The following is a 72089-nucleotide window of genomic DNA, read 5'->3' as shown; positions in this document are numbered from 1 at the left end:
CCTTGCAGAATTGTCTCATTATCTTAGTCAAGGAATCCTTTGGATATAATAATGTATAATGAATAACAAACGTTTAAATAGGCTGCATGAAGTGGGATGTATATTAAGTGTTGTTTATATATAGAGTATTGATGGGAGTTTTTGTTTTCTTGGTCGTAAATGTTATCAATGTATTGGAGTTTTTTGTGGTAGAATGTGATGATCTATGTTTTTGCGCGGGAAATTTATGACATATAGGGTTGTAACTTTCATATTCGGGAAGGAGTATATGTTGTAGTGTGGTGGACACACAATAGTTTTTATACCTGAAAGAATATGCAAAGTACTTTTGTGCATAAACAGGGGTAAAGCAAGAACGGAAATGATGACTTTTGTAAAATTCTGGAAAGAAATGATGATCGTTGATCATATATGTGAGTCAGTAGTTAGTTATTGTAGGTATGTTTTTATACACTGTGGATTTGATTCCTCTTGCATCGATTGTACATCAGATTTTGGGGCTTAAAATATTGGTATTACTCCCAAAGATTTCATGAGTTATCTCTGCTAATTCAACATATTTAACATTCTTATATACTGATGAGTCAAGCTAGTTTTCATTGTTGAATGGTTGCATTTTAATACGTAACTTCATTTACGTACATCCTGATTATATCTTGGAAAGTCAAATCATTCGAGCTATAGTTAAAATAGTTTCTTTACAAATAGATGACTGTAATTATGTAAAATTATGTTTATGATAAAGTCGATGGTTTAAAGGCATGAGTTGTCGTAGGGAAGTCCTGGAAAAGGCATGCTGTTATCTTTTGACACCTTTCTAAAGTCATTCAAATTCTTAATGAATATATATCAATGAGTTCACGGGTTAGTCTCAAAAGGTACTAACAGACTGAGAAAATCGAACCTCATATTTGTATCTTAATGCTGGCCATTGCGACTGATAGAGAATTGATATTACTGGATATCGGTGTTTGAGCATCATGATAATTTTTTTTTATTGCTCAGTCAAAGCTGATCTATTGCAATAAAGGATACAAATACAACTTGATTATGCAATATGGTTGATTTTCTAATAGTGAAAACTTTTCTGGTTCTAATGTTTTTTGTTATCATATTTGATGATATGGATTGAAGTGAGAAGCAGGGGTAAAATAGCTGGTTCTAATGTTTTTTGTTAATATCATTTTCATTTCATTTTCAGATTAACCATGATGGAAAGACATTTCAAACAAAACAAGTTAGAGTTTCACCTGAAGTTTCAGATACGAGTACTTGTCAAGCTGTGTCATTAGGATGCACTGATAATCTTGGCCCTTTATCAGGTGCTAAAGAAAAGGCATCAGGAGAATCATTAAATCTGGAAGAAGAAAAGACAGAGATGAATTTGTCCCAAGATATGACTCCAAAGAAACCTGATAAGATACTCCCATGCCCCCGGTGCAATAGTATGGACACAAAGTTCTGTTACTACAATAATTACAATGTCAACCAGCCTCGTCACTTCTGTAAAAACTGTCAAAGATATTGGACAGCTGGTGGTACAATGAGGAATGTGCCTGTTGGTGCTGGGCGTCGCAGAAACAAGAACTCAGTCTCTCATCATCGTCAAGTCAACATTCCAGAAGCATTCCATAATACTCAGCCTGATATTCCTAATGTGTTCCACCCTGTACTACCAAATAATGGCACCGTCCTTAGCTTCAGCTCAGATGTACCTCTTTGTGAGTCTATGGCATCAATCTTAAACCTTACAGAAAAGACAGAAAAGAATTGTTCGCGTAATGGATTTCAAAAGCCAGAGGAGTTGAAAATACCCAATCGTTTCGGAGGCTTGGAACATGGAGGTAATGACTTTGATGGATCAAATTCTAATGATTATGCTAGCAAATTGGCTTTAAATGAGTCAGTAGCTCCTAATAGCCTTCCCTTCCCTCAAATTCCATGCTACCCGGGATCACCTTGGCCTTATCTTTGGAACTCAACTCAATGGAATCCTATAGCAGCTCCACCTTTCTGCCCAAACGGCTTTGCTATTCCGTTTTATCACGTAGCTCCTTATTGGGGATACAATGTGCCAGGAACGTGGAATATTCCTTTGACGGCTCAACCATCTCAGGTAAGTCATTCAAACTCGAGCTCTGGCCCAAACTCTCCTTTAGGAAAGCATTCAAGAGACGGGACTATGCTAAGTCCAACCAAGTCCGAGGAGAAAGAGATTGAAGAGACAGGTTCTGAGAGATCTATTTGGATCCCAAAAACTTTGAGGATTGATGATCCAGGAGAAGTAGCAAAAAGCTCAATATGGAAAACCCTTGGGAAGAAAAATAGTGAGAAACCAGTAACTATAGGTCGAGGTTCTGGTCTTTTCAAGGCATTCCAATCAAAGAGCGATGAAGGGAATGACCCTCGTATGGAAACCTCTCCAGTACTGCAAGCAAATCCAGCAGCCTTATCTAGGACACACAATTTTCAAGAAAACACAAAATGACCCAATATACATTTGGTCATTTCTCTCCATTTCAATTGAAATTGAGGGCTTTCTGTAACAACATTCAACTTTCGGCCTAAATATAATGGTCGATAATTTACTTGACAGCCTTACAACAAGTGCAGTTTCAGAACTCACTTAAAAAACAAGTAAGAGCCTTCTAATTCTTTTTCCGAACTGGCTCTATGTATTCAAACTAAACACTGAACCATTCTGCTAGCTGAGACTGAAGAGGATCTGATTCATTGTTCTCCTTACTTTGATATGTTCTCCTCACAGCTGTCAGTAATAGTATATGTTGGTGCTGCTATAGATTTGCTTTCGATTTTTCTCGAGAGTTCATTAAATGTACATATATACAGTTGCATAAGTGAGAGTGAAGTAGGTTTTTTGGCATGATACCAGGAGCTACGTAAATAAGTAGCTAGAATGAATGTTAGAATAGAGTTTATAGTATAACAAATTAAAATCTTGTACTGATAAGTTTTACATAGCATGTCTTCTAAAATTATGTTTTACTTATATTGTTGGTTATGATCCAAATCTTTTAAGTGGAAGATTTAGAGGTATTATGAGTTAAGTGGAAGATTAGAGGTAAATCATGATCATCAAAGAAAATTAATGGCACATGCATAATATCCTAATTTCTATATGTTTCTAGAAGGTTGGAGAAATTGTCACAATCCAGTGGAAGAAATATGCTAGAACAAGAACTTTCATGAAGTGCTTACTAACTCAAATCCATCAGCATTAAGGAACTATATAAATTATTTGTATGGAGTTGCCTTGCCTTTGATCATCCACTCAAGAAGTCATCAATACTCTCAATCATTCACAAAATGAGCCTTCCTCCACATTACTCTTCTCTTAGGGTTTCGCATTCTTATCCGTATTACCTTTTTACTGTTTATTTTTACTTTATTATTATAATTTTCCAATTTATTAACAAAATTTATATTACTTAGTTTCAATGAATTTGTGTTTCTTACCCTTATTTGAAAACTAATGAAATGGTATTTTTCTTAATGGTGAGATTTTAATTTTTGAGTTTATTTTCAATCTAAAAAAATAAAACATACGAAATTTGTGCAGTTAAATTGCGTAAGCGTTGAGCAACCTACATGGTTGTACATAAAAAAAATATAGCATAAAAATCTTAAAATTATTTTTATTGATTTAAAATTATTTTATCGTTCTCTTATAAAGAAATGATACGCGAGATTTTATTACTTATTTGTACAGTTAAATTGCGTAAGCGTTGAGCAACCTACATGGTTGTACATAAAAAAAATATAGCATAAAAATCTTAAAATTATTTTTATTGATTTAAAATTATTTTATCGTTCTCTTATAAAGAAATGATACGCGAGATTTTATTACTTATTCAATGTAAGATTCCATTAGAACCTCACAGAATTTCATCTTATATGTAAGTTATTTTGTGAAACTTTCTAAATTTTTGAAAGATAACACTGGTTTTATAACGAAAAGTAATCTGTATTGAAATTAAAAATAAATATTGAGAATAATAATAAAAATTGAAAATAATTAGATAATATTATCGCGAAAGATAAAGTTATAATATTTTGATAAGTATATTATATGTATATTTTTATTCCCAACCGCAAGGTTATATTTGTGCTTATTTGGAATCTGCGGAGCAATTTTTATTAAATTTACGTTGTTTAGTGTTATTTTAGAGTTAGTATTATTTTGTAGGAATTTGCATAATTATAATAATTTCTAAGCTTAATGAGCTATTACGAAATATTGGAGTTTAAAGTGTATTTTATGACTGTATATTTGAATCCCAAAGTCGAAGAATTAAATTTGGTTCGGTGATTAAGGGTTCATTTCGTTTAGATTTCTAATTAATTTTATTACAAGTCCATCAGAATATACTAAGAAGAAGGAGATTATGGACAAGTAATAAGGCCACATATCAAAACACAATTTCAACTATATGTCCAAGTAGAAATAACCAATCTCACAAAGAGAATCTGCTAGGTGTAATTTTTGGCCGAGCCCGATCAGGCGGCCCAATGCCCGGTCGGGCGAGTGTGCTGTAAAGTACACTAAGTCGATTTGGCCTACATCTTTATATACCCAAAACTATTAGATACGGAGAACGTGGTTCCTAGAATCTTAATAGCAAAGGCTCTAAATAAACATGGTTTAATGTGGATCAAGTATAAACCAATGATTTTGCTTTCAAGGTACAACTAATGTACCCAAATTCCCAACCATCCCATGCTCTCTCTCATTTTTTGTTTTGCTGAATTTTTTTTGGTTCGATTTTTCTCTCTTCTTTCTCTTCTAATATTCTTTTTATAATTTAATTTTTTATATTATGTTTCATGAATCAACTTTGTTTATGTGTCTAGTTAATGAATAATTAATTCTCCACTACTATTTTTTGGATGAAATTTTTTTTGGTCTGATTTTTTCTCACTCCTGTCCCTTCTAATGATTTTCATGTTCTTCATATTTTTGAATTAAATTTTTTTCTTCAACTTTTTTCTATAATTTTTTAATATAATATTTCATGGATCAAACATTATTTATCTATCTAATTAGCAAAAAAATCTCCATACTCTGTCATATGCCTTGTTCAAGTCCACCTTGAGTGCAGCAGCAAAATTTGGCCCTTTCTTTTTGTTCTTGATCGTGTGCAAAATCTCATGCGCCATCAAGCAATCATCAACCAACAGTCTTCCTAGTATGAACACATTTTTTATATTTCTAGGTCTCTAAGGATTTGCTTCATCCTATTGACCAGGCATTTGAAAATGATCTTGTAGAATGTGTTGCATATCCCTATCGGACGGAATTGAGACACCTTAACAGCATTCGTGACCTAGGGCAACAAACATAAATAAGTCATGTTTAGCTCCCTAAGAAAATGACCACTCTAGAAGAAGCTTTTAATAGCCGCACAAACATCTTTTCCAATCGTGTCCCAGCAATTCTGAATGATGATCGAAGGGCAACCATCTAGACCTAGTGCTTTCAATGGGGCCATCCCAAAAACGGCTTCCTTGATTTCCCTGTCTGAAAACTCTTCATTAAGTACCTGCAATTGAGAAAGAGTTAGCTCGGGCATATGTTGAAGCCACTCATCGAAGAGGGAAGATCTTCTAACAATTGTGTCCTCGTCTTCTACCACGTCTTGACATTTGTATATGTTGCCAAAATATTGCATAAATTCCTCTGAAATCTTGCTCTCGTCCATCATCCATTAATCACTATTCTGTTGTAAGGCAATGATCTTATTTCTAGATTTCCTTTTTGTTACACTCCGGAAGAAGAAGGATGTTACCGCATCTTGTAGCTTGTCCCACTTGGATTTTGCTCTTTGCTTCCAGAACATCCATTGCACTATGCTTCATCCCGTAATGACATCCGCAACTATTTTTCTTCTAAGATCAACCTTTGCTACTTAACCCCAATCGAGATGGCTAATTGAGCTTCTTGTAACACTTCTTGGAATTTATCCCATTGCATACCTCTCGTCTGTTTCCACTCAAACACCAAATCACGAGCTTCTTTCGAACTTGTTGCACCTTCCTGTATAATTGATACATCATTGATCCAAAATGCTGTGAAGAGCACTCTTCCTTGTTATATGCATTGCCTCGTCAAAGTACACCACCCATGATTCCAGCTTATATAGCCTCTTCCTCTTCTAGCTTGCCGAGATCAGGATTTGCGTCAAGGTAAATGGGACTATGGTCTGATAAGAACCATGGAAAATTTAAGATTATAGCATTTGGATACTATTCAGCCCACTTGGAATCACAATATGCTCGGTCTAACTTCTTCATAATTGTATCCCCCTCCCTATTATTTGTCCAAGTGAACTGCTGTTCTTTAAATTCGCTAATGTCTAAATCATTTTGCTTCTCTAATATGGTTCGTGCGACTAAGTTTTTGTGATTGTAGTTCAACATGGTTGAATCACCAATTAATACATGGTTTCCAGGAAACACTCTCAAATGAGAAGTGAGCATATCCTATACTTGTTTCCAGTCATCTAGAAAAGGCGAGCCATAAACGAAAGTGATAATAGATTCATAGTTCATCTGGTCATAGGCCTTACAAGAAATAAAGAAATAACTACTGGCAAGCCATTCAACAAAGAATCGCTTAGTCTAGCCTACAAACAACTGCCTACCGACTCCTCTGAAGCAAATACTAAATCCCATTCTAGAGAAAATTGGGATAGCAACATATATAGGACACTATCGTTTCAGAAATGAAAATACAATCCACAGGCATACATCTAGTACTACTACTAATAAATCGGTTTTGTAGGGGATCTTGCAGGCCCTAATCCCCTACAATTCCAACTCCAGATTCTCATTCGGCTTCTCGTGGCTTTCCAAGGGTAGCCACGGAACCCTTAGAGCATGAGCAGCAACACTTGAAAAAAAATTGGCACCTCCTTTTCAACTCCATCCTTTGCAGCCAAGCCCGTCGTCACAGTCCCCTTTTCTTGCCTAGGAACCACCAATCTTGGCAAATCATCGTCAAAAAGTCCCTGCTTCTTCACAGTAACTCCCTTGTACACCTTGTTCTTATTTCTCTTTTTGCCTTTTGCCTTGTCTGGGTTGAAAGCTCTTTTGGATCCAAATTTAGATCCAACTTTAGATTGAAAGCTCGCTTAACTCCACTAGACTCGCCCCCACTTAAAGTTCTCCACTAGGAACCTACTAGGTTTCCAGAAACTGCTCTTCTTGGGACCATTATGGCCTAACAGGGCAGCCCATTTTTTGCAACGACCTTTCCTTTCACCCCCACACTACTGACGGGCTTTAGTAGGAGGCCGTTCCTTTCCTAATCAGATGATTTAGGTGAGATGTTCAAATCACTAGTTCTGGCCATATTCTTGGATAGATCTAGTTTAGGAGACTGATTTGTAGTTGAGGTATGTAGTAGAGTAAAAGGAATCTGGTGAGTTTGGGGAGCAGGGTGGGTTTTTACGTATCAATTTTGTTGGGGTTTTATGGAATTAATGCATCAAAGTGGGCTACTTTTTAGGCCTGTTTGTTTTTGGGCCTTACGAACGGTTCAATCATCCTACCAAGCTCATCTCAAGACTCAAAAAAGGAGTCCAAATCATCAGATAACATGAAGTCAGGGGCCGATAAACTCTTACCTCCTTTTACTAGACCACTTTACTTGAGGATATGGGTAGCTCCCACTAGTCCATTAACGTCCCAAATGACACAAGTAGCATCATCACAATCAAAGAAATCAATGTCATCCATTTTTGGTAGTAGAAGCATATCAAGGCTTCCCAGATCCGAAGGGGTTGAAAAGAAAGTTTGTATTTTTTTATTTATTTTTTTTTTTTGTAAAGAACCGAATGAGTGGAAGTGATAAGTGGGGTTGGTGTGTATAAATAAAGAAATCCATGAGAGAAGGGAATGTCAACTTGGGTGGGTGGGCTGACATTGATTACATTTATGGGAAGCTTAAAGAACATATCATTATACTTCAAGATTTTCTGTTTTTTGCTTGAAAAAAGAAAAAACCTGTCAGACAAGGATCTCTTTTGTTGTACCATTTTAAAAGGCGGCTTGATAAGCATGAGTGGATTTACATAAAAGCCCTTATCAACCCGGGTTTCAAGATTTTTAGAATGGTTATTTTTGGTAGTACGTCGTTGATTAGAAAGAAGGCTTCTTTTAGTGATCTTGTGAAGGATTTTCTTTCTCCCGTGTTTAACTGCCATTAATGCTGCATTAATTCTTGGTCTTTTCCTACCACCTAGCTATCTCCCATCCTCTTTATATAATAAGTCTGGGCTTGGATTCCATTTTTCCTTTTTTCCTGGCACACCACCGAAGCTACAGGGAGAGGATGATTCTGGGTCCCAGCCGTTCTCCGACTCACTCAACCTGTCACAGTATCTTCCTAGATAATCGTCCGTGAGATCAATCCATCTGGTTCTGTGCCTTTTCACAATATTTGGGCCTATAAGTTTCCTTGTAAACATGGGTTTGTAAGATAGGCTAACCTTTAGACATCCATCACCATTATTGCAAACGAGTATCATTTCCACCTCCATCTCTCTGCTTGTGTTAGACATCCATCACCATGAATGTTGTAGAAAACAAAAACCCCTTCATAACGAAAGCTAACCCATTCAAAGCTTCCCATAGCATACTCAAAGTAAAAGCCAGGGATGAGTGGTTTACTTATATCCACCCATACCCTAACTCTAATGTCACACCTAACAAGATTTTTTAACGAATCCTCGTCATAGAATAAGACTTTCCCTAATCTTGCGAATGCCCTGTTTGCCACCTTGATGTTGTTATAATACACTGGTAGTCCCTCAATTCTGATCCAGATTTATGTAGAATCAAAAGGCATCCAGCGTAATGCGTGCCCAATGAGTTGTACTAGAATTTCCGTGTTTTTTAGACGCATTTTAAGTTTATTTTCGTCGATTAGAAGCGTCGAAAGATTCCTTCTCGATACTTTTTAACGTGAGCCGAGAAAAATACGCGTCATTTAAAAGCGTCGATAGTTTTGACACTTTTTTGTCTCCAAATCTTTATACGAAGCGTCGAAATTTGCAACATTTGGCGCACTTTCTAATATTAGTGACGCTTTTCTTGTCCCAAATTATAAAATTAGCGGCGCTTTTTAATGTCCATAGTTACATTTATTTTATCGACGCTATTTTTCCATATATTCAAATTATTAAGATTCTTTATTTCAAGTCCAAAATAAGATCTAGTGTAGAGAATATTTTTACCACATAAATAAAATTCAATTTATTGTACTAGTATTATAAAAAAAGAATGTGTACATATATATGCTATAAAATTATGCAAGAAAATAACTTTAATATTGCATATAAATTATTTTTGTACAGTATTTCATAGTATTGAGTTTTCTATGTGCTCATTCATCACTAATTGAGAATCTTGTTTTAGCTTAGAAAACCACATGAGCAATAGCAAGCATAGGAAGCAACAACGGCTAAGCTGAGAAAACAACAGCAGCGTCAAGCATAGGCGGTGGCAACAGCATGTAGCAATGTTAAGCATAGGCAGCAACAGCGTCCAGCTGTGTCAATAGCAGCAACATTTAACAATATCAATAGTAGCAATGGTTTGCTTTGCGCCTTTGCCATAAGGGATTGGTGAACAAAGTTATCAGAATTGTTTGGAAATTCATGGTGTGTAACCTGTGGAAAAAAAGTACTTTAGCAAACCAAACAAAGATATTGAAAATCCATTGGGGAATCTATAAAGACATCATAGTCATTACATGTTATCATTAAATTACACAGTTCAGAGAAGATACAGTATCTCTAGTTAATTCTAGAAACTTATGACAAATCCTAATGGTTTTAAACATATAGTTCAGATAAATGGACCCTCCACATGATCATTGGGTTCGCAATTAAGGCGTTTAGTATTTTGGTCATAACTTATTCGTTACTACTCGGATTTATGCTAATAATATATCGTTGGGAAGCTCTTTTCAAACCCCATCAAACTACACAATCATTGGATCCAAATTATGGACCTAACTATACTGGATTGGACGTTTTTTTAAAAAGGACGAAATGAATGATAGTAGGGACTTGTAATGAATGTTTTTGGTTTAAAACATTTAAAGAAGGGTTAGAAAGGGGGAAATTCATGAGAGTCTTCAACATCTCACCTTACTCGATAATCAAAGACGTGAAAGGTACTCATCACTGGGTTTGGTTTTTTTGGGGAGACACAATCAGATGTTTACAGTACCACTTAACAGATTTCATTAGGGATCTGTTAGTAGTGGTTAACTAATTATTTTCTTTTTCTTGATTGCATGTAAAAAAATGTCTGATAAGGTTTTGGGGGTCGTTTTATGTTTTAAGGATCAAAGTTGAGCTCGAAATCGGCAAAAAAAAAAAAAAAACATAAATACTTCATTTTGCGTGTCACAAAATATATTGATTTGCGTGTCATTAATTTTTTAACCGCCTAAATTATTCGGGTAAGGTTTTGGGGGTTGGTTTAGTCTTTTAGGGTCGGAATCGCTATCGGAATTTGAAAAAAAAACGTAAGTATCTCGTTTTGTGTGTCCAATAATATTGATATTGAACTTTTTCTTTGCCTTTTAATATAGGAAGAATGGAAATATATAATCTCACCTTTGTGTGGTTTGATAATAACAACCCCACCTTTTGATTATTACGAGTATAAGGCAATTCCACCTTTGAGTGTCATCTTCTTTTTACAATCTTTTTTACCTACAACCTGTTAAACAGGTTAAAATGTTTTTTTTTAAATCCACGTGTTGGTCAATAATTGGTAATTTTTTTTTTTAAAAAAAAAGGCAGGTAAAAAATATTTTTTAAATAAATCCACCACCGTACCACAACCACTCCCAATCCACCGTGAAACCCTAACCCCACCATATAACGGCCACCCGCCGCCCTAAACCCCTAAAAACGACCAATCGATACCCCCTGTAGGCGTCGTTTGAAATGCGCCTATGTTAATGCATGTGTGAATATGCTTGGCACTCATAGGAAGTGGGAATTGACATAATACGATTAGGGACAAGGAAAACAGAGAACCGCCAACAAGTTATTAAGGAACTTGTAAACCGTTCACAGATCATTTAAGGCAACCACGAATAAAGGGACAACGATAGGCAACAACGATTGACCCGTGAAGGTTACACCCCATTCATAATCCATGAGATTACTAACTCCATATGGTTCGGAACCACAAAAGGAGGATCGGGGATGATGGTACAAAGTTAGTCATGGAGTCACATTCGCCCGTATTGGCCTCTACTCGATTCTTATAGTGAAAAGTATTCTTGTGATCTCAAAGGCATATAAAAAAAATATTCAATTTGCTCCAAACTATTATTAAGCTAAATTGGTTGAATATTAATGCAACATATAATTCTATAAAATTTGTGATCACTTGATTAAACAACAAGATTAAAAAGGAACCTAAACCGGTTGTCCAAATTATCTTATTAACGTGATTTTCAATTACATATTCCCTTTAAACATGCAAAATGGTGATCAATAAATATAATAAAATAAACATTAATATTGGAAGCAATTTAACAATAATAGTGTTAGTCAAATTAAATATAAAATAACCCTAATCATGATACTAGCAATATTAAAATAAAATAAGAGTAATTAAATTAAGTAATTACTCTCATTCCGCGCGTTCCTTTAAATTGCTACATCATGAATAAACTGTTAGTAACTTCAATTAAAATATAAATCAAATGGAAATTAAATTAAATTAAATAAAAAGTAGAGTTTATTTAGTCCAAACCCTCAGTCAATTATACCTTTCACACCTTGGTTTAAGTATAGAACTTTGGGTATTATATGGACTCCTTGGAGTGCTTAAAGAAAGGAATAGTGAAAGAATGAGGAGGCTAGTGTTTAGGCTAAAGAGGGAGAAGAGAATTATTTGATGATCAAGCTTGTTGATCCTTGAAAAAGGGGAGATATGACTTCTATTTATAGAGAAAAAAGAAGGGTCGAAAAAACAAGATAAGATTCGAATTAAATCGGAATAAAACTCGATAGAGTGTAGTTTTTGCAATTTTTGTTTTTATCATATCTTTTGACCCAGATATCGGAATAAGATAAATAAGATATCGTTGGAAAGCTCTTGAAGTCTACTTTCTAACCCAATTAGAATCAGATTAAAATATTTTGTATAATTAAAGATATGGCCGAAATAGTGAGATGGTGTTAGTTTTGGATAGAGTTTGATATTTTATTCATATCTTTTCCGTTATAGCTCGGAATTGATATTATAATATATCATTGGAAAGATAATTTCAAGGGATATCCAACCATATAAAATTTTGATAAAAATATGAGGCACAAAAATCATATCTGACTATCTTTGAACGTCTTTTAATTCGGATAGAAATAGGATTTTCAAAAAATCAAACTCTTAATCTTATCTTTTCAAAAAGGATAATTAAGATCTTTTAGAAACTTATAGAAGTTTCTAATTAATCCTAATTGGTTTAGGAATGGGATTAAATAATTTGGACCCTCCACATGATCATTGGGTCGTAGGTAAGGTGGGCTTAGGTTCGGTTTGGGCTCATTTTAGTATTTTGACCATAACTTATTCGTTATAACTCGGATTTGGGCTTATAATATATCGTTGGAAAGCTCTTTTCAAACCCCATCCAACTATTAAATCATTGGACCCAGATTATGGACCAAAATGAACTGGACTAAACGTTTTTTTATAAAAAGGACACGAAATGAATGATTTTAAGGGACACAAAATGAATTATTTTGGTTTTAAAGGCACGAAAAGAGGAAAATAAGTTATGGTTTGGGAAAATGGGCTAGGAATTAGTTTGTTTATGAAATGTATTGGGATTGAATATTGATTTAAGCACTCCAAATATTAAATACTCAACCCAACCAATAATGGCGATGAAAGGTTGTTCATCATCGGGTTTGGTTTTGGGGAGACATTTTTAGGTGTCTACACCCCCCCAATACCAAAAACCACGCCGCTGACCAAAACCTAACCCCGAAATCACCCCCTGACCCAAATCAACCCCGAAAACCACCATAACCACCATGGGCCAAAGCCATCATCCTAAAAATCCTCAATAAACCCGCCGAGACCCCTACCCAACCGCCAAAAACTCCATTCCAGCTTCCCTAACCACCACGAAAATCCCCATCCTGGCCCCGAAAACCCCCCTTAAATACCCTATAAATGCATCCCTGTTGTAGGCCGCCATTTTCAGAGGTTAAGAAGGGCGGCCGGCCAGTTTTGGTGGTGGCTAGGTAGGGGCTAGGGTTTCAAAGTGGGGGTTAGTGGCTAGGTTTTTTTCTTATCTTTTTTTGTACTTTGTTTTATGTATTTTTGTATTAAAAAATGAATTAAACCTATTAAATTTTGACGCGTGACACATAACCTACATAACCCGATCACTAAGAAGTCATGGTCTGTTAAAAAAAGATGACATGCAAAGGTAGGATTGTCTCATAATAATTAAAAGGTGGGATTTTTATTGTCAGACCACACAAAGGTGGGATTATTTATTTCCATTAATATAAGTTTCTGAAAGTTTGTTTAATTTTTATATGTTTTCTAGATATGTTTTATCAAATTTTATTTGTTAGATACAATTATTATTTTAAAAAAATAATAGACTTATTGTCGTGCATAGCACGAGTCTTAAACTAGTTAATCATAGTAGGGTTGTGCAGTAAACTTTTTCATATCTATATACCTTCCAAAACTTTGTTGATTAAAGAAATCAAAAGAGGTAATAGCACACAAACAACAAGTCAAAATCAACCTCACAAACCCAAACAGTCCATATGAAACCACAAACCCCAAATTTACCTAAGCCCGAATGCCAAAACACTAAAAGAAGAGGCTAACACACCCCCTTAGCTCCCCTAAATCCCTGTAAAACAACAAGAGTACAGACGACCAAACCCAAATGGAACAACAAAGGTTGCATCGAAGCGTATCACACTATACTTTCGGCAAAACATGATAGCAAGAAAGCCACAAAACATACTAAACCACAAACTTAACTCCCACAAACTGAAAATAAGACTAAAACACACCAAGAAGCTAAACATGGTAACAGGCAGACTAAGATTAAAAAGGCTAAAAACCAAAGAAGAAACCATAACCTAATCTTTACCTTTACCGTCTAATTCCGTTTAATTCGAAATTACACACGACGGCGATGAAGTTAGCTCCAATTTTAATTTAAACCAAAACCCTGGTCTAACCGAATTCGACAACCCTTAAGCAACATATCCTAATTCAAACAAGAAACCCTAACCCTAACCTTTACCTTTACCTTTACCGGTGAAATTACCAACAACGACGATTGGGAAAGCTTTGAAAAGGACCTTAGCTAGGTTGTCGAATCCCATGACCTTCTGGTGTTGTTGATAACTAGCGATGACGAATGCGAACTGAAATTTGCTTACTTCTTCTACAAGACCTGGTATGGTACTTCAAAGTAGACTAAAGAAACTTTCCCCAAAAGAAGAAACCCTAACTCTAACTTTTACTCCGGGAAAACGAAGTGTATGGTTAGCTTTGGGATGAAGCGTCGTTGAACTAGACCAAATATTTTTTAAGAATGCTCGCCGAAGACCGTAGATGAGCAGCGTTGCTCTGGCCACCGGCGGCAAGTGAAACAGGGGAAAGGGGTTTTCTTTGTTTTAAAGAGAAGGGAGAGCGTTTGGTTTTTTTTTTTTTAGAGAGAAGTACAAGTTGATTTCTAGTTTGGAATTACCGAACCAAGATGATGATGACTTTTTGTACTGGGATTACCACAAGTCTGGCTGTTATACAGTCAAAACGGGGTATGGGTTCCTTAAACAGTCTACTGCACCATAGACACACGACAATATTCTGGATATATATAAAACACTGTGGTCACTTGATATTCTGCCAAAATGTAAAATGTTTATGTGGAAACCCTCCTTTGGAATAGAATGGCAACATGGTGTAATCTGGGTAGAGGAGGATTGGAGATTAATATTCAGTGTGACCTTTGTGGGTCTCAAGTGGAGGATTTACAACACTTGTTCAGATTTTGCACTTCTACTCAAGATGCTTTGAGTGATGGAATTTTACAAATCTACTCACAATCTAATGTAGACCAATCCTTTGAAGATTGGATCATGTACTATATCCGGCTTTTCATATGCCAGGATGGTTACCATGCTCATAGAACCACATTTTTTATTGTAACTCTGTGGGGGGGGGGGGGTTGTGGATTTCGAGGAATAATAGGGTCTTTAACGTCCCGGGTACTATCGGTATTTCTATACCATCCATTATTTGCGAGGGTCTTCGCCAGCAGGGCATTTTTTCTACAGGGACGGATAATATGCTTAGATCCTTACATCCACTGAAACATATTGTTGACCACCCTCCCGGGTTTCTACGAGCTATTTTACAAGACTAGGGTGAAGGGTTGAGGCCCATGGTCATTCTGGTCAATGGGTACGGTCTTGGAATAGACACACTCATAGATCATGAATGGGGTGGTGCCCAAAGTTTGGGGAGTACGGGGAACAGGGGTCATTGGGTGGAGCTTCCCATGGGTTGGCACAATCAGCATTACACGCGGAAATGAATGCTTGCTTGGAGGGGCTACGGATGCTACGTGCTGTTACTATTTATACCGATTCATGTTCTATGGTTTACTCACTCAGGAATTTAATTAAAGGGTCGGGATATTACTCTTAGATGGACGATGGATCGTATCCGTCAGCTCAGTCGAAAATTTAATTGGTGCAACGTTCACAAAGTGCAGCGGGACGTGGTCCAGAAGGCCCACAACCTTGCTACGGCTGCAAACTCTAGTCTTACTTCTTTTAATTATTTTATGTGGTGTGTCATTTAAGCTTAAGTCACAAAAAAAAAAAAAAAAAAAAAAAAAAAAAAAAAAAAGTGCTCGTTGGCTTTCTTCTCTCAAGTCTTAACCCTTATAATTGATATTGGCTAATTGCTTTGTTCTTCGGGTAGCCTTGAAAACACTATATTTTCATCAAGTTTATATACACAAAGCCAAATACTCCATGGACAGTTCTTTTGATAATTTACGAAAACTCCGGTTTGAATTATTACCAATAAGTTCAAATAAGTTCACAACATGTGTGATTAAAAGTGAACCACTCACCTCAACGAGGAGGCACCTACAGCAATTACTTAGCAGTGTTAGCACTAATATACTCACGTTACATCTTTGTAAAAGCACACCATGCTTCGACGAAGATTAACCAATCAACAATATTGAAACTCTAAATCACTAAACAATTATAGTATCAAAAGAAGTACAATTAGCACTTAATACACACTATAAAGTCAACTTTTAAGGCCACACCCACACACATTATAGTATTGCAAACCTATCTTAGACATGTTTACATGCTTAATAAAATAAATTTATTAAACTCAAAGTTGGGTTACGACTTTCAAGGTAATAACACAACCTGATGCACTTAATTAATTTAATTATACAACTAATAATTCATAGCTCCCAATAAAGATTAAAGAGTTGTGCATTGGATCTGAAACTTTAATTGAGAGAGTTTCCAGAAAAGCTTGGTTCTTGGCATTTATATAACTCAAAACTTTACAAAAATTTAAGAGCAACCCATTTCATAATATAGTGAAAGAAATAATGGGTCATTCTCAATTTGTACCAATTTTTCTTGTTTTGGCACTTTTAGTTATCTCATTTTCTCAAGGTATTAGAATTTTTTTCCTTTGAATTTTCATGTTTTTATATTACAATTTACAATCTAATGCAATATACGTTGTGTTGTTGAAGGATATGGAAGAATTTTACGGGAAAGTCCAGTTGCTGAAGCAGTGATGCCTTCCTTGAAACAAGTAAGTTGTACCTTTATACCTTAATTTCCGTCTTTTTTTGGGAAAAAGTTTTGCATATATCCTTCTCAATTCTCATATTGACCTATAAATATACATGTTGGTCGTTAGAACTTGAGAGACATGAGACTCGTACTAATTGTAAAGTATGAAGAAGAATTGTGTATGTCTGTATGACGTGTCATACGATGGTATATATGACGATAACCAACGAATCCTATATACTATTCCCTCCATTCCTTAATACAAAGTCTCTTTATAACATTTATTACTCATATAATAAAGAGATTCTAGAAACTAAAAAGAGATTCTCAAATAAAAATCCATCCAAATTATAATAGTTCACTTATTACAATATCTTGACACACCAATTTAAAAATGACCAACGAATTGAAGGTAAATAAACCGTATAATAAAAGCAACTTATATACGTATTAGTACTTCACATCACAGTATCTCAACCCACCCCTCTTATCAATGTTTAAAGTAATATTTATTTTATTGTAAATTTACATTTAAATTATCCTTTCTTTCTTTTCCTAAAGGTGCAAGTTATTGGGGCTATAATAATATACTACCTCCGGTCTAAATTATTATCAACTTTGGAATATTTTATATCTCACAAATAATACCTAAAGTTACGAGTAATTTGGACCGGGGGTAGTATATGATCGTTTCTCAAAATTGTTTATTTTTGTTATGATAAAATGCAATTCATTAGATATTTCATTGAACAAGCTCAAGAAACTATGAGGAGCTTTTGCGAGGAAAAAAACCTCATTTTTAGAGACATATTCCAACTTGAAAGAGGGTGTGACTAAATGTTACTTAATGTAAATAAACCAAAAGTCAAAAGACACGTTGACTTGGCTCTCAATTTTCCTCTCTAGTATGGAATATATATGTTGTAAAACTTGACATGCTCCTTTTTATCATTTCTTTCTTATAAAATTTATTCCATACAACAGGACGACAGGTGTGATAATGATCTAGCAAAGAGACAGGTGTGATAATGATCTAGCAAAGAGTTAAAAAGAAATACTTTTAAGATGACATCAAAATTTATAAAAATTTACTCCGCATAAGTTTACTATTATTGATTTCTAGATAAAAATTATATGAGATACTCCCTTCGTCCCCGATTGATAGTCACTTTTGCTAAAAAAATCACGGGAATTAAGGAGAAATAAATAAAGTACATTGAAAAAGTAAATTTACATTAGACATGTAAAAAAATAGAGAGAGAAAGTAATCATCAATTACATACTACTAAAAGCGAATCTAGGAGGACACTTGTCAATGTGTTATTAAAAAAATTCCCGCCAAAATTACTTTCTAAAAAAAATATTATTACATTAAAAAAAAAAAAAGGATTGCATAATGACTTTGATTTTATATAAAATCTAAAGTAAACTTTCTAAAATATCAACTTGCACATTATAACTGTCACATATTTAAATATTTTCTCTATCATGTTTTTATTGTTTTAATACGAACTGTATTTCATTTTTAATACGTGTATTTCATACGATTTAATACTGATCAATCGATTTAGTTTTTTAATATCTAATTATATTTTCATTATAATTAGTCAATATCCGTGCATTGCAGGGGGTTTCACCTAGTTAAAGTATATGGGAAAATAAATTTATATGGAAAAGTTATATTTGCACAAATGTTTTCGCACATGTTAGAGAATTTTGGTAAAAAAAATAATATTAATAGTACTTCTAAAAAACAAATGTGACTAACATTTTGAGTCACAAAAAATGACAAAAGTGACTGTCGTATTAGTCAACTTGGACAAGTAAAGTAGGGACTAGGGAGAAAAGAACTTTTAGGAATGAAAAACATATACTTCTTCATGACTTCCTTTTTTTCTGACTTCGACTTGATTAGTTTTCATGAACTTTACATGTGTATGCTTTAGACAAGCAAGAGTTGTAAATTTCTTCTATTACTAACACGTAAAATATGTTATGAATGTCATTTTTACTCATTTTTTTAGGAAACTCCACGAAAATCAAGATTTCTTGCCGTGGAATTGATGGATTATGGTAGCTCAAATGTGGGTCCAAACGTTAACTCTAGGTCTGGATTTCCTTTTAACCTTCCATCGTCACCGTTGCCGCCGCCAGCCGAACAACCTACTAGCGATTGATGAAGAGCAAAGCATGCGTCCAAAGCTAGCTATTACTACAAGGGAGGACATAATTATTGTTTCCTTCAAATTGTGTTGAGAAACTAAATTTTCTTATTTCATTCTAGATATCTAGATATAATGATCTATGTAAGATTTAAGATCTTAGCTTTAAGCAATCAAGAATTGTATTAAATGACTTTATTTATAATAAAGTAAAATAAATAAATAATCTACACCCATCTGGTCAAAAAAAAAAAAAAAAATAATAATAATAAAAAAATCTTTACCCATGTGATGAATGACCGACTATCATGTTTTTAGACAAGATCCATCTATAGTTTATGTATGCACAATTGCAGTATTGCACACATGAAGATTCAAAATTTTAGTACAGTCAATGAATATTCAAAAATCACGTAAATTAAACATACTCTCTTGTTTCATTTTGATTGTCTCATTTGGATTTATTACACAGTTTTAATATAATATTTTAATTACAATTTTTGAAGTATATTATTAAAATAACACAAATTTAAAGTAACATAGATTAGACCAATTTTGCTTTGCTCAAAAAAAAAAAAAAAAAAAAAATCCTTGGACTGCACATGGATTGGATCGATAGAATCGGTCCAAAACTCATATTAGAGTGGTTTGACATGATTTCAAACTTCAATAATGTCTTAAACTATCAATAAGACAAAATTTAAAAACTTTGTATTTTGAAAATATAATTAAGACAAAAGAAGACTAATTATCTCAATTATAAATCTTGAAAAGAAATCAAAGTAAGTTACGTAAATATTGCCAAAGAAAGCATGTTGTTTTAAGCATTAAAACAATGTGTAGTTACTCTTTCCAAAATTCAGTCACACATTATTATAGAGTCACTGCACATGATATTAAACCTTTAGAATTGTGTACAAAACGGCAAAGCCGAACGTATGATTTGCACCATAAACAATGTCAAACGCACTTTACTATTTCATGCCTCTCTCCCTCCGATCTATTGGGCTCATGCTTTAGAGACCGCTACATATAAATTAAATATTTTGTCAAGCAAGTCCTTACAGAACTTAACCCCGGCTCAAGCTCTCTTTCGCAAAAATCCTTCATATGATCATCTTAGAGTCTTTGGTTGTCTATGTTTCCCAAATTTAGCCGCCACTGCTCCACATAATTAAGCTTGCTCCTAGGTTACTCCATGTGCATGTCTTCCTAGGCTATCCGGCCTTCTAATCATCGTGGTTATAAGTGTCTTGATCTCTCCACAAATAAAATCATTCTTTCTAGACACGTGGTGTTTGATGAGTCAACCTATCCCTACAAAAATTTGGCTAAGTTCAAATTTTCAGATTATGATTTCTTAGGATTTCATGACCAATCCCCATTGATCACTCACCCTTAACTTCAAAATCGGCTTGCAAATCCTAGCCCAACCCCTCACCAGGCCACCACACACAAACCACATGCCCAGCCCAACACAAGAGGCTCATACGGACCTTCCCCATGCGGGCCATCTCACGCTGGTTCTCCAGCGGCCCAACCAACCCCTTCCTCCCCTTAACAGTCCATGCCGCAGCTTAATTGCGGCACACCCACTCCAGCAACGGGTAGCCCGCGGACCCCTCTGCCCTCCCTACATCAAAGCCCACCTACGGCCACCTACTCACCGCCGCCTACGCGTGGGGTCCCCCCACTGCAGCCCACCCGGCCACCATCCCCTCTCCCCGAGTCACCCGTTGCCAACAGGGCTTTTTAACCCTAACTTGAAATATTGTAACATCACTGTTCCAACCTCGGGTCCTCCTCACCTTAAATCCCCTCTTCCAAAATCATATAAACAAGCTTTAAAAGACCAAAATTGGAATGCACGCGATGAATGATGAGTACATTGCTTTAATTAAAACAGGAGCATGGGAATTGGTGTCTAGGTCTGCGGGGGTGAACATTGTTAATTGTATGTGGATTTTTAATAAGTATAAGTCTAATGGTGATGAAAGGCACAAAGCTCATCTTGTATGTGATGGCAGGTCGCAGGAAATTGTTGTGGATTGTGATGAGACGTTCAGTCCGGTAGTTAAACCGGCCACTAATTCGCACTGTTCTCAGTTTAGGTATGGCTAAAAAGTGGTCGATACATCAATTAGATGTCAAAAATACCTTTTACATGGTGATTTGCAGGAAATTGTTTATATGCATCAACCTCCGGATTTTGTTGATCGGACGGCTCCCTCTCATGTTTTTCGGATCTGCAAGGCTCTCTATGGTTTGAAACAAGCTCCCGGAGCTTGGTACCAACGCTTTGCGAATTTTCTCATCAAATTGGCTTTTATCATTTCCAAGAGTGACAACTCTCTTTTTACTTTTCGGTAGGGTGATGATATGACATATTTGATCTTATATGTTGATGATATTATTTTAACTACCTCATTTGACAAGTTGCGTGCAAGGATTATATCTCAGTTGCAAACTGAGTTCCCTATGACTGACTTGGGTCCTTTGAGTTATTTTTTAGGGATTGCGGTGACCCGTACTCCCTCTTATTTGCTACTCTTATAGGAAAAGTATGCACAGGAGATCTTAGAGCATGCAGGTATGGGCTCTTGTAAGCGTGCACCTACTCTAGTTGACACTAAGTCCAAACTTAGTGCATATGCAGGACCACCTTTTCGGGATCCTACTCTGTATTCAGTACCTCACTTTCACCAGGCCAGATATTGCCTATACGGTACAAAAACTGTGTCATTTCATGCATGATCCTCGGGAACCTCATTATGAGGCACTGAAACGCATTGTGCGTTATGTTCAGGGTACCATCGATCATGGCTTACATTTATATTCTACTACTTCTCATCGATTGATTACTTACACTGACGCTGCCTGAAGCGGTTGTCCCGATACCCGACGTTCCACTTTGGGCTATTGTTGTTTCCTAGGGGACAACCTCGTGTCTTGGTCATCTAAGCGCCAAAATACTTTATTTAAGTCGAGTGCAGAAGCAGAATATCGACGCGTCGCAAATGTTGTCTCTGAGGCGTGTTGGCTTCGTAATCTTTTACTCGAGTTACATTGTCCTCTACGGCAGGCTACTATTATTTATTGTGATAATATTAGTGCTATCTACCTTTCTGGCAACCCGGTACAACACAAACGCACCAAACATGCATGTGGAGATGAATATTCACTTTGTTCGAGAGAAGGTTGCTTTGGGGGAAGTTCGGGTTCCGCATGTTCCTTCTAGGTATCAGGTTGCGAACATTTTCACTAAAGGCCAACCACGAGAATTATTTCTGGATTTTAGGTCCAGTCTTAGCGTACGACCTCCTCCCGCTACGACTGCGGGGGTGTGATAGATATTATATTTATGATGATATTTGTCGCAGATTAGGATAGATTTAATGTATATTTTGTATCCTTATCATACTAGGTTTCCTAACGTGATTAGGCCTAGCATTGTAAACTCTATATATTGAATCAATCGTACATACTCCAATTTAAGGAATTTTCCCAAAATCTAACAGTATGTACAAGATCCCACAGAAAGTACCACTATTTTGTTAAACCAAATTTAGAACCTATCAGCAACAAATTAATTCTATGGAATATTGATTATATATTCTGTAAAAGAAAAATTAGTTGTAGTAATCGTAGTATTTCAAGGTTAATAATTTTTAGTTTCACTTTTTTAGGGTTGAGTAATAATAGTTCGGATTGATTTTGATGATTACATATTTACGTGTTAGCTTCAGGTTTGATCAACAACGGGTTGGATAAAATTAAATTATAGGCACCACAAGTTAGGACGACAATAGCAGGTTGTGTAAGGCTATGAATCTATGATTTCGTATTCTAATTGGGCTAGGTATTAGTTTGGGTTCGAATTATTACCGGTGCTAGTTTATGTTTAATTCATAAAATATCAATCAATTACATTATACTAAAAGCGAAACTTAGAGGGACACTTGGCAACATAATGTAAAAAATTTTCCCTCCAAAATTACTTACTAAAAAAAAACTATTTTTACATTAAAATAAGGTTTGTATCTAAATTATAATTTATACTTTGTACAAAATCTAAAATAAACTTCCTTAACTATCAAATTGCCTATTATAACTAAGCTATTACATCATATTTAATTACTTTCTTTTTTTACGGAGTATATATTTATTTTATACATTTTTTTTTTGGTAGAATTTAGTGTAATATAATTATTTATTAACCGTGCATTGCACGGGATTTTAAGCTAGTTAGGTTATATTGGTTGATGGTTAATATTAGAATGATTGTGATTTCTATTATGGTTTAGACAATAAGTAGTATCATCCATTATAATTATTCGAGTATAAGTTAAGCTCAACCATTGCTAGTTAAGTCAGACTTATATATCTAGTCGATTAATTTCAGACGCTCTATATGATGTTAAATGTTATGATTCTTCACATCATAAATTTTATGTATAATCTTATGTACGAAGCATAACTATGGGTCAAAGTGGTCTATGTAAAAAGCTAATTCAAAAGTTAAAATAGGGCATTTACTTTGAAATGGATGGAGTAATCAATAAGCAAATTTATTCATTATTATAGCATCACACAAGTTCAAAGGATAGTATTTTTACTATTTTATTTAGTGTGAATGGTAATTAATTTTATTATTAGATTAAACTTCATATTAAGCATATTCAAATTTTCTAGTCTAATATTATTTCATTTTATTGTATTCCTATTTGTAAGGAGTTTAAATTTCCGATTTTCGAAAACCATAACCATTAGTAGCTATAGAATTATACTCAAATAAGCAACAAATAAAGGGAAACCTCTCCACAAATCTTCATAAAAAAAATGAAATATATATTTCAATTAAAAGTCTTTAACATAAACCCTACAAACTCATTAAAATCTATTTTCCCATCATTATTTTGATCAAAACCCTTAATCATTTTTCTACAATCTTGCAACTCTACCCCTTTCCTTATCCCTAACACACATAGCACTCTCTGTAATTCCCCTGCATCAATAAACCCATCTTTATTTTGATCAAATACATCGAAAGCTTCTTTTACCTCTTCCAAACTTGGTTCATCTTCGAATAAATTAGATAATTCTTTACAACCCCACTTCTTTTGAAGCTCTTCTCCTTCAAAACAATGTTGAATTCCAAGTCTTTCCATGATCATGTTTATATCGCGTCCAAACAAGCAATCATCATCATGGTCAATAGATACTACATCATTAGAGCAAATCGAAGATTGCTGCCCTACAATAATGTTGTTGCTCTTTGGCTCAAACATGACGGCCTCAGAAGAGTTGAAGAAATGAAACTTTGCATGGAAAAGTGACCAAGAACTCGTGAAGAAATTTGACAAGTTATGTTTCAAGTCAAAAATAACATGTAGGAAAATTAAATCAAGAAAATTTGAGGAAAGTGTGTTGTAAGATGATGATGATGATGATGCCTTCTCCATTGTAATAATATTAACTTGTTTATCGAATATTACAGCTTTGCTAGCATGGAGGAAATTCGCAAATTGTTTGATGGATGGAAAATAGGCATGGCTTGATCTATATATATATATATAGGATGATGAACTTTTTAAAGGGTTTGAAAAGATCATGAAGATGGTTTAGGTGCAAGGAAAGTTCATGGATTTTGCTTTGAAATTGGAATAGAAGGTTGGAGCAAAATAGGTTGAAATTTGTGATGATAAATTACTTAATAATTTAGGATTCGTATAAGAAATGTATCTAAGACGAACTTGGAAGTTTCCTATGTATGTTCTGGAAGTATGTCGCGTTAAGCAAGTCAATAATATGAGGTAGACTTTTGTTATGGACCACTTTTCTCCTAACCCATTAGATTATCCTTTTGTCTCTTTCTTTCAAAACAAGATAGGTAATAAAAATAGATAATGAAACAAAAATGAAAACGAAAAACAAAAGAATAGAACATAAACACAATGGAAATACGGAACTCCTCCACCAAGGGACTAAAAAGTTACTCGTAATTTACACACTGGTGCAAGTTACACCAAAAGTATTTTCTGTTTGTTTAATATTTTTTACTTATTTAAAATCTCAGAAATTAAAAAAAAAAATTGTTATTTCGGATGATATACTACAAGAGGGGGGGTGAATTGTAGTATGTTCCTAGTGCCTACTTTTCGCGGAATATAAAACTGATTGCTGTTAGGAACTTAGACAATGCAAAGCGAATTTTACGAGGAAACCATCCAGGGCCCAATTGAAAGTAAAACCTCGACCCTCCAAGGGATTTCAAGCCAAACCAATCCACTATAATAGGCCAAACACTCCTAATTACAAACCTATTACAAACAGACCTCTCTCACAAGTTCCTGACTGAACTTGCTACACGATAAGACGCTATCTTACCCAACCTAAGTCCCAAACCTAGATTCACTCAGAACTTCTGAAGTGCCTACACTCGGCCTCTCACTAGAAGCTCATTCAGCTTCACCCTAGAAGCTCACACATTGCACTCTTACAATACAACATTATAAAAACGAGAATCCTCACGAACTCTCACACCCCAATACATAAAACACTCAAAACCCTTTTTCCCAATTACAAGATCTCAAAGAATACCTCTAAAATTATATCAATGAATAAAGAGATAAAACTAATATGTTGGACACTCAAGATCTGCTGGAACTCACTGGACGTACTGTAACCAGAAACTGACAGGAACTTTGACCAGGAGGACCGACTTAGCTTCGTGGTGAAGGATGAAACCATTAAGCACGACCACTACACTTCGTCAGCCTCGACTTTGAATAAATAAATATGAGCATATTTATAGTACACCCAAATTATTCTTTTCGTAAAAAATAAGTTTTATTAAAAGATAGAAATAAAAGATATTTTCCAAAAATAAATTTTCCAAAAATATATCTTATTATTATTGATAGAATCAGATTTTATCTAAATCTTATATTTTCCAAATATACTAATATATCTTTTTACAAAAGATATACTTACCACAACTTTTCACAAAAGATATACTTACCATAAAATTAGATTTTATTTAAAACTTATTTTGCTGAAATTTTTTTCCAAAAATAACTTATCTTTTTCCAAAGGGATTTATTAGAAAATAAATATCTTTATTCTGTAAAATCAAATCCCTAAAATATATGCACGTATTAGGTAAATATATATCATTAAATTCGACCTGCGACCTTTAACGACGTGCAGACCTAAGTTCCGATTAGGTTTCGGAACTCTGACAGTCTCTAAGTCCTGACAAGTCAGTAACTCTAATTTCATTGACTATCATGAGTTCACCTTGGTTCTTTAGACTTGTTCCAGACTGACTTTTATGTCCAACATACTTACATGAATCCTAGAGCGATATACTTCAATTTCTCCGTCTTCATGTTGTTTCTTTGAAACTCTTGTTCTGGAATCTTGTAGTATTGATGTATTCTAGATCTCGGGGCAACGTTCCACTTCTGGAACCGCAAGCCAAGTACCTAACTGGAACTTGCTGTCACTTTTTTCATTCCTTATTGGAACTCGCAGACCAGGTTCCTTTCTGGAACTTGCTGTCATCTTCGCAATACAAGTCAACTCCTTAACTTGCTGTCCTATTAGGGAATATGGAACTCTTCATGTACCTGTTAGGGAACATGCTCCGGCTTTCGTGGAAAAGCCTGCCGAAAGTTCCTTCTGGATCTTGTTAGAGAATACCTTCAGGTCCCTTCGTGATTTGGTTCTCATGGGAGAACCTGCTTTAGGTTCATTCATTCTCTCTTGTTCCTCTTGAAGTCTTCTATGTTCCAACCCATTGACTTCACCTAAGTCACTTCCTGTCTTCACATAAACACTTAAGAGAAACATTAGATTGAAGTTTGTTTGTTATAAACAAACTTCAAGTGAGAGAACTAATTAAACTTAAAGCTTATGTAAATACTCCTACACATATACAGCTCATGTATGCATAGTGTACTTACCTCATAAAGATAACATATGCAAACACCTATTTACATAGTTACCTTCATGGTTATTTAGCCATCATCATGCTTATCAACCATGACACTCATCATTGTTCTTGTTTCTCTATTTCTTATCATATATTGCTCAGATTCCTTATATCCTGTTCCAAGAATAACTTGTTCTTTCGATGCACAACTTAACAAACACGTTAGATAGATAATCATCATTAGTTTACAATCATCAAAACCTAATTACTCAACAAAAATTAAAACGCGGAGGGAGTAATTAAACTTGATCGTATTTGTACCATATTAAGTATAACAACAAGTTTTGTGTGTGGCTGCCCACACCGTGTGGCCAGCTAACACACAAGTAACCCCTGATTAAGTAACCCCTAACTAACCTAGTAACTCCTGACTGAGTAACCCCTACCCGACCTAGTAACCCCTAATCAAGTAACCCCTAGCTAGTATCCCATAACCGACCTAGTAACCCCTGACTGAGTAACCCCTACCCGACCTAGTAACCCCTAGCTAGTATCCCCTACTGACCTAGTAACCCCTAGTAACTCTTCACCAAGTAACCCCTGATTGACCTAACCAAGTAACCCTAGTAACCCCTAACCGGCCTAGTAACCTCTAGTAACCCCTCATTGAGTAACCCCTGACTGACCTAGTAACCCCTAACCGAGTAACCCCTGATTGAACTAGTAACCCCTAATCGAGTAACCCTGACTAATCTAGTAACCCCTTACCGACCAAGTAACCCCTACTGACTAAGTAATCCCTTTTCATAAATTAATTTTAACTCTAATGTATGAACTTCAAATAAAGTTTAACTCCAATCTCAATCATATTAACAACAAAAGAATACAAAATTCACAATTAATAACCAAGGTAATCGCTTACACAAATCAACTCAATACCCAAAAACTTGAGCAATAATTGACAAAATTATAAGCATAATGACACAAACAAAACACTAGCACCTACGTCATCCTCAACATTACAGTGAAGCTTGTAAATACAACGAAGAAAATGATTCCATTATCACTTCATAATTACACAAGCTCGAGCAAGAAGACGAATTGATTGGGAGGTGAAGGATCTACAACGTTAACAAGACCTACCATTATCACTTCATCTTCTTCCTCCTCTTCTTCTGCACCTCCAAGCTACGAACCCTAAAAAAACAAAATCTGGAAATTGGGGAATTTATTGAAGAACAGAAAAAAAAAAAAAAAAAAAAAAAGAGGAGAGAGAATCTGGGAATTGGGGAAAATTGAAGAACAGAAGAAGATGGAAAACTAAAACTAAAAAGGGGAAAATCTGGAGAATGAATTTTGTTGAAATAATCTGGAGAATTAATCGAAGAACGAACAGGAGAAAAGAGGAGAGAGAACGTGATGTTAAAAAAAAAAAAAAATTGTGGTTGGCCACACCGTGTAGCCAGCCACATATGAAAGTTTGTGTAAGTATAAATATATAAGAAATATAGGAGTATCAAGCGAGATCTTGTTAAATTATTGCTTACGTATTTCACATATGAAAGTTAATTATTGCTTAAATTAACCATTGTTAAAGTTGCCTAAAAAAACCCATAGTTAAAGTTTTAATTAGGACTTGACTAAATTATTAAATGATTTATTTAAAATAAATTAATTAAAATAAATTGTTTATCGGTCATCTAGATTTTAGGTAAAATATAATTGTTTTAGGCGAATACTCTCAAAAGTTGTATGGAGTATCATTAAAAAATAATCAAAAAGAAATAATGCTCAAAGGTTATATTATTTTTGACACTTTTTCTTTTTAAAAATATATATATTGAGATGAACCAAAAAAAACTCCAATCAACTAATTCTCATTCAATTATTTCTCACGGTCTCACGCATGGGCCATGTTTTTTCTAGGAAAAATTGAAATAAATAATCCCACCTTTGACTCATCTTCTAAAAATAATCCCAGATTATAGAAATAATTCCACCTTTATACCCCATAGTCTCAAAACGAACATTTTTACTTACAACCTGTTTTACAGGTTATTTATTTTTTTTCCCCTTAATCTTTCGCCTTCTACCTCACCCCCTTCATTCATGTCAACCATCATGACCATCCCTTGCCACCTGAGTAACCCCAGCCCCGCCCCTTGCCGCCTGAGCCACCACCACCCACATTCCAAAACCCTCCTAAACAGCCACTATCCCCACCCGTAACGTGATATCTCCTATCCTGAAACCCCCCAAACCCAACCCTTCACCGAACACCACAACCACCCACGAAATCCCTCCCACCATTTGCTTCCCCTCAAGCAATTACATTTCATCAATGTATTCAATTGATGAACAACCACCTGATTCAACAAATTGAGGGGTATCGACGGAGAGAACGAAGCGATGGAGACAGAGGAAAAGGAAAGCGATGGTCAGAGAGAGAAAACGGGGATGCGAAGGTGAGTGAATGAGGTGTTGGTTGATTTGTGGGCTAAGCATTGGGGTTGGTTGATTTCCGATGGCGAGTGAGGGAACTGTTGTGGTGGTGGCTCGGTGGTCGATTAATATTTGGGCTGGTGGGTTTCGTTTCTGGTGGTGGCCTGGCTAGGTCGAATGGGGTCGGGTCTCGTGGTTGTTGGGTAGTGGGTACCATGGCTGCAGCAAATTGGAGGTGGTTGATTAATTTTATTTTTCGGTGTGAGGGTGGTTGGATGTGGTGGTGGTGAATTGGGTAGGACGGAATCAAGGAAAGCGGCTGGGTCTGGCTTCTCCGGCGGACGACTGGGATGTGCTGGTAGGCGGCGACTGATCCGGCGAAGGTAGAGGGGCTCCGGCAAGGGAAGGAAGAAGATGGGTTATTGTTTTGTTTTTAATTTTTAAAAAATAAAAAAAATAACTAATTAGAAGACAACACGTGGCAAAATACCTTCTAAACAGGTTACAAATTTCACTAACAGGTAAAAGGTTCGTTTTAAGAATATAGGGTGTAAAGGTGAGATTATTTCTGGAATACGGGCGAGATTGTTTAGAGAAGATGAGCTAAAGATGGGATTATTTATTTCAATTTTTTCTTTTTTGTATTGATGTTACTTTTTTCTGCTACGTCATGACTTGTTTACTTACCAAAAGACTGACTACTTGACTTTGGCGGAAAATTCATAGAAAATAGAAAGTACATAGTACTCCACTACTCCGTAAGAAAGAAGCCTTGATTAAAGCATCAAATCCAAGTTACGTAGTGGCTGTTTAAAAAAAAAAAAAAAAAAAACTCCGTATAAAAAATTACATAGTCTACGGAAGTACATGATTTTCAACCATAAAAAAAAGTACCCGTGTAAGAAGTAATAAAATAAAATATACAAGAGTCAAAGGTGGAAGGTAAGCTATTTCAACGATCAATCGTTTTATTTATCACCGCGTTTTGCGGCAAGGTGTCATATCATTAACCCTTTTAGTAACCCCACTTAAGTAACTCCTCGAGTAACCTCCCAGACAAAGTAACCCCTGAACGACCTATTAACCCCTAACCGACCTAGTAACCTCAACTAACCCCTAACCGACCTAGTAACCCCCTACCTAGTAATCCCTGACCAACCTAGTAACCCTTAGTAGCCCCCGACGTAGTAACCATTAACCCACACCCAAACCCACCGTAACCACCACCAACACCAACTTTTCTCAACCGCCGTCCTTAAACTCCACCACACCACCATCAACTCCCGTACCACTAACAACCATTAAAATTGTTAAAAAAAAAAAATCGAACAAATACCTCAAAATAAATATTGGCTTTGAATTTCACTTGAAATATGGCTAAAAAGGCCAAATTCAGCCATATAAACTCTAGATCTAGAGTTTTCATGGCAGAATTTGGCCTTAAAACCTTTAGCTTGTTTTTCGACGACGGAGTGCGAGGAGCTTCCTTATCCCCTACCACCGCTGCTCCATTTAACTTGTGTTAATTTGAGTGGGCTAACTAGAGAAGATGAAAATAGGAGAGAGAAAGAGGAGAGAGGAGAGATAGAAGAGAGTTCATGAAAGGAGTGTGTTTAGGTGAGAAGAAGAAAACAGGAAAGAGAATGAGAAAGAGAGAGAAAAAAAATTAAAAAAATTATATTGTGGCTGGCCGTACGGTGCGGCCAGCCGCATATGAAACTTTGTATTTATACTTATAGCATTAATGTATATTTTTGCATATAAAAATTTTCTAAATGACATTATAATTTAAATAAAATTGCATGTTATTGGTAAAATTATATATAAACATGTATTTTTGTCAAGTATCACAAATGTTTGAATCGAGAAAATACAATTAACATTTATAAACAATTTATGTAAATTACTTCTAATTTTGGTTAATTGTTGTTTTCTCTCGCCTCTTTTAACTTATTGATTTTATCTGATTTTCTCTAACCTCCTTCAACCTTTTGATATTATCTGATTTTTTCTCTCCTCCTCCAACTTTTTCATGTTTATCTCTCCTTCTATAGCCATGAATTATAACGGTAGAAAATATACTTTTCACTACGACATCAAACAAGTCAAAATCAATGGACGAAGAAAAGCTTAACTATCCTTTATAATTATTTTGTTATTCGGAATTTCGTTGAAATTGTGGTGCTAAGTCAAATTCAATGGAGGAAAGAAAACTTAGCTACCCTTTTGGATTAACCATTTTTTATTTGCTCCTTTTTTTTATTAGGGTATTCGTTTAATTTCGAAGGTGAAACCGGCGGAAATGGAGTGGAACTGATTTGAAAGAGATGATTAAAGTGGGTAGAAATTAGAGGAAGAAGATTAAGGTAGTTGGGAAGAAAAAATATGAACAAAATTTAAGAAGATAAACATGAAAGAGAAGAAGGTGGGAGAAATAAGATAAATAGAAGTTAACGGAGTTAAACCCTGAAAGTTCTGTCCAACTTGTCACAATAATGGCCCATAAACAATAAAAGTATACGTAGTTGTTATGAATAATTCCAACAATATTATTGGCTCCCAGATGTATTGTGTGCTTGTGATGGTGATGGTAAGGATAGAGGGGTGTACAGCTTTGATTTTGGTGGCTAGTAGTGGCGTTTATAGGTCAATTTTAATTTTTGGGGTTCAGTTATAGTGGCTGGTGAATTGGGGATGACATTGGTAGTTGGGTGAAGATATTGCTTGTGATTGTTGATTTGTTGGTGGTGGTTAGGGTGGTGGCAGGGAGGAACTTGGCTAAAGATGAGGCTCTAGAAGAACAATACAAAGACTTTTTTTTTTAATTTTTTTTTTATAAAAAAAGAACAATACAAAGAGATGATGATAAGTAGAAATAAATAATAATAAAAAAAAAACATACAAATATAATTTATATAAATACTGGTTTATAGGTTAATGGTCATTGGAATTATTTAAGAAAGGTATCCTTTATAGTTTAGATTATAAGAAAATTTGACAATTACCACCTACAATTATTGCTTTTTAGCCACCTACATTTTTTTTTATATAATTTTACCACCAACTATTTTTCAAAACATCAAAACTTCCCACCTACTAAGCTCTCAATTCAAATGTGACGTCATGTAGGGCCCACTAACTACCTTTTTCCTCCCTTTTTTTCTCGATTTCTCATTCTCATGTATTGTATTCTTCTAAAAATTGGGAAAACACTTCAATTCGTGAAATAATTAGCATGAATATATAATTTAATTTGAAGTTTTTCTTCGATTTTGAGAGTAGCAAAATATAGGGGAATGAGAAACCGAGTGAGAAAGGAAGAAAGGAAGGAAAAGGTTGTTAGTGGGCCCTACATGACTTCAAATTTGAGTTGAGAGCCAAATATGTGGGAAGTTTTGATATTTTAAAAAATAATTGGTGGTAAAATTCGAAAAAAAAATTGTAGGCAGTAATCGCTAAAATGGCAACAATTGTAGGTGATAATTGTCAAAAATCCTAATATCATAATAACTTATAGTTGGGATCAAAATGAGAATAATGATTATAGTTTGGATTATTGCTGTGAATTTTCCCATACTAATGTCCATTGATAAGATTAATATACACTACAAGGTACTAAGCTTTGCAATTTGTATCACTGAAGGTACTGAACTTACAAATGTATCAATTTGAGTACTATGACCATCAGAGCAGGTTACCTTTCCGGTTTCAACCTGTTGCTCCAGGTTACTTTGAATTTAAGTGTTTAAAAAAAATTTGTCAGCAAAACGCTCCGAGAAAACAAAAGGCCATCATTAGCTTCGTTTGGCGTGCGAACTCAAAATGCAAATGCCTTTCCACCACTCATTTCTTCCTATATAAATAATCTGAAAGAAGGTAAAAAGATCATTTTCATCTTCTTTCACATAAACCCTAAACAGAGAGGAATATTAATTCGTGTGTGTTCATTAATGTGGCCTAGTGATTTAGAGTGTAACTCCTGCAAGTATGCCAAGCTTTACTCGGAAGAAGGTATATTCCTTTTCTTTGTTGTTTTGTGTTAAGTTCTGATAGTGATAAATGTTTATTTATCTTTTTTGGTATTTTAATTTGTTGTGTATAAAAATTTTAATTATGAGTTTATTTTATTTTTTTTCTCAAATTTGTTCATGATTTTGTGTTGTTAATGTGTAAAGACCATGAAAAACATAGTTGATCATACAAATTTTTGTTACTGGGTTGATAATCTGCAATTTAGGTTAGTGTTTTGATGTAATGGGTGTGTGGGTAAAACAGGGGTTAACACTTGAACTAGCTAGAAAGTGATATGTACCTTGATTTAGCCTTAGGTATGGACGCTCTTGGGCACGCTCACCCTATCTTCAGCCAACATGACCTCCTCGTAACCCATATCTTAAGCAGAGTTAACTGGGAGGACGAAGTTAACGTCCAGGTGTGCAAGAAGTGGAGAATTTGGTGGTGCCTCAATCACTTGGCTCTCCGTCTCCCCTTCTATGGCCCACATGATGAAGTGGCGGAGTGGGTTCTGAAGGACATCGTCTTCAATGGGGGCAGGGACTTCCATGCCTGGATGACCAAAGACATGACGGTGTACTTTGATGGATTCCCTCTGCAGTTTAAGGAGGATTATGGGACCTACGATGTGGGTAGGGTAGGAAGGGGGGGTTTTTTTGGAGCAACTGATTAGGAATGGATGTATAGTCATGATGCCGCTTAGTTAAGCTAATTATGGTGTTTTTAATTGGTTGTTCAATGTCATGGTAAGTTAGTCTTTTGGAGTGACAAAATGTAGGGCCTTTTGTGATTTTGTACCATGACATTGTTTAGTTTCATTTTGATTATGTATGGTTTTGTAAACAAATAACAATGCTGGTTTTTGGTGGTGGATGTTTATAAATGATGAATTGGAATGGTTTATGCTTATTTATCAATCTTTTTAATGTTGTTATTTGTGTTTGATTTAATTAAGTGTTGTTTATGTGTGATGATCATGGTTAATCATAATTTAATATTGTGTTAATCATAACTAAATTAGATAGTGAAACATATGTAATAAAAACTGAATTATGTGTGTTAATCATAACTAAAATAGATTGTGAAACATATCTAAAATAGATTGTGAAACATATGTAATCATAACTAAAATAGATTGTGATGATCATGGTTTGGTTAATCTAAAGTTGTGTTACATTACTTTTTGACATAATTATGGCTTTTAACCCTTGCATTGTGGTTCATCATGGTGGTCAATGGTTGGTTAGGGGTGAACTGTATTACAATGGGGGTAGGGTTAATGTCTTTGAGGACATACCTGAGCGTGTGGATTCAAATTAGGTGAAGAATATAATTGAGTTTTTAGGACATGATGACATTGTGAAGATGCCTTACTTAGATCCTAGGAAAACAATGGCTGATGGTATTAGGTTCTTAGCTTTTGATAGTAAGACATTTGATCCTTTCTTGTCTCTTTTGTTGGAGTTTAAGATAATTCATATCTACACAAAACATGAGTTAGGGCCTACATTACATACAACTGGTATGGGTTTGGGTCATGGATCTTTCACTAACTTGCTTACTGGTGGTGGGGTAGGGTGTTCAGCACCTAGGGGTAATGAAGATGTTGGGTTAATGTTGATTATGATAGTGAAGGGACAGATGAGGATGATGATGAACTCATCAATGCTAGGAGTAAGGTAAGCCAACATAAGTTAGAGGATAAGAGTTATGAAGAGGAGATGGATATGTTAAAGAGGGTAGCGGAATCTAAGGGTGGGGAAGCTGATTTCATTGGCAATGATTGAGAAGGTGAAAGTGATGTTGACAGCCCTAGTGAGAATGAGGATGATGATGACTTTGGTTACCTTATGCCACCTTAAGGTGAAAAAAGGCAGAGAGTTGTTGAGAGTGACAGTCCAAAGTCAAATTTTTTTATAGGACTAAATTTGAAAATACTGTGAACTTTAGGAAAGCTTTAGCACAATACACCACAGAGTGTGGAAGGAATTTACATTTTTATAGGAATGATCCAAATAGGGTTGGGGCTAAATGCAGACATTTTGCAAAGGGTTGTCCTTGGAAGATATGGGCATCTTTTGAGCAGGGTAAAAGGAATTTTCAGGTTAAACTTCACAATGGGGAGCATACTTGTGGGAGGTCTATGCAGATAAAGAGAATGAATTTAAAGTGGATTGCAGAATATTTTGCTAACAGGTTTAGAGTTAATCCTTACATAAAGGTCCATGACATAATTTAGACACTTTAGTTAGAGAAAGGACTGAAAGTGAGCAGACTAATGGCATATAGGGCAAGAAAAAAGGGGCAGGCTAATATTGTAGGAGAGTATGAAGAGCAGTACTCTCTCCTTCCTAGGTATGCTGTAGAAATAATTAAGGACGTGTAACAGTGGGAACACTGTCAAATTGCATTTGAATGATCATGTGTTTGAGAGATTGTACATCTGTTTTGAGGCTCTCAGGAAGGGTTTCCTTGCAGGTTGTAGGCCATTTATTTCACTTGATGGCTGCTTCCTAAAAGGGCCTTTTGGTGGTCAATTACTTGTTGCAGTGGGAAGGGATGGGAACAATCAAATGTTCCCTATTGCATGGGCAGTTGTAGAGGTTGAAAAAATTGATACTTGGACTTGGTTTCTTTCCCTACCAACAGATGACTTGGGGACACAACAAGGGGTTGGATACACTTTCATGTCAGACCAGCAAAAAGGGTTATTAGAAGCTGTTGCAGCTGTGTTCCCAGAGGCTGAGACAAGAGTTATGCCAGACATGTATACTGCAATTTTAGGACTGTATTTGGAGGAGAGCTTGAATATAGGAAGCAATTCTGGATAATTGCAAAGAGAAACACATAAAATGATTTTGAAGCAAACATTGATCAGATTAGAGCAATATCAGAAGATGCTGTAGAGGATTTGCTGAACAGAAATTACAAGAAGTGGTGTATGGCATTTTACACCCCTTATGTCCTATTGTCATAGTATGGACAACAACATGAGTGAAGTATTAAATGCCTATATTCTCACCTCACAGCATAAGCCCATTATTACTATGTTAGAAGATATTAGAGAGGGATTAATAGAGAGGCTTCACAAAAAAAGAGATCAAATAGGCAAGAAAGACATACTGTTATGCCCTAGGATCCAAAAGACTCTTGAGAGAAATAAGATATGGGCAAGGGGTGGAATGCTTTTTGGGATGGGGGTTTCTGTTATGGGGTGAGGCAGGGTGCTACCCAAGACAAATTAGTGTTCAACTTACAACACAGAACCTACAGTTGCAATGCTTGGAAAATAAGTGGAGTTCCTTGCAAACATGTCGTGGTTGCTATGTTGAACAAAGTGGATGAGCCTAAGCATTATGTGAATGAGTACTTCACAAAACATACTTATCTCAAAGCCTATGACTACCTTCTTGAGCCTTTGAATGGGCCCCAAGAGTGGCCTGAAGCTGATGGTGTTGTCATAGCACCAAAATCAAAGAAAATTCAAGGAAGACCCAAGAAAAACATGAGGTATCAGGTGGGAGAAGTAACAACAACTGGTAGGTTGAGAAAGAATGGAATAGCCATGAAATGCAGCTTGTGTGGTATCACAGGCCATAACAAAAGAGGTTACAAAAACTCTGGTCAAGAGGTAACATAGCAGTTATAACCAACCAAGTGCATCAGAACAGGAACCATCTACAACTCCTACTGTTCCAATGCACATGAGAGGGGTTAGGGTCTACACTTACCCCAATGGATATCAAAGAGTTGCTACTGTAAGTTCACTAATCTATTAATTTGTAAATTGTTCTATTTGTTGATAATAGGTCATTAACACTATTATTTTTACAGCCTGCAAATTTTCAAGCACACCCTCCACCTTCTACACAAGCTGCTCCACCAAGACAACAAGTGCATAGAGCATTTTACAGTGACTATGAGGGAGATCAGACTGTGTACTCTTTCAGTCAAGACTACCCATTGTCAAGCCAACAGAGCCAATCAACTGTAATTTCTAGTCAAGCACTGCAGGTATTACAAGTTGTGCAAATACATATTAATTTCAGTACTTCAATATCATTTCTATTCATTACTCAAGCAAGTCATTACATAATGTGATTACATACAGGACCTAACAAGATCTAAGAGAACATGCAAGCGGTAAGGTAAACCTTGATCTACATTACATAGATTATTATTATTGGCTATACATTACATCCTAAACATATACCAACAAAGCCCTACAAATAACAGAACAACCACTTTCCACAAATCACAGTTAACCCCTAGGTTAAGTGTAGCAGCCCTTCTCATCTTTGATAGGCGTGTGGAGTACCTAACAAAAATAAACCTAACTAGACCACTACTATGTAGACGGGCAAGCAAGGGTCGGATCCCAAGAGACTATGGTTCAACTAATTAAATATACTCAAGCAATTACTAAGCAAGTAACCAAATCATCCGAAAATCTTCATGTGCCTACAAAATCAATTAAATTGACCAAGAAGCCACACTAGAGAAGAGAATATTAGCAAGAAGTAGCTCTGTAGAGCTCAAAAACCATACAAAAATAGCTATAAAATGAGGGTAAAATATGGTATAGAACGTGTACATCAAATTCCCCCAAGCTAACTTCTTGCTTTCCCTCAAGCAAGACAATCAATGACTATCAACAACCAAATAAACATACTTCACCCCATAATACATTTGAAAATATCAAACTTAAAATCAAAATCGGACACACAAGCATCTTAGCCAACCAATCACCTCATTCAAACTATCAATCAACCTGAATGGCCATCAAACAGAGTCAACCATGTACACATAAGGAATCGATGACTAGAATATCTCACTTAGTGGTCACTCCGCACAATTTTATGTGGCGAGCTAATAATGAGCCCGATCTCTCTCCATCCCCACTAATAATGATAACCCCCCATTCTCACAACACTCGCGTGTTTAAAGGGTAATAATGCCGCTCAACCTAGTCAAAAGTCGACTCAAAATGTGACACATACTCCAGCATTTTGACAAAAAACTTGTTTCACATGAACACAATATTATGCACGAAGGTCAGAAGGTCTTTTTTCAAGCTTGTAATGTAGGTCGGGTGAAAATGGGTAGGAAAAATTTGGAAAATGTAGGTAAATATAGTCCCTCGGGGAAGCCATCAAAAATGAACAATACACATCAAAATCCCATCGAACTAATTCACAAGAATACATACTCCAAACATAACTTGAATTAAGAGTAACTACCACCTTACTCACCTTACATAACAATTCATCGCAATATTCTTATTTTTGAAGCTCTTTTATTTATTCATCAAGAAGCTGAAATTTAATTCTTTTTTTTTTCTTAATTTTTCTTCTTTTCTTTTCTTTCGTTTTTTTCTTAATTTTTTTTTTCTTTTCTTTCTTTATATATTTTTTTTAAATAATAACAAACTATAAGAGCTTCAAAAATAGATCATATAGCAAAAATTAAAAAACCTTCAAGTTTCAGATTAATTTTCTCCAAAACATCATCACAAACCATAAGAGAACACCATGATAGATGGCTCCCCCAAGCTAGACTTGGGATAAGTTACTAATTGGGGCCGATAGGTAAATTTTGTGACTTAGATAAAAAAACATGGACAAGGATACAACATGGGTAAGCAGGAAGGGGACAGTCGTTTCTAAATTCATTTGGAGGCTACCTAATGAACATGGCCTTCGTCCTCCTCATCGTGCATGTGCAATGTACCATGACACACTACTAAAAGTCTCAAGACAAAACTAAGATCAATGTCACAACAAGAACTAACACACATGAATAAATAATATAGGCTCAAGCCTCACAGTTAACACAGTCAAGCTCCAGATTCATACACATTTGTGCAAAGTTGATTTCCATTAGGCCAAGACAATCCAAAATCAGATCATGATCATTTAATCCGCATTGCAAGTCTTTCAATCAAAATCAAGCCAAAAACCTTTAAATCATCAAGGATAGGGGCACAGAGAAGTAGTTTACTAGCTATTCATCGTCATGATTCACAAAGTAACTGCCCAAAGCCAAAAGTTATCCCTCCCCCAAGCTAAACTTCACATTATCCTCAATATGAACATATATCGAATAAGAACGAGCAAGGGAAAAAGAAAACTAGGCCCTACTAGCAAAGGAGGGATCATACCTAAGGGCGGAGCTAGGACTTCCCTCAAAATAACGTCGCATCATAACCCCAAGACACTAAAAAAAAGATAAATAAATAAAGGGAAAATAAAATAAATAAAAAACGAAATGGGTTGCCTCCCATTTAGCGTTTGTTTAAGGTCTTTAGCTTGACTTCTCTTTAGTAGCTCAACCTGGGTCACCACACATAGAAGATACTCTATGGTATTGCTCATCAATATATCCACCTCCAAACGACTCCTTCAAATTAGAGTTGATGTGCTTTGTATCCGAATTGACCTTCATGTAACTGAACCCATCATGTGGTGGAATATTGTCCTTTTTTCTCACAGGATTTCTATTAGAAATACACTTATCAACCAAAAGGTTAGTAGCATCGATTCTCAAACAAGTACCACCAGCAAAAGTAAAATTATGATCATTGAAAATCTTAAACACAACTTGTTTATCCTGAGCTCTAATGGTCACTTGTCCTTCAGGAACATCTATTAAAGCTTGACTTGTAGCGAGAAAAGGACGACCAAAGATTAGTGGGAACTTAAGGTCTTCATTCATATCCACTACAACAAAGTCAATTGGAAATACAAGTTCACCAATCCCAACTAATACATATTCAACTACACCCTTAGGGAGTCTAACAGTTCTATCAGCCATCTGAAGAGATACAAGGGAAGGTTTAAGGTTTTTCAAACCTAATTTTTCATACACCGAAGAAGGCATTAAATTAATTCTAGCACCTAAATCACACAAGACCCTATCAAAATATGTTTCGTTTATCATACAAGGGGTAGTAAAACTATCAGGATCATGCAATTTAGGTGGTAAGCTATCATGTAAAAGATCAGAACATTTCTCCTTTACTACCAAACTTTCTAATTTCTTATCATTATTATCATGATCTAGAATTCCTTTCACAAAATTTGCAAATTGAGGCATTTGAATTACAAGATCGGATAAAAGGAATGGTAGCATATACCTTCTTAAGAGTCTTATAATACATCCCAAAATGCTTATCGAGCATTGCTTTTGATAACCTTTGCGAGAAAGGCATCGGTTCCTCATAGGCTTGTGGAGAGACATATTTGGGACCTTCATTCTCACTCATTTTAGTTTTCGACTCCAGATTGCACACTTTCTCCTCTAATCCCCCCGTAGTCAATCCATCTCTTTTCACAAAAATTACATTGCATTGTTTCGTTTGGACTTTTGCTTGATCTTGAAGGGTTGATAGATGACTCACTTGTTGTGATAGTTGAGAAATATGAGTTTCTATCCTCTTATTTTGAGCAACAAGCAATTGAATCGAGTTTTCAAAATATTCATTTTGCTTTTCTTGTAAATCAAATTGCTTTGATATAAGCTCTTGTTGTTAACGTTGGGAGGTAGCAAAAGTCTCCATAATGGATTCAAGATTTGAAGATTGAGGTGGTGATTGGTGCATGTGATGATGATTGAAAGGTGCCCTTGCTTGAAAAGCTGGTGGTGGTGGAGGATTTACTATAGCTTGAGTGTTCTTGTATGAGAACCCTTAATGATTTCTCCACCCTTCATCAAATGGCCTTGTGGAGGTCGTGGTATAGAAAGCATTAGCTTGCTCAATCGTCATTCCATCATAATTGGGTTGACACTCCCACGCAGTATGGCCTTGCAATCCACACATCTGACAAATTTCCATCGAGGGTCGAGGGGACTCAGCTTGGAGTTGGTTGACTTTATGAGTTAGTGCCTGCACAGAACTAGTCAACATGGTTAGAGCATCAACATCATGTTTATTACCTGTGTTGATAGCATTTCGTCCCCTTGGATGGTAATTATCATTAGCCACCATCTTCTCAATCAAATCCTTTGCATCGGTTGGATTCTTTGTCATGATAGAACCTCCAGACGCAACATCAATGTATATGCGAAACTCATGGGTTAAACCATTATAGAATGTTTGGATCAACATCCATTCTGGAATACCATGGTGAGGGCATTGTCTCTGCAATCGCTTAAACCTTCTCCATGCCTCATATAGGGAGTCGTCATTAGATTGATGGAAGTTAGATAACTCGTTCCTTAATTTTGCGGTTTTCTCTTCCCCCAAGAATTTAACTAGGAAGGCCTTAGCATGCTTGTCCCACGTATCAAAGGAACCAATACCTTCATCTCGTAGCCACTCCCTTGCCCTATCCCTTAATGAAAAAGGGAAAAGGCGTAGTCTAATAGCATCATCAGTGACACCGTTGAGCTTCATAGTGTCACACTTCTCCAAGAAACTATCAATGTGAGTCACAGGGCAATCATTTGATGAGCCCGCAAAAGAATAATTGGAGATGAACTCTATGAATTGGGGCTTCAACTCAAAACTTTGAGCGGTGACAGGTGGTCTAACAATACTGGAAAGAAATCCGGTTGTTGTATCTGGAATACCATACTCCAAAAGAGATTTTGTTCCTGGGTCGACCATGTTTCTTATATTTCGATTTCTCCTTCTTCTACCTCTTCGTCTTCTTGCAATAGTGTAGACACCCATTTGTGTCTCCCCAAAACCAAACCCGGTGATGAGTACCTTTCACGTCGAATCATAATCGAATGAAGTGAAAGTGTGGAAAGTCAGATTTTTAATTAAAATCAAAGAACGTTTTTTGAGGAAAGATACGATTTTATCCTCCTGTACGGCAATTTTTATCTGATTTTAAGAAAACGCATGAATTTCTGAATCAGCGCCAAACGCCAGCTGTAGCGCCTGGCGCTAGCATTGGCGCCTGGCGCTAATGTTGGCGTCTGGCGCCAATAGCCAGCGTTGGCGCTAGTTCAATTCTATGTGTGCCAGAACTCTGTTTTGATATTTTATCTTTTTGGCTGATTTTCTTTATAAATAATGTCGTAAAAACTCCGTTTTCATTCATCTACAATCATCAATTCTCATCAATTCTTATTCTTTCTAATTCTCACCAACTCTCATCAAGAAATTCTTGATTCTCTCTCTTTTCTAAACAAGCTTTTTACATACAAAATTCCGCATTCATTAGATCTAGAAACACCTAGCCATATTCGAAGTTGTCTTTGCCCTAGACGTGAAAGGTTTAATTTCTGTGGGTTTGGTCCCAAATCTCTACTTCAATTATTCTTTAATTTAATTGTTTTGTTTTATTATTTTCCTTGAAGTTACTAACACGTGTATTTTGTTATAAGAAAGAGGTACGAGGCATCAAAGTAAGTACTTTAATGGTTTTCATTGATGTTATGATATAGAAATCATGCTTAGGTTGTTATTTTGATTCCTAGTATCATGTCTAGGGTAACTTTAATATCAAGTATGATAAAAAGTATGATGCCTTTTATGTTCTTCCTAATATTTATAATTGTTAGTATCATGTTAGGGCTAAATAAATGTTTTTTTATGCTTAGTGACATGCTAGGGTTGTTATTAATCTTGTTAGTATCATGCCTTGGATCTTGCTATTAATATTATGCTTTAATATGATTTTGATGATTATTATGATTGTTATAATTATTTTTATGATGATTATTATTATGTTGCTTGATGATATTTATTTTTATTGCTTGATCACGCCTTTTATGCATGTTTAAAGGGAATTTGTACTTGTAATCACGCTTAATAAGATAATTAATAATCTTGTTTAGGGTTAATTTGATTATAACTCAAGCGATCGCCAATAATAGTTTATTTGTGCATTATATTCAACCAACATAGATAAACAGGTTTAGGGTAATCCTATTGCTTGCATGTTAATCAGAAAGCGCACATGAATACGATCTGAATAAAGTAGAGGCCTATTATTAGAGCAGGTTCAATCTCTTTTAGGTTGGATTTGTACCTTCATCCCCGAACCCTATTTGGATCAAGACCTTATGGAGTTGACGATCTCTTGGATCGTTAAGGGGTGTAACCTTCACCTCGTAAACGGTTTACAAGTTCCTAAAAAAACTTGTTGGCGACTCTTTTGCTCTATCTTCTTCCCTTTTGGACGCCACCGTACTTTAGTGTATGATCACAGTGGGGTTCAAGTTAGGGGTTAACGCTTGAAATATTCCCTACAGTTTTTGGCGGCTCCACTGGGGAGGATTTCTATTTTAATTCTTGAATTTGTTTCGGCAATGATTTAGAATGAGTGGATGAGACTCGAAACGTTCTAAGTATTACATGTGCGTAATTTTGATTAACATTATTGTCAAATGCATAAAAAAGATCTCATTGGAAAGACCATCCGTAATGAGTTAAAACATATGATTTTATACGTAGGAAATTTGAGAAATATCTTTCACAACTAGGACCGAAATAACACTGCGCGAAACTGGAAAATTTTATCGAGCACAGAAAGCTACTGAGGCATGTAGGAATTAGCGTCAGCGACCAGAGCATTGGCGCCAGACATTTAACTGTAGCGCCAGATGACAGGCTTTTCGCCAGGCACTACAGATAAATCCTGGCGCCAATCTCCGATTGCTGGCGCCAAATTCTTCCAATACTGAGCCAAAAATATGCGTTCTAATTTCGACCAGTTTTTCGCATTGTTTGCTCGATCCTACTTCCTGATTGAGTTTTTCGCACTTTTCTGAAACCCATATGTGTTCTACATATGGACATAACCCTATGGGAATTCATGCTCCATCTACCTGATTGAACGCTCTGAGCAACAAAGGGTACATCCGAGAATGTTGAATTCACCAAACCATGTGTAGACACCCATTTGTGTCTCCCCAAAACCAAACCCGGTGATGAGTACCTTTCACGTCGAATCATAATCGAATGAAACGAAGTGTGGAAAGGTCTAGTGTTGCGGAAAGTTTTATTTCTTTTCTCTTCTCCCTGTTTTTGAAAACTTTATTTTAAGAAAACAGCCAATCCTGTTTGGTTGGTCCATGATATGGGTCCAATAGTGGTGTAGTTGGATGGGGCTTGCAAAGACCTTTCCAACGATATATTATAAGCCCAATTCCGATGAATGTTGAGGAAATTATGGCCGATTTACTAAACTGGGTCCGGTTTGAGCTTTATGTACGGCCCAATGATCTAGGGGAGGGCCTAATATAATTTATCATTCCTAATGCAATTAGGAATGGTTTTAATATTCTAGAACATTCTAGAAGGTTCTCATCATTTCTACTTCAATTAGGACTCTTCAGAGTTTTAATCAAGATCAAATAGCATTTTCGATGGAATTATATTATTTTATCTTTCAGTACGGGAAATTTATCAGATTTTCGAAAATCAGTTGAAAAACAGTCTGGCGTCCAACCCCAGGCCTTGGCGCCTGGAACCAGGATTGGCGCCAGGCGCTAGCCACTGGTTCTGACGCCAACTAGCCAGGGCTGGCGCCAATGTGGTTTTTCGATCTTCAGACTCTGTTTTGTTAAATTATCTTTTTTGGATGATTTTCTCTATAAATATCGTATCAAAAACTCCGTTTTCAATCATCAACTCTCTTTATTCACCAACTTTAATCTACAATTCATTCATCAATTCTCTTTATTTACAAATCATTCACCAATTACCATTCATCTAATTCTTCGCAATTCATTCATTCATCATCTTTCTTTCATCAATTCTCAATAATATTAATTCTTTAGTATTCTTTTCTAAACTTTTCTTTTTAATACAAAATTCCGCATTCACAAGATCTAGAAACACCTAGCCATATTCGAAGTTGCCTTCGCCCTAGACGTGAAAGGTTTTAATTTCTGAGGGTTTGGTCCCAAATCTCTCTTTCAATTATTTAATTTAATTGTTTTGATTATTATTTTCCTTGAAGTTACTAACGTGTGTATTTGGTTATTAGAAAGAGGTACGAGGCATCCAAGTAAGTACTTTAATTGATTTACTGATATTATGATGTAGACATCATGTTTAGATTGTTATTATGATATTCCTAGTATCATGTCTAGGGTATTTTTAATATTAAATATGATTGTTATGATGCTTCCTATGTTCTTCCTAATATTAATTCATGTTAGTATCATGTTAGGGCTAAAGATTTGATTTTTATTGCTTAGTGACATGCTAGGGTTTGTTATTAATCCTGTTAGTATCATGCCTAGGATCTTGCTATGTTTATTATGTCTTAATATTAACATGAACATGATAATTATTATAATTGTTATATTTATGGTTATTATTTTGATGATGATTATTATATTTACAATTATTATTCATGATTATTATTATGCATTATATTTTATATTGTTATTGCTTGATCACACCTTTATTGCATGTTAAAGGGAATTTGGTACTTGTAATCACGCTTAATAAGATAATTAATAATCTTGTTAGGTTAACTTTGATTATAATTGTTAAAGTGATCGCGAATAATAGTTTGTTTGTGCATTAAATTCAACCAACATAGATTAAACAGGTTTAGGGTTAATCCTATTGATTGCATGTTTGTCAGAAAGCGCACATGAATACGAGCAGAATAAAGTAGAGGCCTATTATTAGGGCAGGTTCAATCTCTTTTAGGTTGGATTTGTACCTTCATCCCCGAACCCTTATTTGGTTCATGACCTTATGGAGTTGACGATCTCTTGGATCGTTAAGGGGTGTAACCTTCACCTCGTGAATGGTTTACAAGTTCCTTAAAAACTTGTTGGCGACTCTTTTGCTCTATCTTCTTCCCTTTTGGACGCCACCGTATTTAGTGTATGATCACAGTGGGGTTCAAGCTAGTGGGATTTTAAGGCTTGAAATTATTCCCTACAGTTTTTGGCGACTCCACTGGGGAGGATTTCTATTTTAATTCCTGAATTTTTTTCGGCAATGATTTAGAATGAGTGGATGAGACTCGAAAAGTTCTAAGTATTTCATGTGCGTAATTTTGATTAACATTATTGTCATATGCATAAAAAGGTTCTCATTGGAAAGACCATCCGTAATGAGTCAAAAATATAGGATTTTACACGTTGGAAATTTGTGAAATGTCTTTCACAACTAGGACTGAAATAACACCGCGCGAAACTGGATGATTTTATTGAGCATAGAAAGCTGCTGAGGCATGTGGGAAGTAGCGTCAGGGCCAGAGCTTGGCGCTAAACTTTTAGCCGTAGCGCCAGACGCCAGTATTGGCGCCAAGCGCTACAGTTAAAAGTTGGCGCCAGTCTCTGTTTGCTGGCGCCAATTTCCCCCAATACCGAGCCAGAAATATGCGTTCTAATTTCGACCGGTTTTTCGTATTGTTTGCTCGATCCTACTTCCTGATTGAATTTTTTCTCACTTTTCTGAAACCCATATGTGTTCTACATATGGACATAACCCTCTGGGAATTCATGCTCTATCTACCCGATTGAACGCTCCTGGCAACAAAGGGTACATCTGAGATGTTGAATTCACCAAACCATGGAAGTGAGTTTTTTTCCTAAAAACTCGCGGTGTCCCATCCACACGCGTTAACCCTTCACGGTTAGGCTTCTACGCGGTGCATCCGGACAATTAACCATGGACCCTATTGACTAAACCATATCCCGAACTTTAGAGAACTAGAGCCATGGTTAGGTTGCGAACTCATTGCATCATATTGTGCCTACTTGACTAATTGTGCATTATTTGTTGTGCATATATATTCTATGTTTCTCTTAACCGTTTGTTGATTTGTGTTGAGACTTAAATTAATGACTTAAAGAACTTTTGCCTATTTAATTAATTAATTAATTAATTTGAGTCAATAAAGTTTTTTTTTTTAATCGGAATTGACCTAGTACGACTTTAGGCATACCCCAGTTGACTAATAATACCGAAAACAGTCCCAGACCAAAGCTCCAATATTGGCGCCAAAGTCTGAGCTGTAGCGCCACTGTATAGTGTGTAGCGCCAGACATTAACTAAATTGTCTGGCGCCAATCACCATATTGTGACGCCAGTCCTGTTGCTTGGCCGACAGTTCGGATTATTTGTCGAGTCATCACCTAATGTCTAATTAATCAGTTTCCTGTTTAATTCGGTTAATTTTGCCGACAATGATGATTAATTGAATTAATACTCGGGTTTAGGCACTAAGTCACATGGTCTTACACAAGAGTCCAAACATGTCACTTACACTCAATACACACACCAATACACATGTTTTGACCATGATTAAGAGAGTCTTGCGTGCGCGCCCTTTTTTTTCCGTCATTTTTTTTAGGGGGGGTAAGTCGGATATTAATCCTCCAATAAATAATAATACTTAGTTCCCAAAAAATATTTACATTATTTTTGCCAAAAATATGCATATACTTTTTTTAAAATAAAAACCATAAAGTCAAATTGATTCGAGTCAAGTAATTAAAATGCAAATTGGCTTAATTTACAGCGCGTGGTCAAGAAAGGAAGGACGATTAATCAAAGATAACCTCTTCGTACAAGTCCAACTTTTCGACAAACCTATAGCCCGCAAGAGGAAAGCAAGAGTCATAATGGCAACTCAAGAAGAAGTCAACGATCTCAAGAATCAACTGGCTACTGCAACTGAGACACTGAAGCTTCTCGCACTTAAGATCGAGGATCCCGTGAAACAACAACAAATGGACCTCATGCAAGAGAGCCTAAGAAAGTTGTCCAACGACTACAAGTTTCAAGAACTCACATCCCAAGGGGTCTCGGTAGATAAAGATCTTCTTCCGCAGAAGTTTAGTGCCAACGACATCCCAAAATTTAGGCAATCGACAACCCCTACTTCCATTTAAGAGCATTTGAAACAATAATGAGTATCAAGGGTATCGATAAGAAAGTCTTCCCTTCTCTGTTCTCACTATCTCTCGAGACCGTTTGCCAACAATGGTTCTTTTCTCTTGAAAAAGAAAAGACCTCTACCTGGGAATCCATAGCAAATGCTTTCGTTGATAGATACAAATGCAACATTCAAGTCGAAACTGACCATAGAGAACTTGAAATCCTCAAACAGAAGGAGAATGAAGGCTTCACTGCTTTCTTTAACAAGTGGAGAGAAACCTCAGCCAAAATGATTGAGGTACCAAGTGAAAAAGAGTCCGTGAGACTGTTCATTAAAAACCTCCAAGAAAAATATTCAAAACATCTTAAATATCAAAATAACCTTCATACCTTTAAGGCTGTTTATGATATTGGGATTAATATTGAAGATGACTTATCTAAATCTAAAGCTGCCAACAATAGCTCCAACAGTGGCTGGAAAGGAAAGAAGAACGACAATCCTTCTTCTTCCAAAACCGCCCACTCAAATAATGTTAGCACCTTTAATCTAGGAGAAGTCCTCGCCATGAACAACCAAGGACAAAAGAAACCATTTAGGAGGAACTTCACTCCTATTGGCATGAGTTATGACACCGCATTTGATTGATTGAATGCAAAAGGTCTTATAACTCCCATTGGACCATTTAGAGATCCACCAGTTGAGAAGAGGTCGCCTAACTGAAACCCCAACGCACATTGTAAATATCACCAAGGTAGGGGCCATTCTACTGAAAGCTGTTGGAAGCTTAAGGAAGCTATCCAAGACCTAATTGACAGTAACAAGCTGCCGTTGCCCCCTGCCAGTAAGAAGCCAAGTATTGACAATGCACCTCTAGCTCATACTTTGGCTGTCTCCGATGAAGAAAGCGAAGTTGACCCCTCATATCTCATTAAGCCCATCAAAGCAACCAATGTCGAAGAAGGAGAAGAAGAGATCTTTTTCGATGTCAAAGATAACCTTCCAGAACCAGCAAACGAGGAAGACATACGATTGCTCACACTGTTTATGAGGGAGACATCGCAACTGTTACGTGAAACTCTCAAAATTGTGAACGAACTTCACAAGAAATATGATGAACTTCCATGTCCAAAGGAAGAACCTAAAAGAGAATTCACACCAGTGAAAACGACTTATGAGGCAAAGTATTTTCCCTTACAAGTTACTGAAAAACCTAAGAAGAGCAATAGAGTTTACACTCCAATTGGGATCCCGTATGCACAAATGTTCGAAATGCTCTCCGAGAGTGGCAAGGTCAAACCTCTCGAACCGAGACCATTTGAATCATTAAAAAGGACAGATAGATATTACTGTCAGTACCATCAGTCAGGAGGGCACACCCTGGAAAACTGCTTCAAATTCAAGGATTTGGTGCAGAAAATGATTGATAAAAAGGAATTAGTCCAAGTTCAACAAGAAGAGGACACCATAACTATTAATGGAGTATGGGACAGTGATGAAGAAGATGTCTACCTAAAAGACATAGTAGGACCTTCACCTTCTGTATCATACACCACGGACGACATTTGGGCTGAAGAAGATTCATCAATAGACGTCCTCACAAGATCCGGGAGAATGCAACCTCCCGTTTCAACACAACCTATGCCTACTGTACAACAAGTCCCCATACCTATCATCGAAGACAATGACATCATTAAACAGTTCAAGAAGACAAAAGTTGAGATGAATGTATGGAAGCTTCTGGCGACATCTCGAGAACATAGGTTGGCTGTGATGAATGCCTTGGACAAAATCGGGATAGATTCTGACACCACTCCTGAGGGACTAGCTAACTTCCTCACGAGTGACCTCCCTAGTCCGATTAATCTAATTACCTTCTCTGATAAAGATTTACCCCCAGAAGGTGACAAACACTACAAGGCGTTAAACCTTACGGTAGTCTGTAAAAGGATGAATGTTCCCATGACTCTTTTAGACAATGGATCAGCTATCAATGTCTGTCCACTTAGGACTGCAAGGATGCTCGGCATAAAGGATGAGGATTTAACTCCATCCACACAAGGAATAAGAGCTTACGATAATACTCGACGTCAAGCTCTTGGCAAAATAACCCTAAATGTGACGGCAGGAGCAATAGAACATGCTACTACCTTTCAAGTGGTAGACATCAAAGCCTCATTCAATCTGTTGTTAGGACGCCCTTGGCTCCATGATCTAAAGGCCGTCCCTTCATCTCTCCACCAACAAGTGAAAGCCATAGTTGGAGGAATTCCAATCACTATTGACGCTTCGCCGATGAGGATCAAATCGATAGAAAATCCAATCATCAATGTGGAACACGACGAAGATGATGAAGACCTATGGGGCTTTAACGAAGAAGTCTCCTTAATCCAAGAGGATGAAAGGACATCTCTTTGCCACGACCCCCATTCCAACATGATTATCAATACCATGCTGAAGAAACAAGGACACTTCCCTGGGATGACCTTAGGAAAGAAGAAGGGGATAGAAAAATCAATAGAGTCACCTGGCCTCCCTAAATTAGATACTTTCGGACTTGGTTTCGAACCGACTCGGAAAGATCTCAAGCGAGCCCAGGACAAGTTGAAAGCACGTAGGGACGCTCGCATTCAAAAGAAAGCAATTCCAATGGATCAGTACCCTCTTACGCTTAATGGTCAGTTTATAAAAGAAGGAGAGGACTATCCATGCTATGAATTTCCCGAGCCATTTGTTGTAAATGGCATACGACAACCAGGATTCGAGATTTTCTTGGATTGCTACTTCACTGACGAAATCCCAACTCCCGTCCATAAGGAGAAAGCACCCCCATGCTTTGACTTTAACGTCATGGGATTACTGTTTGGGCGAGAAAAGAATGAGCCAGCTTATGAGGAAGATAACTCCTCACTCATTCAAACGGTCCTACAAAGCGAAAACTTCGACCCCTCGAAGCTAATTACTCCAGCTGAAGGATCACTGCAAGGGTGGCGCAAGACTATCAAGGTGACTACTCCGAGTGGAAGGAAGATATCGATCACGACAGGGCAAGGGCCGATGTTTGAAGAATCGTCAAAGTCAGAGTTAGAGTCTGAGTCAGAGTCTTTCCCTTTAGAATCTTCTAAGTCTTTAGCTATAATGCCTCCCCTTACTTTTTCTTCTCCTAGGATAGTTAGTGATCCAGTCCCTGAGGACATATCACTCTTTGATGTAATGATCTCAGAGTTTAATAATATCTCTCATTCTCCTTACTTGTCGTGTTCTTCCCTAACCGAAGATGACGAACATTGCTTAGCTAACGATGAAAAAGATAAAGAAATTATTAAAGCAATGGAAACACTTGAAAAGAAAACACCAGTAATTGAAGAGACTGAAATAGTTGACATCTCAAACGATTCAACTCATAAAAGAGAAGTTAAAATCGGACTAACATTGAATAAACAAGAAAGAACCGATTTAATTAACTTGCTTAAAGAATTTATCGATGTATTTGCTTGGTCATATGAAGATATGCCAGGCATTAACAGAGAAATAGCTCAACACACTATACCATTAATTCCAGGAATGAAACCTGTAAAACAAAAGTTGCGTCGAATGAAACCCGACGTAGCACTTAAAATAAAAGAAGAAGTTCAAAAACAAATAACTGCAGGTTTCATCAAGGTATCCAAATACCCCGAATGGGTCGCCAACGTCGTCCCAGTTCCAAAGAAAGACGGAAGGGTAAGGATGTGTGTCAACTATCGAGATCTAAATAAGGCAAGTCCAAAGGACGACTTCCCTTTGCCACACATCGATATTCTGGTAGACAACACGGCAAATCACGCGCTTCTCTCATTCATGGACGGATATGCAGGGTACAATCAGATTCTCATGGCAGAAGAAGACATGGAGAAAACGACCTTTATCACACCGTGGGGCACATACTGTTACACGGTAATGCCATTTGAGTTGAAAAACGCAGGTACTACTTACCAACGTGCAGCAACTGCCTTACTCCATGACATGATGCACAAAGAAGTTGAAGTATATGTCGACGACATGATTGTGAAATCAAAGGAACGTCCAGGCCATCAAGTAGCCTTAAGGAAATTTTTCGAAAGGCTAAGAAAGTACAATATGAGGTTGAATCCATCAAAGTGTGCTTTTGGAGTCACCTTGGGCAAGCTCTTGGGATACGTCATAAGCTCTAGAGGAATAGAGATAGATCCAACCAAGATTAAAGCAATCATGTCAATGCCACCACCCAAGACCGAGAAACAGATTCGAGGATTTATTGGCCGGTTGCAATACATAAGTAGGTTCATATCAAAACAGACAACGATATGTGAACCAATCTTCAAGAAGCTCAAGAAGAATGTACCAGTAATATGGGATGATGAGTGTCAAAAAGCCTTTGACAAGATCAAAGCCTATCTCGCAAATCCTCCCGTATTAGCGCCAGCACTTCCCGGAATACCTCTAAGGTTATATTTAACGGTTACCAAAGAGACAATGGGAGCTATGCTAGCACAAGAGGTAGAAAACAAAGAGAATGCAATCTATTACTTAAGTAAGAAGATGCTCGAATACGAAACACGCTATACACCACTTGAGAAATTGTGCCTCGCTTTGGTATGGGCCACAACTAAGTTGAGACATTACATGTTGGTGCGTACCGTTTTCGTAGTATCCCGATTGGATCCACTCAAATATCTGTTCGAGAAATCAACACTCAATGGACGAATTTCAAGATGGATAGTCAACTTAGCCCAGTTTGATGTGTGGTTTATGCCACAAAAAGCTATTAAAGGATCTGTGGTGTCAGACTTTCTGGCAGACTTTCCAATAGAAGACTCGACACCGATACAGGACAATGAATTTCCAGATGAAGATTTGATGGTCACCGAAGATGATACTTGGACCTTGTACTTCGACGGAGCCTCAAACCAAAAGGGATGTGGTGTCGGAGTGCTACTAGTATCACCTAAAGAAGAACACGTCCCAATCTCAATAAAGCTTGATTTCGACGTTACCAACAATGCTGCTGAATATGAAGCATGTGTGGTAGGCCTTGAAACAGCCCTAGCATTGGGAGTAAAAAGGTTAAGGATATTCGGAGATTCCTCTTTGATTATCAATCAAATATCTAAAAGGTGGAAAGTAAGGAGCGAAAGCCTAGCCCCTTACCAAACTTATCTGGAAACTCTAACTGATCAGTTAGAGAAGGTAGAATACACATATCTACCTAGAGAAGAAAACCAATTTGCTGATGCCTTGGCAAGATTAGCCTCAATGGTTAGGATTCCCACGGATATCGAGCAAATGCCTCTAACTATCGAAAAAAGGCACAAACCAGCGTATATACAGGCTATAGAAGACAAAGACCCAGTACAAGACGAAGAAGAAGAACAAGAAGAAGAACCATGGTACACAGACATTCTCAACTATGTCACCAATGGAGAATACCCTCCTCATGCTGACAAAAGAGCAAAACGAGCATTGAGACTTTTGGCTTCTCAATATGTACTCATAGACAACGAGCTACATAAAAAGGTACCTAAAGGTCGAGCTCTCCTATGTGTAGGAAAGGTGGATGCACAAAGAATAATGAGAATGGTCCACGAGGGAATCTGTGGAACTCATGTAAATGGTAAAATGTTAGTTCAGAAAATAATGCGAGAAGGGTATTATTGGACTACCATGAATAGGGACTGCCATCAATATGTGAAAAGATGCCCTAAGTGTCAAATTTATGCCAATTTACATCCATCTTTGCTCTACACCTACACATCACCATGGCCGTTCTCTACATGGGGAATTGACATAATCGGCAAGATCACTCCTCCAGGGACAGGAGGCCACGAATTTATTCTAGTAGCAATTGATTACTTTACAAAGTGGGTTGAAGCGCAATCATACGCTAAACTCACTGCAAAACATGTAGCACTCTTTATCGAGAGAAACATCATTTGTCGATATGGAGTCCCACATGAAATGATAAGTGACAATGGAACTCACTTTCAAGCCGAATGTGAAGAGTTGCTACATAAATATGGTATCCAACATCATCATTCGTCCCCTTATAGACCTCAAGCAAATGGAGCAGTTGAGGCAGCCAATAAGAATTTGAAGACTATCATCGAGAAAATGACAGAAAATTATAAGGATTGGCCTGACAAGCTCCACTTTGCACTGTGGGGTTATCGCACGTCAATCCGAACGTCAACAGGAAATACACCATTTTCTTTGGTATATGGAATGGATGCCGTACAACCTGTCGAGCTAGAAATACCATCTCTACGCATTGCGCTAGAGAGTAAACTTGATGAAGTCGAATGGACTAGGGCACGATATGAAGAATTGATCCTACTCGACGAAAAATGACTAGAAGCTTAAATCACACTCAGTGCTATCAAACTCGTATGGCTAGACATTTTGATAAGAAGGTCAAGACAAGAAATATCAAAGTAGGAGATTTGGTATTAAAAGCACTAAGGAGAAATGTTTTAGATCCAAGGGGAAAGTTTAGACCCAATTGGTCTGGCCCCTACATTGTCAAAACAATCCTGTCAGGTGGTGCAGCAAAATTAACTGATATGGATGGCAATGAATTCTCAAACATGACCAATCTTGACCAACTTAAAAAATACTACCCATAATTACTTGAGTAGGACACTCAAGAGAGCTACGTTCGGCCTGATTCCTTAGGAAAGGATACGTAGGCAACCCTTTACGGGTGCGGCCACTTTATTTTTTGACATCTCCGCGTTCCAGAATCAACTAGAAGTCAACAAAAAGTCAGAAAATTACTGGCGTCGCAGAATAGAGTCTGGCGCCAGCCACAAGCCATTAGCGCCAGACGATGGTATTGGCGCCTGGCGCCAGACCTCAATATCTGGCGCCAAACTGCAGTCACTGGCGCCAATTCAGTAATACAATCTGGGCGAATTTCGGTGTTTTTCGGAAAATTTTCGACTTCCGTACTCGAAAAATTTCTGGAAAATTAATTTTTCTCGATTTTCATTGCTTTAATAATATAAATTTAAAGTAACAATTTAATTGAAAGCTGAAATTTCATTAATAAAATAAAATTACATTGTTAATGGAATTTAAATAAGGCTGAAATAAATTAACTTTAAATAACAATTAATAATCTAATAAATCTAAAGCTAAGCAATGTTTTAATCTTTCTTTTCCTTCTTTGCTCTTTTCCAATTCTTTTCTGTTTCCTCCTCTTCATCCATTACTTTAGCTAGTAGGCATCCTGTAGAGGACCTACATTCAATTTTAGAATAGATTGTTTCCCCTTCAACTAGCACCCCATGCTTCTTTTCCACCCAAGCCTTTTTGTCTGTGGTGGTAGCTTTCCTTTTTCCCTTGTCTTTAGTAGAATTCTTCTTCTTAGGCATTGTAGGTGTTTTGAATTCAATTCTTGCACCTAAACGTTCTTTGGCCGGTATCACCCTGTCACCTAGACGATTCTTCACATCGGTTCTACCCTGATCAATTGAATACTTCTTCAACAACCACTTTTTTACGTCATTAGGTAAAGAAGGGGGAACCTTTTGGGTAATCACTTCCCATAAAGGTCTAGCGCCCCAGTACGTATCAAATCTATCTACTTCTTGAGAAACGGGGTACTCATAGGGAGGACGAAGATCTCCGGAAGGAATATTTTGAAGCAAGCCATATTGTCTTTTTACCCTGCAGGGATAATAATATGTTACACGAGACAAGCTTGGGAGACGGCAGAAAGGTTTCTTGTTAACACCAACCATCCTTTTTATTTTCCACTATGGGATGACCCACTTGATAGTAAAATCACGTGATTCAAAGACTTTTCTCCACCCATGGCGCCCAATTTTAGGGATACGCTTCTTCCTCCTCACGAAGCAAGTAGGAGTATAATTTTCAATGTCGTCCGGAGGGCTAATTAATCCTAGCCTCTCCATTAGCCACATCTGTAAAAAAATTGCAATGCAAATAAATTATTATTACAATACAAAAATATATTTTTTGATTTCTCTAATTAAAAATATTATTTTTCTACCTGTAATAAAATTGGAGAGCCGAGAAGAGGTGCTTTTGGGTCCCTTTTCAATTCATCTAGTCCAATCATAGTCTCTCCCACTATCAATGGCATTGGATTTCTCCCTGATTCAATTTGTTCTAGCACAGTGGTTATAATTGATTGACCCTCGTTACTTTTACCGCTACTAAGACAATACTGATTAAGCATGCAGAATAAGAACGCCCTTCTTCTATATATGTGAAAAGATTCAGAAAGCGGTTTATCAAAATAATAGCGTGCAAATTCTTTCAAGTTAACTACATTGCCATCTACTATTTTTGATAAATCCCTTTCCTTCAAATTAAAGAAGCGCTCAAAATCCTTATAATAATATGCATCTACCCTAGGGATTACTACCAGGTCTATTGCAGGGAAGCCTAAGATAGCACCAAATTCCTCTGGAAAAGGGCTAATTTCATCATACCCTATTCTGAAACAATGCGTATCGGTGTTCCAAAATTCTAAAGCGGTATGTATGAAGTCTATGTCTAAATCTACCCCTTTGATACCATAAATTCCCCCCAAGTGAAATAAATCCAATTCTTTTCTTTCTCTAGCATTAAGAGATCGACACCATTCATGAGAGTATTGGGTGAAGGTTTTAATGGCTAAAGACATGATTATTATTTTTTTTCTAAAGAGGAGAATAATTTTTCGCTGGAATTATGAGAAGAATCGGCTGAGCAGGGGGCTATTTATGTACAAATTGCGAGGAATTTCAATCTGAATGAAATACGGAGTCAGCGTCAATTGGCGTCAAAACCTCGACATTGGCGTCACCCATCAGTGCTTGGCGCCACACGCTAAGTGTAGCGCCTGGCGGAACACGCCATAATGTGGCGCCAGCTGGCGCCAAGTCCGCAGGGAAGCCGCGCGTGCTTAGTTTGCGTTTTGATATTAAACTTGAGTTGGTTAATGACTTTATGGCCCCGTTTTTTAAATTAATTAATTAAATATGGCCATGATTTTTAATTAATTTTATTTCTTTTTTTGGATTTTATACTAATTTTCAAAAAAAAAAAAACCAGCATTTTTTTCCGTTTTATTTTTCTTTTTGGGGGAGAGAGTCGGATAATACCCTCCATCAATAATAAAAATGACGGAATTTTTGCGCAAAATTGTTATCACATTTCTTTTGCACACACTAACATGCACTAACATAATCATAAGCAATTAAATAAAGTTACAATAACATAAAAATACAAAAGTGTCTAAATAATGAGTCAAAGGAAAAAGTTCTATAAAAAGTCAAAATAAAATACATATACAGGAACAGACTACGGCGCCGGAGGACGTAGGCCCATCATGCCATAAAACTGCGCCGTCCGAGGAGTCACCTCTCCACCAGCTCCGGCCTCAGCACCAGCTCCAGTTTCCGTAGGAGGAGGAAAACTCAAGACAGGACCGCTCCAGCCAAGATCAACCTGAGGCTGAGACCGCGGAGGCTGCTGCGATGACGAGCCAACCTCGTACATCCCACCACCTCTGAAAGCTGAGGTAGCCTCTCCTACCGGTGCAGCAGGAGCACCCTCAGAAGAAGATCCTAAGCCCTCAGCAACGTCGGCCCGAGCAGCCTCGGAACGACCACCTCTGCCTCCTGACGAAGTACGACGACGTCTCGAGCTAAACCTCGCCGGATCTCTCCGCCCCTCTGGTCTCGTACGGGTGTGAGAAGCGATCGGCTGACCCTGCAAAAAGAATTAAATCAGAAATAAGGTAAAACTGAAGCCATAATGCAGAAATAATAAGTGAAGAAAAGTTACCTCTCGGACAACATCGTCCCGACGACAGGTAGCCGCGTTCCTCATCCGGACGAGCTGGCTCCGAAAGGCATCTATGCATCGTGCCATAGCCGAAACCACCTCGCGTGAGAACTGTCAGAAAAATAAGTCAGTGGAAAATACATGATAACTGAATGCAAGATTCTGAATTAAAACTAGGCCTACCCTGATCTGGTGACGAGGAATCGACCGCTCCACGAAGCGCTCGCCCTCGGGAGCCGGAGAAATCATCTCCTCGATCGGCCCATAGATCCCCTGGTAGTGAATGGACATATGGGGCGGCACAAACTCAGTGGGACCATCCTGATAAAAAAACAGAAAGAAATCAGTAAGGTATTACTTGGGGGCTACTTAGCGAAAAATAAAAAGTTAAGAGCCTTACTCTCACATCCTCAGCCGGTACAGGGGCTGGAGCTAATAAAGGAAGTAGCTCCTCAGCGTAACACCGCCCAAGGATCACATGGGACCGCCAGAGGGAACCGGATCCCTCAGCCATGCTCGACAACTGTCTCTCGTCGAACATATGACGCGGCGGAGGGGCAGGAACGACGAAAACATCGGAAGAGTGCTGTCTAGCAACTCTCTCCCCTAAGTATACAACCGCTCCGTAGGTCCCCAGAAAATAGCGACGCTCAGCAGAGTACTGTGCGGCTAATCCAGGGACTGTCCAACCGCCCCACGGTCGGTATACTACCTCAGGTCCCTATAAAAAGCACCAATCAGGCAAGAACATGTCTAAAACACCACAGAAGAGCTAGATAAGCACTAAAATCATACCGAGATGATTCGACTCCGGACACGTGCAGTAAACATGTCCACATGGTGGCCGCCCCAAGAGGCGCTCACCGGATATCCCCTCGGCGATGGTCTCGCCGGCGCAACGGAAGGAAAGTACTCGTAGAACCAAATCTACAAAAAATTAAAGCGTGAGTAAAACGCTAACTAACATGTAGGGCTAAACTTTATAGGGAATAATGTTTACCTCTACGACCTTCTAGAAAGCAGACAAAGTGACGTTCGTCCTAAAGGACCGGTGGCGACACGAGTCCCTCAGCGCGCGAACGAAATCAGTATAGGCCAAGCTGGCCCAGTCATAAGTCCCGATCCGCTGGAGATCACGGACAGGAGGGAGGTAGTAAAGCAATGCCCTACTACCCCTGTCAGGGGAGAATGTCCCTGACAACAACATCAGCACAAAGATGCGTACCCGCTGCTCTCGGGTGGTCGCATCATCATCAAGAGCCGCTGCCAGCGTCGAGCGGCGAATCCCTCTAGCACTGAACTGAGTCGTCTGGACCTCAGCTCGGGCCCGAACAGCAATCGGCCCCAACAGCTCCTCGACCTCTGGCGAAAAGACGTCGATCCCGCTGTCGAATGGAAACGGCACAGAAGTAAACTCCAGTCCTGTGATAAGACTGAAGTCTGTAGGGGTGACCATCATCTCGCCCCAGGGAAAATGAAAGGTGTTGGTGGTGTCCCAGAAGAACTCCACCAAGGCGCGTACTACGTGGTGACCCCCGCTGGAGGCGACCATAGCCTCGGAGGTCTCAAACAGAGCAACTAGTCCGCAGGACTCCCATAGGAGCCTCGTCTCGCGGTCTCTGGCGATGTGCATCCTGTACAAATCGCCTAGACCATCGCAGCCGGAGCCGTGATGCCGTGTCCTCCCAGGCTCGGTTCTCCGTCTCACCCTCTCAGAAATGTGGTGGACAGGGGCAAAGAACAAAGTCTGATCGTCCCACTCTGGGAGCCGACCAAGCGAAGTGGACGGTGTGGTGTCGTCCTCCACGTGCTCATGCTCCCGTCTAGTGTTTCGGGACCGTGAACTTGAGCCTCGTTGTCTAGCCATGCTACATTGTGCAGAATCATCATAAATTAAGGTTCTATAGTATCTAAGGTTCGCCTAGCCGCATGATACTATGTTCGGAGAATACAGAGTACGTAGTACTAAAACAGAGCACAAATTCAAATTGAGCATGACAACATTTTTCAAGCAATCAAATAATTTCTTGCAACACTATAGTGATTATTGTGACAAATTGAAGAAGAATTGCTAGAAAAAATATCAAGAACAAGCCACATTGTTCTTCACGACCTTAAGAGGTCCAACAATGGCAGATTGCTCATTTCTTCATCAAATTGAGTCAAACAAGTCTCAAATTACTCCCAAGGCAATATACAAACATAAACAAGCAATTTCATGGCATAAAACTTGATAAACAAAGCAAATTGAGCATCATAAGTTTCGAATTTTCATGAAATTCGTGAATATACATGCCAAGAATTCATAAAAACCGGTGTGAGTTTGAGGAAAACTTACATAGATCGGGAATATAGATGAAAAGAGCTTTAATTTGCAACAAATTTGAGCGAATTCGGTTGAGAAACGAGTGAGCAACGATCAATTGAAGTTTTCGGACTTCTCTCGAACGGTTTCGCGACGAACAGAGCAAAAAATGAACGAAAACGGGAATTTAAAGAGATTCCCGTGCTGGCGCCAGTCCCTAGGCATTGGCGTCACTTTCTGGGTTTGGCGCAAGACGCCAACACCAGCGCCTGGCGCTAATGCCATTAGGCTGGCGCTGATGGATTTTCAGCGACGCCAAAGCAGCCAGCCACTTGTTGGGGTTGTGCTAGCCTTATGCAATATATTTTGGGTTCCTTGGTACGCCAGTTAGCCCCTCTAAGAAATTTGACATGATTAAGTAATCGGCTTGATTACGTAAAGTGATCGACCTGATGAAAAGATCGTCTCACTTGGCTTAAAGCGCCTAAGCATTGGCTCATTGGCAAAAGGCACCGACATATAGGTTCAAGAGCAAAGGGCACCGACATACAGGTTCAAAGCAAAAGAGCGCCGACGTACAGGCATAACAAAGGAAAGTTCAGGCGAACTTTCAAAGATCGACAGGCGTGGATCTTCGGTAATTTCCTTTGGAAGATTATCGCATCAAATGAGGATGACTTCAAGAGAAGATGTCTTCGACATCATTCCCTGGCTTGCGGAAAGTTGTCATGAACAACTGAAGGTAATTTCGGGCGAAGTTGTCTTCGATCATAGTCCCTTAGGCATGGAAGATGATCATAATGCGGATGAGAATTATTTCGAGAGAAATAATTTTCGATAGTATTCCCTTGGACGTGGAATATTATCATTGCGGGGAGGATAGTTTCAGGTGAAGAAATCTTCTAATTTGGAAGCAGTTACAAGGCGTAGCGGTTTTCAAGCGGGATGGCATTCTCTAGCTTGCAGGAGGTCATCAAAACAACATCAGCAGCAAATCGGTTACTTTCAGAGACGTGTGCTCGACAGTGCAAGATACGCGTTTCTTAACTCTTTTATCTGTTTAGCTAACGCTAGTTTTCCAGGTATCGGCGTTACAAGATTGATTTAGGATCGCAGAACGTTCTGAATCATTCTTCGTCCCTATCGATACTTTGACTTTTGTTTTGGAAACTTGCGTTTCTCCAAACTCAGTCAAAGTGGGGGCTTCTGTAGACACCCATTTGTGTCTCCCCAAAACCAAACCCGGTGATGAGTACCTTTCACGTCGAATCATAATCGAATGAAACGAAGTGTGGAAAGGTCTAGTGTTGCGGAAAGTTTTATTTCTTTTCTCTTCTCCCTATTTTTGAAAACTTTATTTTAAGAAAACAGCCAATCCAGTTTGGTTGGTCCATGATATGGGTCCAATAGTGGTGTAGTTGGATGGGGCTTGCAAAGACCTTTCCAACGATATATTATAAGCCCAATTCCGATGAATGTTGAGGAAATTATGGCCGATTTACTAAACTGGGTCCGGTTTGAGCTTTATGTACGGCCCAATGATCTAGGGGAGGGCCTAATATAATTTATCATTCCTAATGCAATTAGGAATGGTTTTAGTCTTCTAGAACATTCTAGAAGGTTCTCATCATTTCTAATTCAATTAGGACTCTTCAGAGTTTTAATCAAGATCAAATAACATTTTCGATGGAATTATATTATTTTATCTTCCAGTACGGGAAATTTATCAGATTTTCGAAAACGCGTTGAAAAACAGTCTGGCGTCCAACCCCAGGCCTTGGCGCCTGGAACCAGGATTGGCGCCTGGCGCTAGCCACTGGTTCTGACGCCAACTAGCCAGGGCTGGCGCCAATGTGGTTTTTCGATCTTCAGACTCTGTTTTGTTAAATTATCTTTTTTGGATGATTTTCTCTATAAATATCGTATCAAAAACTCCGTTTTCAATCATCAACTCTCTTTATTCACCAACTTTAATCTACAATTCATTCATCAATTCTCTTTATTTACAAATCATTCACCAATTACCATTCATCTAATTCTTCGCAATTCATTCATTCATCATCTTTCTTTCATCAATTCTCAATAATATTAATTCTTTAGTATTCTTTTCTAAACTTTTCTTTTTAATACAAAATTCCGCATTCACAAGATCTAGAAACACCTAGCCATATTCGAAGTTGTCTTCGCCCTAGACGTGAAAGGTTTTAATTTATGAGGGTTTGGTCCCAAATCTCTCTTTCAATTATTTAATTTAATTGTTTTGATTATTATTTTCCTTGAAGTTACTAACGTGTGTATTTTGTTATTAGAAAGAGGTACGAGGCATCCAAGTAAGTACTTTAATTGATTTATTGATATTATGATGTAGACATCATGTTTAGATTGTTAATATGATATTCCTAGTATCATGTCTAGGGTATTTTTAATATTAAATATGATTGTTATGATGCTTCCTATGTTCTTCCTAATATTAATTCATGTTAGTATCGTGTTAGGGCTAAAGATTTGATTTTTATTGCTTAGTGACATGCTAGGGTTTGTTATTAATCCTGTTAGTATCATGCCTAGGATCTTGCTATGTTTATTATGTCTTAATATTAACATGAACATGATAATTATTATAATTGTTATATTTATGGTTATTATTTTGATGATGATTATTATATTTACAATTATTATTCATGATTATTATTATGCATTATATTTTATATTGTTATTGCTTGATCACACCTTTATTGCATGTTAAAGGGAATTTGGTACTTGTAATCACGCTTAATAAGATAATTAATAATCTTGTTAGGTTAACTTTGATTATAATTCAAGTGATCGTCAATAATAGTTTGTTTGTGCATTAAATTCAACCAACATAGATTAAACAGGTTTAGGGTTAATCCTATTGATTGCATGTTAGTCAGAAAGCGCACATGAATACGAGCAGAATAAAGTAGAGGCCTATTATTAGGGCAGGTTCAATCTCTTTTAGGTTGGATTTGTACCTTCATCCCCGAACCCTTATTTGGTTCATAACCTTATGGAGTTGATGATCTCTTGGATCGTTAAGGGGTGTAACCTTCACCTCGTGAATGGTTTACAAGTTCCTTAAAAACTTGTTGGCGACTCTTTTGCTCTATCTTCTTCCCTTTTGGACGCCACCGTACTTAGTGTATGATCACAGTGGGGTTCAAGCTAGTGGGATTTTAAGGCTTGAAATTATTCCCTACACCATGGGAGCGAGTTTTTCAAAAACTCGCGGTGTCCCATCCACTCGCGCCAACCCTTCACGGTTAGGCTTCCGCGCGGTGCATCCGGACAAATAACCATGGACCCTTTATTGACTAAACCATATCCCGAACTTTAGAGAACTAGAGGCATGGTTAGGTTGCAAACTCATTGCATCATATTGTGCCTACTTGACTAATTGTGCATTATTTGTTGTGCATATATATGTTTTCTTAACCGTTTGTTTGACATGTGTTGAGATTAAATAAATTAATGACTTAAAGAACTTTTCCTATTAATTAATTAATTTGAGTCAATAAAGTCTAATTTTTTAAATCAGAATTGACCTAGTACGACTTTAGGCATACCCTGTTGATTAATAACACCGAAAACAGTCTCGGATTGAAGCTCCAGCATTGGCGCCAAAGTCTGGACTGTAGCGCCACTCTGTGGAGTGTGGCGCCTGGCGACAGCTCTGTCGTTTGGCGCTACACTACACAGTGCGACGCCAATCCTATCGTTTTGGCGACAGTTCGGATTATTGATCGAGTCATCACCTAGTATCTAATTAACCAGTTTGCTAATTAAGTCGGTTAAATTTCGCTGTCAATAACACCTTCTCGAGTCATTAATTGAGTCTAGTCACAAAGTCACCAATTTGCCAGCAATGGTTCTTTTCCCTTGACAAAGAGAAAACCTCTTCTTGGGAGTCTATAACAACGCTTTCATAGATAGATATAAGTGCAACATCCAAGACGAAACAGACCATAGAAACCTTGAGATGTTAAAACAAAAAGAAAACAAAGGGTTCACATCTTTCTTCAATAAATGGAGGGAAACTTCCGCTAATATGGACAAGGCTCCTACCGAAAAAGAATATGTGAGGATGTTTATCAAGAATCTCCAAGGGAAGTATTCAAAGCACTTAAAGTACCAACACAACTTGAATACTTTCAAGGTTGTCTATAATATAGGCATTGACATTGAAGATGACCTTTTGGAAGATAATAGTGCGAGAGGAAAGAAGAACGACCATCCTTCTTCTTCCTCTCCCATTAATGAGGTGCATGCCACGAACGCCACTAAATCGCGAATCCAAAGGTCAAAAAGAGTGTTCACCCCACTTGGCATGAGTTATGAAACGACTTTCAAAAAGCTACACCACAAAGGACTAGTCATGCCCATAAGGCCTATCAAAGATCCAGTTCCAGAAGCCAGACCACCCAAGTGGGACCCTAATAAGCACTGCAAATATCACCAAGGGAAGGGTCACAACACTGAGGAGTGTTGGAAACTCAAAGAAGCTATTCAAGATCTAATCGATAACAATGAAACTTCCGAGATTCTAGCCATCAAAGATGACCAAGCATCCTTCGATCCATGACTTCTTATCACACCTGTAGGAAAGCCCATGATCGAGACAGCTTATATAACCTCTCTCGATTAAGTGGCCATAATTGAGGAGGATGAAAGTCTTTTCTTAGATAATACCAGGGAAGACTCGTCAAGTCTAAAAGAGGACGTTCGGAAATTGCAAGATGTCGTTGCCATGCTCTTGAACGTGGTAGAAGGATTAGCAAATCGGGTGATGGTCATTGAACAAAATCCTCGCCAAGGGTTTAATGAAGAACTCAATGCTCCTAAGCCACGGGGAAAACGGACCATTGAAGAATACACACCAATAGGAATGACTTACAAGAAGCTTTTAACTGTCTTCATGATCAAGGTCATATTCACTCCATTGGTCCCAGTCAAGACCCTCCACATGAAAAACGTTTTCCCAATTGGGATCCAAATTCCTATTGTCGGTACCATAAAGGTCGCGGTCACACTACTGAAAGGTGTCTCGCCCTCAAGGATCGTGTTCAAGACTTCATTGAATCAAATCTCCTTCATGTTCCTCCGCGCGACAAGAAGGCCAAGATTAGTAACGATAGTAACAGTGGCTGTAAAGGGAAGAAGAACGACTATCCTTCTCCTTTCGAAAATACCTACTCTAGTAACAGTGTTGGTATTTTCGACCTTAGTGAGATCCTAGCCATGGATAATCGGGGATTTAGAAAGCAACCGAAAAGAGATTTTACCCCTATTGGAATTAGCTACGATGATGCTTTTGATCGACTCCATGCCAAGGGACTCATTACTCTTATTGGACCTGTTCAAGATCCCCCGCTTGAGAAGAGGTTGCCTAGTTGGAATCCAAATGTGCGCTGCAGGTACCATCAAGGTAGGGGTCATGCTGCTGAAAGTTGTTGGAAGCTGAAGGAGGCTATCCAACATTTGATTGATAATAAAAAGCTTCCTATACCTCCAGTTAACAAGAAGATCGAGTGATAATAAAGCAAACAACACAAGACAAGAGGCGAGCTTCAACGACGAGATTTCATGACATCTTTTTTCTTTTTATCTATTTACCCTTTCCCCAATAAGTCTAGCATAGGCACCTTTCTTTTCCCTTAGATTAATTTTGTAGATTCTTTCTTTTCCCTTTTTTAATAAAATGAGCATTTATTATCTTACATATGATCATTTCATTATATTGCATTAAAAAAAAAAAAAAAATCCCTGTCGAATTAAGCACAAGGTATACCGATGATTTGAGGCACCCCTTGTAGCCACATCATAATATCTTTCACCCTTCAATTATACATCCTTTTTTGGTAAACCCCTTTGAGCCTCGTCTAATGATAGACCTTTCTTTTTTTCAACCCACATCTACCTAACCTTGGGATGGGATGGTGTGTAACTTATGCAATCTCAAAAGCTTGAGTGATTTCAAAGGATCAAAATAAAAAATAATAAGCAAAAAAAATAATAATAAAAGTGTACAAAAGGGCAAGTGTTCCAATGTCTTGGATATGAAAATATCTTTGATAAGAACACGTCTTAGATTACGTCTCTGTCGAGTGCTCGGTACCGTGCCTGAGAAACATGAATGCCAAGTGAGTGATAGACCGCATGATCGGGATTGCCCACACTTATAAAAATAAGATAAATGCTAAAGCAAAAGAGAGAGCTAATAAAAGAGTAGAAACTCAAGCATGAAAATACAAAGATTCAAAAGCAAGGTTACACACCTTGGGGGTTTATCAAGGGTCTTGAGCCTTTATCCCCTTCTTCTTCTATAACCTTTAGCCTAACCACGTTACAACCCTTAAAAAGACCTTTTTGAGGTATACACATACTTGTGCGAGGTTCGGCTAGAGCTACGTTCGGCCTGATTCCTAACGGATACGTAGACAACCTCAAATCGAGGTGCGGCCGTAATAAACATGCATTCAAATTCACACACTTACACCATGATCATATCAAGGGATCCCTGTGCTCATCCCTATTTACTTAGAGCTAGACTTGGGGGCTTGATCCCTATATCATTAGATTACCTAGCCTAAGAGTCATCACCATTTGACTCTTTTAACAAATAATATCTTTCCACACACTTAGCCCTTGCAGCCTAACTTTAGTGTCACTTTCGCACACATCACAGATACATGACCAAATATACCTCCCGTAGGAACCCTTTGTCATAAAATCTTAATATCACTCATCAATCATATTCATCATTGCATCGAAGTATGAAGTGCTTAGCCTCCGTGCCTAAGTTACCCAAATACTTTCATCATTGAGTCAACCATTGAGATAGCCTAGGATGGATTAATCCTTGCACCTTGAGAGATAGTATAAAACAACATTTGACTAAGCTCATTCAACATGCATTCGAAAACTTCGATTCTTTTTTCACGTCTTTCTTTTTCGGGTGGTGGTGGCTCATTCAACATGCATTCGAAAACTTGCATTTTTTAGTCACATTGAATCAACACTATGCACACACGGGTCATGAGTCACACGTGTCATTTCACTTCGAGTCGAGTCAACCTCGAGTCAATCACAACGAGTCAAGTTTATACCTTGAGTCGTGTCATGTCAATGAGTCAAGCAACATTAAACCTTAGGTCAACCCTAAGATAATTAAGAGGATTGACAAAGTTCTATAGTAAAAAATAAATACAGGTGCAGTAGAATAGGGAAGACCCTACTCCAGCGCCAGATGACAACATCTAGTGTATGGAAACAGATTTCAGTGCTTGGCGCTAGAACACAGCGTATGGAGACAGAGTCAATTCTTGGCGCCGGAGATATTTAAGCAGCGACAGAGCTCGAAGCCTCTCAGAAAGGTGATTTCGACCTCATACAGCAATTTCGGGTTCCTTTGTACGCCAGTTAGCCCCTATAAGCAATTTTACATGATTAAGTAGTCAGTTTGATTACAATCACAATAAGTGATTGACCTAATGAAATATCGTCTCACTTAGCTTAAAGCGCCTAAGAATTGGCTTATCACGGAGACACCGACATACTGGTTTTAGCGGAAGCAAAGTTCAAGCGAGCTTTAGAGATCGGCAAGCGTTGGTCTTCGGAAATTTTTCTTCGGAATATTATCGCAACAAACATTTAATCATCGAAGCTCTTTGCTCTAGAGACGCGTGGGCGTATTATCAAAGCTCTTTTGTTCAGAGACGCGTGGACATAAAATTCAAAGCTCTATTGTTCAGAGACGCGTGGACATTTCCTTCAAGCTCTTTTGTTCAGAGACGCGTGGACATGTATTTCAAGCTCTATTGTTCAGAGACGCGTGGACATATCATCAAGCTCTTTTGCTCAGAGACGCGTAGGCATCCCATTTTCAAAGCTCTTTTTTTCAGAGACGCGTGAACATTTCCATCAAGCTCTTTTGCTCTAGAGACGCGTGGGCATATCATTCAAAGCTCTTTTGTTCAGAGACGCGTGGACATCCTATTTTTCAAGCTCTTTTGTTCAGAGACGCGTGGACATTCCATCAAAGCTCTATTGTTCTGAGACGCGTGGACATATCATCAAGCTCTATTGTTTAGAGACGCGTGGACATATTAAAAAGGAAGCTCTTTGTTCAGAAGCGAGTGAACATATCCAAAAAAGGGAAGCTCTTTGTTCAGAAGCGAGTGAACATATCCAAAAAAGGGAAGCTCTTTGTTTAGAGACGAGTGAACATCGAAACAGCGAGATGGCGTTCCCTAGATTGTGGAGAGTTGTAACAAACAACTGAAGGTAATTTCAAGCGAAGTTGTCTTCGATCATATTCCCTTAGACGTGGAAGATAGTCATAAAGCGGAAGAGGATTGTTTCAAGTGAAGCAATCTTCGATAGTGTTCCCTTGGACGTGGAATATTATCAAAGCGGAAGAGGATCGTTTCAGGTGAAGCAATCTTCTAAATTGGAGGCAGTTACAAGCGTAGCGGTTTTCAAGCGGGATGGCATTCTCTTGACAGGAGGTCATCAAAATAGCAAAGCGGCAGCAAATCGGTTACTTTCAGAGACGTGTGCTCGACGGTGCAAGATACGCGTTTCTTAACTCTTTTATCTGTTTAACTAACGCTAGTTTGTAGGTATCGGCGTTACAAGAATGGATTAGAATCGCAGAACATTCTGAATCATTCTCCGTCCCTATCGATACTTTGACTTTTGTTTTCGAAACCTGCGTTTCTCCAAACTCAGTCAAAGTGGGGGCTTCTATAGACACCCATTTGTGTCTCCCCAAAACCAAACATGGTGATGAGTACCTTTCACGTCGAATCATAATCGAATGAAGTGAAAGTGTGGAAAGTTTAGTGTTGCGGATAGTTTTAATTTCTTTTCTCTTCTCTCTGTTTTTGAAAACTTATTTTTAGAAAACAGCCAATCCAGTTTGGTTGGTCCACTATATGGGTCCAATAGTAGTGTAGTTGGATGGGGCTTGACAAGAGATTTCCAACGACATATTATAAGCCCAATTCCGATGAATATTGAGGAAGTTATGGCCAATTTACTAAACTGGGCCTAGTTTGAGCCTTATATGTGGCCCAATGATCTAGAGGAGGGCCTAATATAGATTTATCATTCCTAATGGAATTAGGAATGGTTTTAGTTTTCTAGATTCTTTTAGAAGGTTCTTTTCATTCCTAATTCAATTAGCATTGATAAGTTGACTTTTGTTGACTTATTAGAGTTTTAATTAAAATCAAAGAACGTTTTTTGAGGAAAGATACCATTTTATCCTCCTGTACGGCAATTTTTATCTGATTTTAAGAAAACGCGTGAATTTCTGAATCAGCGCCAAATGTCAGCTGTAGCGCCTGGCGCTAGCATTGGCGCCTGGCGCTAATGTTAGCGTCTGGCGCCAATAGCCAGCGTTGGCGCTGGTTCAATTTTATGTGCGCCAGAACTCTGTTTTGATATTTTATCTTTTTGGCTGCTTTTCTGTATAAATAACGTCGTAAAATCTCCGTTTTCATTCATCTACAATCATTAATTATCATCAATTCTTATTCTTTCTAATTCTCACCAACTCTCATCAAGAAATTCTTGATTCTCTCTCTCTTTTCTAAACTAGCTTTTTACATAAAAAATTCCGCATTCATTAGATCTAGAAACACCTATCCATATTCGAAGTTGTCTTCGCCCTAGACATGAAAGGTTTAATTTCTGAGGGTTTGGTCCCAAATCTCTACTTCAATTATTCTTTAATTTAATTGTTTTGTTTTATTATTTTCCTTGAAGTTACTAACGCGTGTATTTTGTTATTAGAAAGAGGTACGAGGCATCAAAGTAAGTACTTTAATGGTTTTCATTGATGTTATGATATAGAAATCATGCTTAGGTTGTTATTTTGATTCCTAGTATCATGTCTAGGGTAACTTTAATATCAAGTATGATTAAAAGTATGATGCCTTTTATGTTCTTCCTAATATTTATGATTGTTAGTATCATGTTAGGGAAAAATAAATAATTTTTATGCTTAGTGACATGCTAGGGTTGTTATTAATCTTGTTAGTATCATGCCTTGGATCTTGCTATTAATATTATGCTTTAATATGATTTTGATGATTATTATGATTGTTATAATTATTTTTATGATGATTATTATTATGTTGCTAGATGATATTTATTTTTATTGCTTGATCACGCCTATTATGCATGTTTAAAGGGAATTTGTACTTGTAATTACGCTTAATAAGATAATTAATAATCTTATTTAGGGTTAATTTGATTATAACTCAAGTGATCGCCAATAATAGTTTATTTGTGCATTATATTCAACCAACATATATAAACAAGTTTAGGGTAATCCTATTGCTTGCATGTTAATCAGAAAGCGCACATGAATACGATCAGAATAAAGTAGAGGCCTATTATTAGGGCAGATTCAATCTCTTTTAGGTTGGATTTGTACCTTCATCCCCGAACCCTATTTGGTTCAAGGCCTTATGGATTTGACGATCTCTTGGATCGTTAAGGGGTGTAACCTTCACCTCGTGAACGGTTTACAAGTTCCTAAAAATACTTGTTGGCGACTTTTTGCTCTATCTTCTTCCCTTTTGGACGCCACCGTACTTTAGTGTATGATCACAGTGGGGTTCAAGTTAGGGGTTAACGCTTGAAATATTCCCTACAAGTAGCTTCGATCTCAGAATCAAAAGGTGTTAAATCATCTGAACCTGAACTTCGAGTTTGCATGCAAAAAATAAACTAAAACGGGAGAACAAAGACATAAGAAACAATAGCCGAAGCAACTGAATATATGCTTAGTCGTAAAACGAATTACAAATAACTAGAATGAAACCGTTAGTACCCGGCAACGGCGCCAAAATTTGATAGGCGTGTCGCGTACCTAACAAAAATAAACCTAATTAGACCACTACTATGTAGAAGGGCAAGCAAGGGTCGGATCCCAAGAAATTATGGTTCAACTAATTAAATAGAACCAAGCAATTACTAACCAAGTAACCAAATCATCCGAAAATCTTCATGTGCCTACAAAATTAATTAAATTGACCAAGCCGCACTAGAGAAGAGAATATTAACGAGAAGTAGCTCCGTAGAGATCAAAAACCATAAGAAAATAGCTATAAAATGAGGGTAAAATATGGTATAGAACGTGTACATCAATCTTCAACAGCAGGTAATCACTCACTATTTTCCTAACATGCTGCTTACATTGTCTCAGTTCCTTCCTCATACTCAGCAATTCAGAATTCAACTCCTGTTTCTATTGCACTAACCCTAGAATTACCTCTGTCTACCAAGTGGTTAGATCCTCCTGATCCACCCATTTGAAGAACTTGCAGCCCTTTCTTCCTGTGTTTGCATCATAATTAGGGCAAGCAAGGAACCTCCTACCAGGATTATCCTTTGTCCATGTCCTGCACTTGGACACTAACAGCCCACAGTTGCATCTCTTTGAACCAGCACTCACCCCAGAACTGCTCCTAGACATCCCTTAATTTTGTATAATCAAATTGCAAAAAAAAAATTCAACTTAATAATTTGTAAATTTTTTTTCAATGCAGATGATGTGATTCTGATGCTGTGGAATGGAAAATAATGGAGCTAAATATTTATAGAATCTCAAGTTTTTGTTTAAACTGTAACGGCTACTTATTCTTTGAAAACTAGCCAAAGTTCAGTACCTTCATTATATTTTATCAGAATATTAAGTTT

The 72089-nt window shown here is 37.4% G+C and overlaps 2 protein-coding genes, 1 long non-coding RNA gene, 1 other non-coding gene and 1 pseudogene across 4 annotated transcripts in view; 3 read left to right on the top strand and 2 right to left on the bottom strand.

The window, feature by feature from the left end:
- Positions 1 to 2887, top strand: part of LOC145555970 (cyclic dof factor 2-like) — a 4290-nt gene extending 1403 nt beyond the window's left edge. Inside the window, exon 2 of the mRNA XM_081617674.1 lies at positions 1202 to 2887. Coding sequence (XP_081473800.1) covers positions 1202 to 2488 — 1287 coding nt within the window. The 3' untranslated portion in view covers positions 2489 to 2887. The remainder of the gene's footprint in view (positions 1 to 1201) is intronic.
- A 13700-nt stretch (positions 2888 to 16587) lies between these two features.
- On the top strand, positions 16588 to 19350 carry LOC145555969 (uncharacterized). Its single transcript, XR_014091646.1, has 3 exons — positions 16588 to 16751; positions 16835 to 16896; positions 18902 to 19350. It is a non-coding gene; the product is annotated as an uncharacterized LOC145555969 (long non-coding RNA).
- Positions 19351 to 23892: 4542 nt separating this feature from the next.
- On the bottom strand, positions 23893 to 24501 carry LOC145642858 (putative calcium-binding protein CML46 pseudogene; annotated as a pseudogene).
- Positions 24502 to 41118: 16617 nt separating this feature from the next.
- On the bottom strand, positions 41119 to 42039 carry LOC145642857 (uncharacterized). Its single transcript, XM_081694019.1, has one exon. It carries the CDS (start codon positions 42037 to 42039, stop codon positions 41119 to 41121), a length of 921 nt encoding a protein of 306 aa, XP_081550145.1.
- On the top strand, positions 41549 to 41655 carry LOC145556856 (small nucleolar RNA R71). Its single transcript, XR_014091949.1, has one exon. It is a non-coding gene; the product is annotated as a small nucleolar RNA R71 (small nucleolar RNA).
- Positions 42040 to 72089: the final 30050 nt, after the last annotated feature.

The sequence above is a fragment of the Chenopodium album genome, chromosome 8 (assembly GCF_948465745.1).
Source record: "Chenopodium album chromosome 8, dcCheAlbu1.1, whole genome shotgun sequence".
Lineage (NCBI taxonomy): Eukaryota > Viridiplantae > Streptophyta > Magnoliopsida > Caryophyllales > Amaranthaceae > Chenopodium > Chenopodium album.
The sequence above is the reverse complement of the archived record's forward strand: the minus strand, read 5'-3'. Positions and strand labels throughout refer to the sequence as shown.

Bases quoted from the DNA above. Each gene is read 5' to 3' on its own strand.
- LOC145642857 (XM_081694019.1), bottom strand. From the start codon at position 42,039: ATGGTCGACCCAGGAACAAAATCTCTTTTGGAGTATGGTATTCCAGAT.